The sequence below is a fragment of the Ascaphus truei genome, unplaced genomic scaffold (genome assembly GCF_040206685.1).
Source record: "Ascaphus truei isolate aAscTru1 unplaced genomic scaffold, aAscTru1.hap1 HAP1_SCAFFOLD_1087, whole genome shotgun sequence".
NCBI lineage: Eukaryota > Metazoa > Chordata > Amphibia > Anura > Ascaphidae > Ascaphus > Ascaphus truei.
This window is the reverse complement of record NW_027453953.1, coordinates 49,956-117,147: the sequence shown is the minus strand read 5'-3', so window position 1 is coordinate 117,147 and position 67,192 is coordinate 49,956. Positions and strand designations below refer to the sequence as shown.

General features: G+C 46.8%; 1 long non-coding RNA gene across 1 annotated transcript; it reads right to left on the bottom strand.

Moving 5' to 3' along the window:
* Positions 1–6,596: 6,596 nt before the first annotated feature.
* LOC142475186 (uncharacterized) lies at positions 6,597–36,997 on the bottom strand. Its single transcript, XR_012790777.1, has 3 exons — positions 36,834–36,997; positions 7,547–7,884; positions 6,597–6,738 (listed from the first exon to the last, which is right to left on the bottom strand). It is a non-coding gene; the product is annotated as an uncharacterized LOC142475186 (long non-coding RNA).
* Between the last annotated feature and the right edge of the window lie 30,195 nt (positions 36,998–67,192).

Below are 67,192 nucleotides of genomic sequence, written 5' to 3'. Positions count from 1 at the left end.
ACACACACTCCCCCACCCCCCACATACACACACTCCCCCACCCCACATACACACACTCCCCCCCCCCCACATACACACACTCCCCCCCCACATACACACACTCCCCCCCCCACATACACACACTCCCCCCCCCACATACACACACTCCCCCCCCACATACACACACTCCCCCCCCCCCCACATACACACACTCCCCCACCCCCCCACATACACACACTTCCCCACCCCCCACATACACACACTCCCCCCCCCCCCACACACACACACTCTCCCCCCCCCCCCACACACACAAACAGCGACGGACGGATGGATGGATGGATGGGGGGGGGGCATAGAAAGCGCCACGGGTGCAAGGAGGGGGGGGGCGCAGAAAGGGGTGAGCGGCAAGGGGGGGGCGCAGAAAGGGGGTGAGCGGCAAGGGGGGGTCAGCGGCAAAGGGTGTTAGCAGCAAGGGGACCCGCCGCGGGAGCTCGGAGTGGAGCACACAGGGGGCAGTGAGAGGTGGTTTCCCCGCTGCCAGACCCGCCGCGGGAGCTCGGAGCGGAGCACACAGGGGGCAGTGAGAGGTGGTTTCCCTGCTGCCAGACCCGGCGGCAAGGAGCGGCAAGGAGCTCGGAGCGGAGAACACGTGGGGTCAGCACCAAAGGCGGGTTAGCGGCAAGGGGGTCAGCGGCAAAGAGGGGTTAGCGGCAAAGGGGGGTCAGCAGCAAGGGGGGTCAGCAGCAAGGGGGGTCAGCAGCAAGGGGGGTCAGCAGCAAGGGGGGTGAGTGCCTCTACCTCGGGTCCCTGTGGCTGCCCGCCCGGCGGGGGACATCGCGCAGCAGGTAGAGGAGCGGGAAGGCAGAGACACACTCACCGTGTGCACTGCACAAAGCGGAAGCCCCGCCCCCGGCTTCCTCTGACCTGCCTGCGACCCAATCCCCTGCATCCCGGCCGGCATTCTAAGTCCCGCCTCCTTCTTTCAAACCATGCGGCCCTTCATCCAATCACCTGGCAGCATTCACTCACACAGACAATACTTACCAGCTGCCGCATCCTCCTCACCGCCGCCGTAACCGGGACACACTGGGTGGGCCGCACAGATACTCGGTGTGGGCCGCATGCGGCGAGATTGACATGCCTGCTATACACCAATAGGGACCACAAAGTATCCACACACACTTTTAGTTGTGCTACAAACTCTCACATTTCCACACCCACCCACACCATTTATATCCACTCCCACTCCACACACACCTTGTGTAAAGCACTGTGTATACTGTGGGCTCTCCACTCATTTTCATTCACACTGATACACATACACACTCTTGTAAAACAAATATAATCACTGCGCTTCTCCATGTAAAGAGCATGCAGCTAGTGAAGGAAATGGCCATACAAATGTGCAAAACAGAAAGTGAATCCCTGCGCTTCTCCCATAGGGATAGCAATCAATGGGGAATATATATATATATATGTATGGTGTAAATACCTATAAGAAAAAAGGAGACTTTTGGTATACATCCTTTGATCAAATAATGCCAAGCCTGCTAACCACGTCAAGGTAAGTCTCTTTAGCAGGTCCCTACGCTAAATGCATACTAGTGTTATGTGAAAGAAGCCCAGAAGGGGTTAAAATATCAAAGCATATGCTTGTATAACCTAGTGCAATTAAAAACTGGTATATACCAGTACAGATACTCACATGTAAGTGAAGTGGAATAAGGGGACCTTGCTAGGAGATTATATACCTAGAAGAGGAGGGGCTGGCCTGCCACAAACTGCTCAATAAGCAGTTGCAGGTGATTGGCTAAATATATTCAATTACACCATAGTAGTGTTGCCCTCTAGGAGCGTGCTGCAAAGGATTAAAATCGGCCCAACAAATAATGTAAAACAAATATAATCACTGCGCTTCTCCATGTAAAGAGCATGCAGCTAGTGAAGGAAATGGCCATACAAATGTGCAAAACAGAAAGTGAATCCCTGCGCTTCTCCCATAGGGATAGCAATCAATGGGGAATATATATATATATATATGTATGGTGTAAATACCTATAAGAAAAAAGGAGAAGCAGCAGATCTGTCCGCACCTCTCGTATTCTCCTACCTGCTCCCGGGGTCTTCTCCTCCGTCTAAACACACCTTTTGTAAAGCACTGTATATACTGTGGGCTCTCCATTCATTTTCATTCACACTGATACACATACACACTCTTTCATCACTTGCTTTCAGGAACCTTTTGACACCTCTAGGCATAAAACACATCCACACCGGGGGAAGGACCAGCACAGATAACATTCCAAGAGACACTGTTTTTAAGTATACCCCTTGCTTCCTTCATTCATTGTAACATCGCCGGAAGAAGAGATCAGTGTATCTCGAAAGCTCGTACAAATAAAAGCATTTCGTTAGCCACAGAACGGTATCATCTATTTATTTTTTGATTATTGAAGCTCGGCTAACACGGTACTGATACCTCTATACATATATATATATTGCGCGCGCACACACACATATAACGTTTTATCCAACTTTTTCATTTATCATTTGTAGAGAAAATGAACAATGTCGCCAGAAGTGCTATTTTTCAAAATGTAACATCTCTACTAATTAGCGTAAAATGATACTTCATATAAAGCAGGTTATGGGACCCAGTATAAAATGACCTTCATGTTTCTTATCACATCCCAGTATATGGATACTTTCTATTATCACAAGCTGCTAACATGTGACAGGGCTCAGAGTCTGAGCCCAGAATGTGACATACTGTACAGAACATTCTCATTTTCAAAAAATATTGTGTTGATTTCTGACCTGACTGCCGTGGTTACAGCTCAACCACTCTGTTCTACTGTATGTCACCACTTTCTGCCACAACCAGCTGACGGTGGATCTGCAAGGAGTTCAACGCTCATTGGCATCACATCTGTGGCTTGGTTGACGTATCATTTCTCCAGATTTTTATAGTATTGTTTTTAAATAGATTATATTTATTTAGTTGAATAGATATTTATTTAGTTTAATAGATATTTATTTATTTTATTAGATTATATTTCTAAGTTTAATAAGTTATATTTCTTAGTTTAATAAATTATATTTCTTAGTTTAATAAGTTATATTTCTTAGTTTAATAAGTTATATTTCTTAGTTGAATAAGTTATATTAGTTAGTTTAATAAATTATATTTCTTAGTTTAATAAGTTATATTTGTTAGTTAATAGATTATATTTGTTAGCACAGTAGATTATATTTACTAGTATTTAAGTCTCCCCCTCAGTGCCCCATTAGGACCCGTGCGCATATTTCACATCTTTTCGGAGTCGCTTATTTTTTAGACCCTCGGAGCCGAAACCTAAAGGGGTCAGCTAAGAAAGTTCGGATCAAGAGGAGCCGCACAGCTTAAAGACAGAACATTTCCAAGGGAGATGGAGACAATTTGGGTAAGATCTGATTAAAGGACAACCTTTGAGGAAGGAAAGAGTGACGGGGGAGTCTAAGAGGGGGGTGAGAGAGCAAGGTGGTGTGTCAGATTGGGGCAGAGCAAGAGAACGCAAAAATGATGGGGATTTGCTGCACACCAAAAAAAAACAATAAGTAGTGATACTTTTACCGGTGCCCCTTAGTCTCAGGGAAGACCGGCATTTCGTCCAATGGATACAATATGATTGATGGGAAAGGGCACACGGATTTGAATAAAAAAAGATAATTTATTGTGCCACAGACTACAATGTTTCGGCTGCTGGCCTTTCTTTGCTGGATTTAGAGGGTTTAGCCACTTTACCTGAGAAAGACCAGCAGGCCGAAATGTTGTTGTCTATGGCAGTGCAAGAGAAAAAAGGTTGGGGGGGCGGGGGGGGTTCTCGCAAAGTCGCCGACCCATGGGTGAGTGTCTCCGGTGGAAACTAGTCCTGGACCCCGGGAAAGCTGTCTGTGGCCCATACAAGCTGAGTAACATGTAGAAAGGACACGTATGTTCAGAATGAGTTAGCATGGTATTTTGAGAGGCACCATAGCAGGTCAGTGCAAGTCAGTGCAGAGCACTGCAAGGTCAGTCAATATGAGGAAGGGTCCGATGGAGGAGTTGGAGGGTCCCAGAATATCTCTTAAAGCAGGGGTGCGCAAATCGAGGGGCACGACATTTTATTGGGAGGAGGGGCTCGGCGCTTACAGAGGCCCCTCGCTCTTCCCCACAGCATTTAAATTAAATGCCGGAGATCGCGCGCAAGGCCTCTGTAAGTTCCCTTTCCTTGTCTCCGGCGGCTTCTGGTGACAGCAACGTGGCGTCACATGATGTGGCATTGCCGTAGCAACGTGATATCACATGACGTCGTTAATTCAGAACGTCGGAGACAAGGTGGGGAGGGGGGAGGGGGGAGCAGGGAAAAAGGTTGCGCAACCCTGTCTTAAAGCATTGTCTTGCATACAGATCAGAGGCCAAGAATGGATATGGATATCCGATGTGAAGCCGGAAATAAGACAGAAAAGACCGTTTCGGGGGAAGAAGGTGAGTGATGAAATAGCCGTCACTGTGTAACTCTTCCAATTACCTGCAACTTCATGCAGAGAAATAGCAACGCTTGTTTTTAACGTGCTAAGCGCCTAATGGGGAATTCAACTGCTGAGAGGTTAAGGGAGTTACTAACCCAAACTCAGCGACGTTTCTGTGTCTCTGTGATAACTCCCCCAGGACATGCCTGAAAACCAGAGGTAACTCAATGTATTTTTGATAAATAGAAACATGACCTTCTGGGGTGGGGTATATAATGGGTACTGGGCCTGGTGAGGTGGGTATAACGGGTACTGGGCCTGGTGAGGTGGTATAACGAGTACTGGGCCTGGGGAGGGGCGTATAACAGGGTACTGGGCCTTGGGAGGGTTGTATAACTGGGTACTGGGCCTGGGGAGGTGGGTATAACGGGTATTTGCCCTGTGGAGGGCGGTATAACGTGGTATTGGGGATGGGGTATAAGTGGCACAGGAGCTCTTGCGATACAGAGTATCACTGTCCCTGGTTACAAACACTTCATGTCTCCTGCAGATCAGGACACGCACGACGGTGGTGCCCTTTGTGCCACCAGACGACGAGGCGGGCTACGAGGCGGACGACGAAGCATACGACAAAGCGGGCGTGAAGTGGAACAATGAGGTGGGCTACAAGGCGGCCGATGACGCAGACGTGGTGTACGATGACCAAGGAGCATACGACAGGTGTGGCCGGATCTGCTGCTTCACCTTTTTTAGGCGGAGGAGAAGACCCCGGGTGCAGGTAGGAGAATACGAGAGGTGCGGACAGATCTGCTGCTTCACCTTTTTTAGGCGGAGAAGAAGCCAGGAGCGGGTAGCAGAGGAGCCAGGGCGTAGATACAGGGGTATTCTAGGGGCCCTGAGAAGTTGGTTTGACCGCAGGAGAGGCAGATAAGATCAGGAAGGCTGCGGGAGGGGCAGGTACTAGAGGGAGATAGGGATATTGGGCGTGAGAGGGTGAGAGAGAACAAGGAGCAGGGCCGGAGCACGGGTTTCATGCGCCCGAGGCGAAACTTAAAATTTGTGCCCCAGTTGTATAAAAAAATAATAAGATAAATAAAATAATAAAATAAACAGTGGCGTAGCTATCGGGGCTGCAAGGGGTGCGACCGCACCCCAGCGCGACGCAAAATAAAAATAAAAGGGCGCCAAAATACTGGATAAAAAAAAGAATAATTTTAAAAAAAAGATAAAAGAAAAAAAGAAAATAAGAGGAAAAAATAATAATGATTATTAATGTGCCCCTTGCAGCTACTGCATGACACTGGGCACTATTGCTAAGCCTGCTGTCTACAAGCACTCCTAAATCCTTCTCCATCAAGGATTCCCCCAATATATCTCCATTTAATTTGTAAGTCGCCTTTTTATTCTTGCATCCCAAATGCATAACCTTACATTTACCTGTATTAAACCTCATTTGCCATTTACCTGCCCACGTTTCCAGTCTCTCCAAGACCTTCTGAAGAGAAATTTCATCCTGCTCTGATGAGATGGAGGCATTCACCCCAGAAACCTGGTCCTGTCACCCCCCATACCATCGCGGGAGACTCAGGCCCCCCTGTTGCCAGCAGGTATGCACCACACTCAGACACGTAGCCAGACCCTAGTACAGAGGAGGGGGCCCGATCTGCGATTGGCCCAGGGAAGGGGGGCTACATTGGGAATCGATGTTATTTTTCTTCATAATAATGGGTATCCTCAAAGCTAATGATATGCCAAAATGACGTCCATTAGCAAAACTACAATTGTTTCTTCACTTTTTCTGCTTGATGAATAAGGTGACCAGATTTCGAAAATGAAAAATCGGGACACCTTAAAAAATTATTTATTAAACAATTTACATCACGTGACACCCCCCGTTGCCATGACAACAAGACACTCTGATGCCCCTGCAGTGTTAGTGTGTATAGAGGTGGGGGCTTTGCTTGGGCCCTTCAACTCTTACAGCCAGGGCATTATTGGCCAGGAATGCCCAGTTCGGAGGGGATTACTACTTCAAAATGTATTTGATTCGTAACAACATCAAAAAACTCTAATACCAATAACTAACAACCACAGACAATGATAATCTAAACCATCAAATAAAATGTCTACGGCCCTTGTTCAAGCATGTTTGCGGTACTTACCAGATAAATCAGTGCCTGCAATTCACGACTGTATCCGCCTCTCCGAGCGTCTGAAAGCAATCCAGCGTTCCTGGTGTGTGGCTGAAGAGGTGAGGGACTCCCTCCTCTCAAACGGAAAAGAAGAGCAAAAAATAGAGTTGGAACATACCTATCATACAGGGATGAGAGAGAGAGACAGAGAATGAGAGAGAGACAGAGAATGAGAGAGAGACAGAGAATGAGAGAGAGACAGAGAATGAGAGAGAGACAGAGAATGAGAGAGAGACAGAGAATGAGAGAGAGACAGAGAATGAGAGAGAGACAGAGAATGAGAGAGACACAGAGAATGAGAGAGACAGAGAATGAGAGAGAGACACAGAGAGAGAGAGACAGAGAATGAGAGAGAGACAGAGAGAGGGACATAGGGAGAGAGAGACACAGAGAGAGAGAGACACAGAGAGAGAGAGACAGACACAGAGAGAAAGAGAGAGAGACAAAAGTAATGTACTGTATAACCATTATACCGTACCCCCTAGTATTCGTGTAATCATTGTCCCACACCCCCTATTACTCACGCTTTGGCAATACTGAAATGTTCTTTTGACAGAGACACACAGAGCGAAACAGAGACACACAGAGAGAGACAGAGACACAGAGAGAGAGAGACAGAGACACAGAGAGACACACAGAGAGAGACAGAGACACAGAGAGAGAGAGAGAGAGAGAGAGAGAGACACGGGCCTATTTAGTAAGCGTCGATAAGGCTGCGTCTATAGTATTTCAGACGGAGGGAAGGCACACACGCTGCAATACACTTGCTGAAGCCTGAGCTTTTTTATGGCTTTGCAGGGTATGCAGCGGGTGCGATTTGGGGCGTGGCACTAAATATTTGGAGGCGTGGCAATAACGTTCCGGCGCGGACGTCACTTCCCTACCTCACATCCCGATCCACGGGCATTTTTTCAGATGCAGCATCTGAAGCACTGTGCAGACAAGAAGAAAAATGCACACAATGCGCACCAGAGATTAAAATATAGTAAATTATTTATTAATAAAATAAGAAATAACCGAGGGGGATCCAACCCCACCTCAGTACTTTCTTCTCGTTGCTATTGCCACACTATACGTCCTGACGCCGGAAGGGAAGTTGGTACGCGACCAAGACGAGACACCGGATTTACAGTGGAACCACAACATACCACAGATTGCTGGAGGACCACACTGCGAGGGGCGCAGCCTATCGAGTTTCCCGGTCATCGTCCAAAGTCTGGAGCTGCGGATTGACCACCGGATTACCACGGAGCCCGAGCCTGTCTCACACAATGCTTTTACCAAACGGGCGTTTGTGAGTTTGCTATTTTTATCTTGTCCAGGAAATGAAATTGTTAAACCGAATTTACACATGGAGCGGGCGCTTTCTCTTCTTTTTTTTGTTTAGATATCTATCGAGGAGGTGGTTGTTTCCCCGAAGAGAGCTGCCAGGGCTCCAGAGGACGCCCGAATTGGATCCTTTTATGATTCAGTTATAACATAGCTATTAGAGCTAGGTTTCTGGACTTTTATTGTGTTTAGGCAGAGTGTTTATTATTATTTTATTACAGCTACTTTTTAGTAATTGCACTGTTATTAATTCTGACCACTAATTCTCACTGCCATTATAATCTCTCTCTAGCCACAACCAAATTGCTATATCAGCTATATTATTTATTGGTTATACCAGGGGAGCACAAACTTTTGCAGCTCGCCCCCCTGCCGGTGCTCTCGCCCCCCCCCCCTTACCTTGATGCGGCGTCATGTGACCTGCAGCGGCATTTGACGAGGGTGACGTCACATGACCCCGCGGCGTAATTTAACATACTGTGCTATATGTATGCACACACAGCTGTCTCTTACACATACAAATACTGTTTTTACATCCCTATACATCAATAGGGACCACAAAGTATCCACACACACTTTTAGTTGTGCTACAAACTCTCACATTTCCACACCCACCCACACCATTTATATCCACTCCCACTCCACACACACCTTTTGTAAAGCACTGTATATACTGTGGGCTCTCCACTCATTTTCATTCACACTGATACACATACACACTCTTTCATAACTTGCTTTCAGGAACCTTTTGACACCTCTAGGCATAAAACACATCCACACCGGGGGAAGGACCAGCACAGATATCATTCCAAGAGACACTGTTTTTAAGTATACAGTACCTTTTGCTTGCTTCATTCATTGTAACATCGCCGGAAGAAGAGATCAGTGTATCTCGAAAGCTCGCACAAATAAAAGCATTTCGTTAGCCACAGAACGGTATCATCTATTTATTTTTTGATTATTGAAGCTCGGCTAACACGGTACTGATACCTCTATATATATATATATATATATATTGCGCACGCACACCCACACATATAACGTTTTATCCAACTTTTTCATTTATCATTTGTAGAGAAAATGAACAATGTCGCCAGAAGTGCTATTTTTCAAAATGTAACATCTCTACTAATTAGTGTAAAATGATACTTCATATAAAGCAGGTTATGGGACCCAGTATAAAATGACCTTCATGTTTCTTATCACATCCCAGTATATGGATACTTTCTATTATCACAAGCTGCTAACATGTGACAGGGCTCAGGGTCTGAGCCCAGAATGTGACATACAGAACATTCTCATTCTAAATTTCAAAAAATATTGTGTTGATTTCTGACCTGACTGCCGTGGTTACAGCTCAACCACTCTGTTCTACTGTATGTCACCACTTTCTGCCACAACCAGCTGACGGTGGATCTGCAAGGAGTTCAACGCTCATTGGCATCACATCTGTGGCTTGGTTGACGTATCATTTCTCCAGCTTTTTATTGTATTGTTTTTAAATAGATTATATTTATTTAGTTGAATAGATATTTATTTAGTTTAATAGATATTTATTTAGTTTCATAGATTATATTTCTAAGTTTAATAAATTATATTTCTTAGTTTAATAAGTTATATTTGTTAGTTTAATAAATTATATTTCTTTGTTTAATAAGTTATATTTCTTAGTTAATAGATTATATTTGTTAGCACAGTAGATTATATTTACTAGTATTTAAGTCTCCCCCTCAGTGCCCCATTAGGACCCGTGCGCATATTTCACATCTTTTCGGAGTCGCTTATTTTTTAGACCCTCGGAGCCGAAACCTAAAGGGGTCAGCTAAGAAAGTTCGGATCAAGAGGAGTCGCACAGCTTAAAGACAGAACATTTCCAAGGGAGATGGAGACAATTTGGGTAAGATCTGATTAAAGGACAACCTTTGAGGAAGGAAAGGATGACGGGGGAGTCTAAGAGGGGGGTGAGAGAGCAAGGTGGTGTGTCAGATTGGGGCAGAGCAAGAGAACGCAAAAATGATGGGGATTTGCTGCACACCAAAAAAAAACAATAAGTAGTGATACTTTTACCGGTGCCCCTTAGTCTCAGGGAAGACCGGCATTTCGTCCAATGGATACAATATGATTGATGGGAAAGGGCACACGGATTTGAATAAAAAAAGATAATTTATTGTGCCACAGACTACAATGTTTCGGCTGCTGGCCTTTCTTTGCTGGATTTAGTGGGTTTAGCCACTTTACCTGAGAAAGACCAGCAGGCCGAAATGTTGTTGTCTATGGCAGTGCAAGAGAAAACAGGTTGGGGGGGTGGGTTCTCGCAAAGTCGCCGACCCATGGGTGAGTGTCTCCGGTGGAAACTAGTCCTGGACCCCGGGAAAGCTGTCTGTGGCCCATACAAGCTGAGTAACATGTAGAAAGGACACATGTATGTTCAGAATGAGTTAGCATGGTATTTTGAGAGGCACCATAGCAGGTCAGTGCAAGTCAGTGCAGAGCACTGCAAGGTCAATCAATATGAGGACGGGTCCGATGGAGGAGTTGGAGGGTCCCAGAATATCTCTTAAAGCAGGGGTGCGCAAATCGAGGGGCACGACATTTTCTTGGGAGGAGGCGTCACTTGATGTCGCATTGCCATAGCAACGTGATATCACATGACGTCGTTACATCAGAACGTCGGAGACAAGGTGGGGAAGGTGGAGGGGGGAGCAGGGGGAAAAGGTTGTGCAACCCTGTCTTAAAGCATTGTCTTGCATACAGATCAGAGGCCAAGAATGGATATGGATATCCGATGTGAAGCCGGAAATAAGACAGAAAAGACCGTTTCGGGGGAAGAAGGTGAGTGATGAAATAGCCGTCACTGTGTAACTCTTCCAATTACCTGCAACTTCATGCAGAGAAATAGCAACGCTTGTTTTTAACGTGCTAAGCACCTAATGGGGAATTCAACTGCTGAGAGGTTAAGGGAGTTACTAACCCAAACTCAGCGACGTTTCTGTGTCTCTGTGATAACTCCCCCAGGACATGCCTGAAAACCAGAGGTAACTCAATGTATTTTTGATAAATAGAAACATGACCTTCTGGGGAGGGGTATATAATGGGTACTGGGCCTGGTGAGGTGGGTATAACGGGTACTGGGCCTGGTGAGGTGAGTATAACGGGTACTGGGCCTGGTGAGGTGGGTATAACGAGTACTGGGCCTGGGGAGGGGCGTATAACAGGGTACTGGGCCTTGGGAGGGTTGTATAACTGGGTACTGGGCCTGTGGAGGTGGGTATAACGGGTATTTGCCCTGTGGAGGGCGGTATAACGTGGTATTGGGGATGGGGTATAAGTGGCACAGGAGCTCTTGCGATACAGAGTATCACTGTCCCTGGTTACAAACACTTCATGTCTCCTGCAGATCAGGACACGCACGAAGGTGGTGCCCTTTGTGCCACCAGACGACGAGGCGGGCTACGAGGCGGACGACGAGGCATACGACAAAGCGGGCGTCAAGTGGAACAATGAGGTGGGCTACAAGGCGGCCGATGACGCAGACGTGGTGTACGATGACCAAGGAGCATACGACAGGTGTGGCCGGATCTGCTGCTTCACCTTTTTTAGGCAGAGGAGAAGACCCCGGGAGCAGGTAGGAGAATACGAGAGGTGCGGACAGATCTGCTGCTTCACCTTTTTTAGGCGGAGAAGAAGCCCGGAGCGGGTAGCAGAGGAGCCAGGGCGTAGATACAGGGGTTTTCTAGGGGCCCTGAGAAGTTGGTTTGACCGCAGGAGAGGCAGATAAGATCAGGAAGGCTGCGGGAGGGGCAGGTACTAGAGGGAGATAGGGATATTGGGCGTGAGAGGGTGAGAGAGAGCAAGGAGCAGGGCCGGAGCACGGGTTTCATGCGCCCGAGGCGAAACTTAAAATTTGTGCCCCAGTTGTATAAAAAATAATAAGATAAATAAAATAATAAAATAAACAGTGGCGTAGCTATCGGGGCTGCAGGGGGTGCGACCGCACCCCAGTGCGACGCAAAATAAAAATAAAAGGGCGCCAAAATACTGGATAAAAAAAAGAATAATAATTTTAAAAAAAAGATAAATAAATAAAATAATAAGAGGAAAAAATAATAATGATTATTAATGCGCCCCTAAGAGCTCTGCGCGCTAGGCGACCAATGGACGGCCGGCCCTGCGAGGTATGCGGGAGGAAAAGGGGTGAATGGGATAGATATGCAGGGGGATGGGGGAGCAGGTGAGTTATACACAGGGGCACAAGGGCCCCATCACCCGCATCTCTATATACTGAGTGTGCCCCTGTGTATAACAACGCTGATCTGTGCTGCTCCATCTGATCTCACTGCGCAGTGATCCAGGGACCACCCGATCGCCATTTAATGGGGTCAGGAAGGAATTTTTTTTCCCCATTGCACAGCAGGGGTTATGTTTCGCCTTCCTCTGGATCACAGCAACAAACTGCCCTTTGTGCATGAATTATCAGTGAGATCTTTATACACCCTGCATTGGTCTTCACCCCTTCGCTGCCGGAGGGGCCTGCAATGCATTGCTCTGTGTGTTACTATATCGCTCTGCAATGTGCTGCAGGCCCCTCCCAGCAAAGAGATTAATTATTTAAATAAAATACTCTCTTTAATCCAACCTATGTGTAGTGTCTTTTTTATCCGTTGTATCTATTGCTAACAGCACAGTGATTCTTCCCCAGGTCGCTGCACTAGTGTCATGCTGCCAAACCGGGTGTGAAGAAGGTTTATAGGGTCACATATACACTTCTGCCAAAACACAAGTGCAAACAGGAAGCCCCTCTGATCTCATATCTTTTATTACACAAAACAGTATCTAAAAAGGTAAAAAGAACATACATGGGATTCTGCTACAAATATCTCTCTAATTACAAACCAATTTGCAAATCATTCAGATTAGAGTCGAGCGAAAAGAAAGGGTTAAGTATCTCATGTACAGTATATGCAGTGTAGGCTGTTCTGCGCATAACATGCAGGGGACAACGTTTAGGAGATATAAGTAATGCTGATCTCAGAGCTGACCGGCTGACCTGCTGTACCGGCCGACCTGCTCTACTGGCTGACCTGCTGACCTGCTCTACCGGCTGACCTGCTCTACTGGCTGACCTGCTCTACCGGCTGACCGGCTGACCTGCTCTACCGGCTGACCGGCTGACCGGCTTCCCTTCTTTCAGCTAAATGACCTGAATTGTGGCCCCTGTATCTCCCAATTAAACGTATTATTGGCATATTCTTGTTTGACTCGTTCTATACAGACATTTTCTATATATTCATTGTGGGATTTGATAACATCTGTAAGATCTCTCAGAATATCACATTCTGTACGTTTGTGTTGAAGATTTTTACATTCTCAATTTACTTAATATTAGTTTTTGGCATCAATTATTTATATCGAGTCCAAAATACCTTTATACAGAATGCTGTTCCCCTTAGCCCACAAATGCTGCTTCATTAAAGCCCATGGGTGGCACTTTATGCATTCTCAAACTTTTAGGCAACATCCCTAATTTCCAAAAGTGGGATAAAATCTGTGCATATTTAAATGGTTAATTTTCTTACTCAGACTACTAAATCCCTCCCCAAATATATCCGTTTCACATAAAAGTGTGTGCGCTTCTCCTTCCGCCTAACTGGCACGTCGTCCTTACGGGCGCCCCTCCGTGTAACTCCACGCTGCCCTCCAGTGGCAAAAGAAATAAGATACATTTACTATACTCGTCTGGCAGCTGCTCCCGTATAAGGTGGGTAACTCTGTATTAGGGGTCTTGGTAGAGTATATTTTATACTTATGTCGGATAGATGAGGAATTAATATTCCTAACGGATTATTATGAGAGGCTTTAGATCTTATCCTATATGCACGCAGCCCTCGCCTCTCTGACCTTGAACACATACTTCAATCTGATTTTTGAGACTTGAAACTGGATTTCTTAAAACAAACTGATTTTAAACACTGACAAGACTGTAACAATGGTATTTGGGACCAGAGCTAAATTGCTAAAGCTGCCAATGACAGAGCTTCAGATAAAAACCAGCTCTAATACCATCCTAGCCCCTGTTACTGGTTTGAAATATCTGGGCATATAGTTCAACTCCCATTTAACATTTGGGTTGCACATTGATACCCTGACATCCAAATCCTATGCCAAACTAGGTGTACTTTACAGGAACAAATCCTCCCTAAGGCCCTCATGCAGTAATCGCCTACAGCGATTCAGTAAGCCCAGAGAAACTGGCGATTAGAGCAAAAATAACCGTTTTTTTTTGCCGGAAAATAAATAAATAAATAAAATCGGCAGACGCGCGGTAATAAGCCACTTTTCGGCACTGGTCGCCAGTTTTTCAAACACGCTCAATTCTATAAGCCCTGATCAGCTTATTGCGGCTGATCGCCACTTTAAAATTGCTGTTTCTTCTCCAAATTGTCCAGCCACAAAAGTTGGCAAGAAGGTGGGGTGAAGCTGCGATGAAAATAAAATGCATGTGTCCCAGAGCTGATATCCATTAATATCAGCACCAGAGACCCCCGGCATGAATCCGATGCATAAAAAATGCATTTACAGGCAACTTCATTACCGCCAAGGCAATGAAGGGGTTATATACCCGTGCCAGGCTTATTTCGGGTAGCGGGGGTGGGTGAAGGTGGTATTTGGCCCTGGTGGGTGTTTAGGCCTTGCCAGGGGGTTGCGGGATGACTTAACCTCTTCTTTAACTTAGCGGTTAATACCGCTAAGGTAATGAAGGGGTTAATCCCTCCCGCTACCCCCCCCACCCGGTAGGCCTAAACACCCATCCTTGGGGACAATACCCCGTTCACCCACTCCCGCTACCCACAATAAACAAAAATACACATAACAGCCCCACTGGCCACCTCCTAGGTCCCTAATAAACCATTACAATATTCATAAAACCATTATTTTGTTTACACCCAGGATTATTACATGGGATTAGGGCTATGTTATTCAGTGAGGGGTTGTATGTTTCTATTCGTAGGGACAGGCAAGGCCGGAGCCAGATGGGGTTCTCCTGCCTCTGTCCTCCCTGTCTCCTGACCCTTCCTGTAGCCGGACAAAGAAGAAGAAGCAGGCACACGGTCTTTCTCAAAGGAGGTTTAATATGCCATAAAGTCCAACGTTTCGGCAGTCAAGGTGAAGGCTACAAACACAAGAAACAGTCACAATATATACCACCCCCCTGATACTCACCCCTCCCCGCTCTGCCACATAACCAGGATGTTGACGCCCACCTGTTGACATCAGAGCTACCATATGGCACCCCCTAGTGACGTCAGACGTCTAGGTCTAAATCCCTGGCAATACAGCATAGAGCTGTCTTGGAGGACTGCAGCCACAGCCACACCTCTCCCCAGACTGAACACTCCCCCATGATGATGTCAGCTTGACCCGGCAGTCAGGGGGGGGGGGTTAAGGGGGGGGGGGTAAGGGGGGGCGGGCGTGCACCAATCAAGACTGTACTCACAGGGCTGGACAAAGATGTATCCTTCGCCATGGGATCAGTGTCAGAGCAGGGAGGAGTGAGACACTCCTATAAATCACCCTGAAAGTGTAAATAAACCACACACCAAAATATTAATAAAGCATATGTGCACAAAACTAATACAGCAATATACTATTAAAACCATGTGACTGTATACTGCTGATGACATCAGTATAATCCTGCAAAGTTACAGTGAAATTCCACATAAGAATATGCAGTACATCAGTATTTAGAATATACTAGTGTGTATACCTAGGTCAGAAATGGGTACACACAACCAGGGGGGGGGGAAGGGGAAGGGAGGATGGGGAAGGGGGAGGGAGGGAGGGAGGGGAAAGGGGAGGGAGGGGAAGGGGGAGGGAGGGGAAGGGGGAGGGAGGGAGGGGAAGGGGGAGGGAGGGAGGGGATGGGGGAGGGAGGCAGGGGAAAAAAAGAAGGAAAAAAAAAACACACAAAAAGGATAATCTTCCCAATTGGTAAGTGCAGAGTCCATGGATGGTGCAAGATCAAATATGCCTGTAGAAAGACAAAAAATTACCTTCTATTAAGGAAGCATTTTAAATTCTGTTGCTCATTAAGACCCATACCGTTGCTGGTATTTAAAGCATGTATCCAGAATACTTCACGTCTCAATAAGAAAGTCTCCCTATCTGGAGTGCCTTGTCTAGGTGCTACTGTCTCAATACCCATGATGCGTAAAGAGGCAACATTATGATTGTGTTCCACACAGTGTTGCACAAGAATAGAGGGATCCGTACCTTTTCGAATTACATTTTTATGTTCAATGAACCTTGTTTTTAACATTCTTATGGTCTTACCCACATAAAGAAGACCACATGGACACTTTATTACGTACACTACATATTCAGATCTACATGTGATTCTATTTTTGATTTTTATGATCCTCCCGCTTTGGGGGTGACTGAATTGACTACCGGTAGTCAGACTGTTACAGACCGAGCAGCTCATGCATCTAAAGTTACCCGGTCTGCCACCCTCCAGAAAATGAGGAGTTCTGTAGTTACCCTCATTATCTGCATGTATCAGGCTATCCGCCAGATTTCTCCCTCTTTTGAATGCCACCATTGGTGGTACAAAGCAACTTTCAGATAATATATCATCATTTTGCAGAATATGCCAGTGTTTAAGAATGGTAGATTTAATAAAACCACCAGCTTGACTGTATATAGTGGTAAATACAACCCCGTCCTCCTTCTTATTTTTGGTAGCACTTACCTCTTTATCCAGTGCCCGGTCTAACACAGCAGGAGGATATACGCAGGAAGATATCCCCTAGCCAGGAATCTACCACGTAGTTCTCCAATAGCTGGTTCAATATGATCCTTCCTGCTCGTGATTTTGCAGACCTGGACTTTCTGTGAAAAAGGTAATGCATCAATAAGAGAAGGAGGATGATGGCTATCTGCCCTTAAAATTGCATTTCTGTCTGTATCCTTTCTAAAAAGATCAGTATGTAACTCCCCATTAGTCTGTGTAATGAGGACATCTAAAAAAGAGAGTTGCTGTGTACTCCATGTATTAGTGAGGAGGACCGGTGAATGGAGACCATTAAGATACTCAAAAAAAGATAACAGCTGATCCTCCGTACCTGTCCATATGAAAAACATCATCAATATATCTGTAATAGCTTTTAATATGCACTAAAAAGTCTGATTTGTAGATGTACTGCTCTTCGAAATGTGTCATGTATATGTTGGCGTAAGCAGGGGCCATATTACTGCCCATTGCTCTCGCCTTAATCTGCAGGAAGAAATCACTCTCAAATCTAAAATAATTTTTATAGAGAATGAAATGTAAAATGAGCATAATGTGTTCAATTGGAAAAGTATCACTATAATGGCGAATGAGGGCGGCCTTGATTATCTCAAGACCTTAAACATGGGGGATTATTGTATAAAGGCTAGACACATCTAAACTAACCAGAATATGATTAGTCCCATCACCAGGTGAGTTTTTTAATTTGTCAAGGAAATCAAACGTGTCTTTGATGTATGAGTTGGCTGTCTGTGCTATAGGTTGTAGAAATGTGTCTACAAATTTTGCAAGGGTTTGATTTAATGAATTAATAGCAGCTATAATAGGCCGCCCCGGGGGATTGTTTAAATTCTTGTGTATTTTGGGCAAGGTATAGAAAATAGGGCATTTAGGATGCAACATAGTTAGAAACTCAGATTCAGACTCTGTTATCCACCGGTTATTAACCCCCATTTGGATAATTTCCTTAATTTCTCTCGCATAGTTAAAGGTAGGGTCCCTATCCAATTTAATGTAGCAGTTAATGTCACTCAGTTGTCTGATGGTTTCAGCCTTATAATCTGAGTAATTCTGCACTACTAGGGCACCCCCCTTGTCCGCACGCTTAATAATAATCTCATTATTATTAGTCAACATTTTTAATGCTTCCTTTTCCTGAACAGACATATTGTATGTAGCCCTATGTTTGTTTTTTTGTACCTTGCAATGTCCCCCTTAACCAGTCGTATATATGTGCTGACTGATTGATTTTTAAATGGCGGGACAAAAGTGGATTTGAGCTTGCACATTTTGGTACCTTGATAAGAAGCCGAATTATCTGTCCCTTGCTGGTCAGTGGCCAAATTAACTGTCCCTTGTTGTTCATAGGAGGATTACCTGTCCCTGGTTGGATATTGGAATGCACCGATTCTGTAGACCTGTTAGAAAAAAATGATTTAAGGTTTAATACACGTTCAAATTTAAATAGGTCAACCTCCAAATCAAAATCATTAAACAATGTAGTAGGTACATATGAGGGCCCCCTAGCTAAGACAGACATTTCACATTGATTAAGAGTGTAATCAGACAGATTAACAACCAAGGTGTCCATACTCATTTCTGCTCCGTTGTACGTAGGGGATAGGGTGATCTTCCCTTTCCCCTGGCCCCCGCGTCTAATTTTCCTTTTCCTTTCTCCTTGTCCTTGGATTGAAACCAGAGACATAACATAAAACACAGACAAAGCTCAGTGCACATCCAGAAAAACTTATATACGGTACAGTGCCTAAATATACATGTATAAATAACTAATAAATAAAATGGTCTTTTAGTTTAACATTTTGGCCAAATTGTTGTAAGCCCTTGAGCCAAACTTCACGGCAGACCACGTTTCAAGGGTCCCTACACTAATATAAATTCTTAATAACCTGTGCATTGTAAAACATACAGAACACCTACAAGCTCAAATTGAACCCCCAAAATACCCACAACATATATATAAGCATATAAGTTTCACAGAGGAGTGCTACTGAGCATGGCAATTTATATTTAAAACCAGAGACATAACATAAAACACAGACAAAGCTCAGTGCACATCCAGAAAAACTTATATACGGTACAGTGCCTAAATATACATGTATAAATAACTAATAAATAAAATGGTCTTTTAGTTTAACATTTTGGCCAAATTGTTGTAAGCCCTTGAGCCAAACTTCACGGCAGACCACGTTCAAGGGTCCCTACACTAATATAAATTCTTAATAACCTGTGCATTGCCAGGAAGAAAGCTCAGTGCACATCCAGAAAAACTTATATACGGTACAGTGCCTAAATATACATGTATAAATAACTAATAAATAAATAAAATGGTCTTTTAGTTTAACATTTTGGCCAAATTGTTGTAAGCCCTTGAGCCAAACTTCACGGCAGACCACGTTCAAGGGTCCCTACACTAATATAAATTCTTAATAACCTGTGCATTGCCAGGAAGAATGATTTATAATAAATCTGTCAATATGAGTTGCAAAAGTTCTAAGTCTGATTGAAGCTTTTATTAACCTGTACATTACCAGGAAAAGCACTCTGTAATAGATTTGTCACAATCACACTGCATGCAGGCAAGTTCCCCTGATAGTTGGAGATGCCATGGAGTGAGCTTTTAACCATTTAAATGTGGGAGGGAGTGAGCTTCAATTGGATAGGAGGTTGCCACCCTCCAAAACAGCCAAGACTAGCTGCACAAGAATTATAAAACATACAGAACACCTACAAGCTCAAATTGAACCCCCAAAATACCCACAACATATATATAAGCAATATAAGGCAATGCACAGGTTATTAAGAATTTATATTAGTGTAGGGACCCTTGAACGTGGTCTGCCGTGAAGTTTGGCTCAAGGGCTTACAACAATTTGGCCAAAATGTTAAACTAAAAGACCATTTTATTTATAAGTTATTTATACATGTATATTTAGGCACTGTACCGTATATAAGTTTTTCTGGATGTGCACTGAGCTTTGTCTGTGTTTTATGTTATGTCTCTGGTTTTAAATATAAATTGCCATGCTCAGTAGCACTCCTCTGTGAAACTTATATGCTTATATATATGTTGTGGGTATTTTGGGGGTTCAATTTGAGCTTGTAGGTGTTCTGTATGTTTTATAATTCTTGTGCAGCTAGTCTTGGCTGTTTTGGAGGGTGGCAACCTCCTATCCAATTGAAGCTCACTCCCTCCCACATTTAAATGGTTAAAAGCTCACTCCATGGCATCTCCAACTATCAGGGGAACTTGCCTGCATGCAGTGTGATTGTGACAAATCTATTACAGAGTGCTTTTCCTGGTAATGTACAGGTTAATAAAAGCTTCAATCAGACTTAGAACTTTTGCAACTCATATTGACAGATTTATTATAAATCATTCTTCCTGGCAATGCACAGGTTATTAAGAATTTATATTAGTGTAGGGACCCTTGAACGTGGTCTGCCGTGAAGTTTGGCTCAAGGGCTTACAACAATTTGGCCAAAATGTTAAACTAAAAGACCATTTTATTTATTAGTTATTTATACATGTATATTTAGGCACTGTACCGTATATAAGTTTTTCTGGATGTGCACTGAGCTTTGTCTGTGTTTTATGTTATGTCTCTGGTTTTAAATATAAATTGCCATGCTCAGTAGCACTCCTCTGTGAAACTTATATGCTTATGTATATGTTGTGGGTATTTTGGGGGTTCAATTTGAGCTTGTAGGTGTTCTGTATGTTTTATAATTCTTGTGCAGCTAGTCTTGGCTGTTTTGGAGGGTGGCAACCTCCTATCCAATTGAAGCTCACTCCCTCCCACATTTAAATGGTTAAAAGCTCACTCCATGGCATCTCCAACTATCAGGGGAACTTGCCTGCATGCAGTGTGATTGTGACAAATCTATTACAGAGTGCTTTTCCTGGTAATGTACAGGTTAATAAAAGCTTCAATCAGACTTAGAACTTTTGCAACTCATATTGACAGATTTATTATAAATCATTCTTCCTGGCAATGCACAGGTTATTAAGAATTTATATTAGTGTAGGGACCCTTGAACGTGGTCTGCCGTGAAGTTTGGCTCAAGGGCTTACAACAATTTGGCCAAAATGTTAAACTAAAAGACCATTTTATTTATTAGTTATTTATACATGTATATTTAGGCACTGTACCGTATATAAGTTTTTCTGGATGTGCACTGAGCTTTGTCTGTGTTTTATGTTATGTCTCTGGTTTTAAATATAAATTGCCATGCTCAGTAGCACTCCTCTGTGAAACTTATATGCTTATGTATATGTTGTGGGTATTTTGGGGGTTCAATTTGAGCTTGTAGGTGTTCTGTATGTTTTATAATTCTTGTGCAGCTAGTCTTGGCTGTTTTGGAGGGTGGCAACCTCCTATCCAATTGAAGCTCACTCCCTCCCACATTTAAATGGTTAAAAGCTCACTCCATGGCATCTCCAACTATCAGGGGAACTTGCCTGCATGCAGTGTGATTGTGACAAATCTATTACAGAGTGCTTTTCCTGGTAATGTACAGGTTAATAAAAGCTTCAATCAGACTTAGAACTTTTGCAACTCATATTGACAGATTTATTATAAATCATTCTTCCTGGCAATGCACAGGTTATTAAGAATTTATATTAGTGTAGGGACCCTTGAACGTGGTCTGCCGTGAAGTTTGGCTCAAGGGCTTACAACAATTTGGCCAAAATGTTAAACTAAAAGACCATTTTATTTATTAGTTATTTATACATGTATATTTAGGCACTGTACCGTATATAAGTTTTTCTGGATGTGCACTGAGCTTTGTCTGTGTTTTATGTTATGTCTCTGGTTTTAAATATAACCTGTGCATTGCCAGGAAGAATGATTTATAATAAATCTGTCAATATAAGTTGCAAAAGTTCTAAGTCTGATTGAAGCTTTTATTAACCTGTACATTACCAGGAAAAGCACTCTGTAATAGATTTGTCACAATCACACTGCATGCAGGCAAGTTCCCCTGATAGTTGGAGATGCCATGGAGTGAGCTTTTAACCATTTAAATGTGGGAGGGAGTGAGCTTTAATTGGATAGGAGGTTGCCACCCTCCAAAACAGCCAAGACTAGCTGCACAAGAATTATAAAACATACAGAACACCTACTGTACAAGCTCAAATTGAACCCCCAAAATACCCACAACATATATATAAGCATATAAGTTTCACAGAGGAGTGCTACTGAGCATGGCAATATAATTTAAAACCAGAGACATAACATAAAACACAGACAAAGCTCAGTGCACATCCAGAAAAACTTATATACGGTACAGTGCCTAAATATACATGTATAAATAACTAATAAATAAAATGGTCTTTTAGTTTAACATTTTGGCCAAATTGTTGTTTATTTATTAGTTATTTATACAAAATATTCAAGTCCAAAGTCTAAAGCTGCAGTTCAGTCTTTTTTTTTTTTTTTTTTTTTACTTCAATAGTTTCATGTGTGCAATCTCTAATTACCTAAAGAACTGTATAGGTCAATTCGTTCTCCATGTATTGATAGGCGAAATTTGGTGACATAATTAGTGAAGGGATCTGTTTTTCTTCTGCTTCTGTCTCTCAGTGGAAGCTCATGAATATTCATGAGCACTCCTGCATTGACATGTGCTAGAGGGAGGGCAGGGCTGACAAAGGGGTGTGCCAGGGCTTGTGACAGGACATGAAGGGGCAGTGCCTTAGCAAATGGCTGTTAAAATAGAATACAAGAAAATTGGTCTTTCAAAGTTGTTTTTTTAAAAACAGAAAATGCTAAAAGTATTTTTTCTTACTACAGAACAGATTTATTAAAAAAAACACACATGCAGGATATTGACTGAACTGCAGCTTTAAAGCATTGTCCTGCACACAGATCAGAGGCGAAGAATGGATATGGATATCCGATGTGAAGCCGGAAATAAGACCGAGAACAATACCGAAAAGACCGTTTCGAGTGATGAAATAGCCGTGTAACTCTTCCAATTACCTGCAACTTCATGCAGAGAAATAGCAACGCTTGTTTTTAACGTGTTAGCGCCAAGGGGGAATTCAACTGCTGAGAGGTTAAGGGAGTTACTCACCAAACTCAGCGACGCTTCTGTGTCTCTGTGATAACTCCCCCAGGACATGCTCGGAAACCAGAGGTAACTCAATGTATTTTTGATAAATAGAAACTTGACCTCGGAGACTGTGAGACCCCCTCTCCTTCCCCCCCTTCCCTTGGCTTCCCAAACCCCACCATAACCAATACATAAATAACCACAAACACGAGGTCTGGCGGCCGCTGCTTTTTAGTAAAACTTCAATTAACCTAATTAGTGCCAACCCCCTGCCAGAGTGCTCGCTCATTGGGTAAAGGCCAAAGGTACCCGATCCAATGGCCCGTAACTCCCCCCTAGCCGGGCCCCGCCTGTCTGGCGAGAATGGGCCCAGGAACGCACGTGTAAATGAGCCGCGCCCACTCGCCACTCCCAGCCACCTTTTATTTTATTTCTGTTATTCATTTTCATTGTTTATTTATTCTTTTTTTTCTTTTAAACACATACAACCAACATATTTACCAGTATTCACAATAAAGGGCAGGGTGGGCGGGACTCCCATGGCAGGGGGTAGACTGACCCCGCGCCTCTGTCTAATTCTAACCTCCCTGGCCCTTCCCCCGGCTGTGTCACGTCACTGCCAGAGGGGGGGGGGAAGGCCAGGGGGGACGTAGTCCACACTCACAGGTAAGGGAGAGCCTAGTCCCTCTGGTCATAGCACCCGGTCACCGAGGGCTCAAGGATACTTTTCTGGGTTATTTTGAAACGAGCTACACTGGGGAATATTTAGGGGTCTCCTCAAACAAAGAGAGAACATTTAGGGGTCTCTCCAGACACAGAGAACCCCACACACTTAGATCTGAGGTTTGTGCCCCTATTAGGCCTGGGCCTATTAGTAAGTTCAAGCTCGCTGAGGCGGGCTGAGCCGCGCTGAGCTGATGCACAAACCCCCTGCATCTGTCATCAGCACGGCTATAGTTTCCCCCTCCGCATGCGTGCTCATGCGTGCAGAGGCTCAGAAACTTTGCCGAGACAGGCAAGTTTCAAATTTGCCGCTCGGGGAAGCGAAGAAGCGGTCACGTGACCGCTCCCATCCAATGGGAGCGGGGACTAGCCCCGCTTCCCGCTCCGCCTCCTGACACGACTCCGCTCTGCCTCTGCTCCGTCTCCACCCCGCCCCCAGAGCGCGCTCACTGCCTCGCCTTCAAGGACAGAAAAAAACACCCTTTTCAGCAGGCGAGGAAGAGCAGGAGCGCGGTCAGCGCGGCTGAACCCTCTATGTCCCAGGCCTTACATGGGGGGGGGGGGGGTGAGGGGGAGAGAAATACAAAGAAACAAAAATAAGGAGGGACAGAGATAAATAAAAGAGATAAGATTAAAGGGGGAGAGAGAGACTGACAGGAGAGGGAAAGGAAAGGCAGAGAGTAGGGAGACTTCTCACCCAAGGTGATGAAACAGCTGTGACACATGGACACCTTCTCTGGGAAACCTTCCACTACCCATGTGACATTACACCTCCACCGTAGGGGTCCTACGTCTGGGGAGGGTGTGTGTAAAGGATCCTGGGGAGGGACGTATAACGGAGTTCTGGGGAGGGGTATATAATGGGTACTGGGCCTGGGGAGGGTATATAACAGGGTACTGGGCCTGGGGAGGGGTGTATAACAGGGTACTGGGCCTGGGGAGGGGTGTATAACAGGGTACTGGGCCTGGGGAGGGGTGTATAACAGGGTACTGGGCCTGGAGAGGGGTGTATAACAGGGTACTGGGCCTGGAGAGGGGTGTATAACTGGGTACTGGGCCTGGGGAGGTGGGTATATCGGGTATTTGCCCCGTGGAGGGCGGTATAACGTGGTATTGGGGAGGGGGTATAGGTGGAGAAGAAGCCAGGAGCAGGTAGCAGAGGAGCCAGGGCGTAGATACAGGGGTATTCTAGGGGCCCTGAGAAGTTGGTTTGACCGCAGGAGAGGCAGATAAGATCAGGAAGGCTGCGGGAGGGGCAGGTACTAGAGGAAGATAGGGATATTGGGCGTGAGAGGGTGAGAGAGAACAAGGAGCAGGGCCGGAGCACGGGTTTCATGCGCCCGAGGCGAAACTTAAAATTTGTGCCCCAGTTGTATAAAAAATAATAAGATAAATAAAATAATAAAATAAACAGTGGCGTAGCTATCGGGGCTGCAGGGGGTGCGACCGCACCCCAGCGCAACGCAAAATAAAAATAAAAGGGCGCCAAAATACTGGATAAAAAAAAGAATAATAATTTTAAAAAAAAGATAAATAAATAAAATAATAAGAGGAAAAAATAATAATGATTATTAATGCACCCCTAGGAGCTCTGCGCGCTAGGCGACCGCCTAATGGCCGGCCGGCCCTGCGAAGTATGCGGGAGGAAAAGGGGTGAATGGGATAGATATGCAGGGGGATGGGGGAGCAGGTGAGTTATACACAGGGGCACAAGGGCCCCATCACCCGCATCTCTATATACGGAGTGTGCCCCTGTGTATAACAACGCTGATCTGTGCTGCTCCATCTGATCTCACTGCGCAGTGATCCAGGGACCATCCGATCGCCATTTAATGGGGTCAGGAAGGAATTTTTCCCCCCATTGCACAGCAGGGGTTATGTTTCGCCTTCCTCTGGATCACAGCAACAAACTGCCCTTTGTGCATGAATTATCAGTGAGATCTTTATACACCCTGCATTGGTCTTCACCCCTTTGCTGCCGGAGGGGCCTGCAGTGCATTGCTCTGCGTGTTACTATATCGCTCTGCAATGTGCTGCAGGCCCCTCCCAGCAAAGAGATTAATTATTTAAATAAAATACTCTCTTTAATCAAACCTATGTGTAGTGTCTTTTCTATCCGTTTTATCTATTGCTAACAGCTCAGTAATTCTTACCCAGGACGCTGCACTAGTGTCACGCTGCCAAGCCCGGGTGTGAGGGAGATTTATAGGGTCACATATACACTTCTGCCAAAACACAAGTGCAAGATCTGTCATATCTTTTATTACACAAAACGGTATCTAGAAAGGTAAAAATAACATACATGGGATTCTGCTACAAATATCTCTTTAATTACAGTCGAGTCGAGCGAAAGAAAGGGTTAAGTATCTCATGTACAGTATATGCAGTGTAGGCTGTCCTGCAGCATTACATGCAGGGGGCAAAGGGTAGGAGATATAAGTAATGCTGATCTCAGAGCTGACCGGCTGACCTGCTCTACTGGCTGACCGGCTGACCTGCTCTACCGGCTGACCGGCTGACCTGCTCGACCGGCTGACCTGCTCTACTGGCTGACCGGCTGACCTGCTCTACTGGCTGACCGACTGACCTGCTCTACCGGCTGACTGGCTTCCCTTCTTTCAGCTAAATGACCTGAATTGTGGCCCCTGTATCTCCCAATTAAAGCTGCAGTTCAGGCAATATCCTGCATGTGTGGGTTTTTTAATAAATTAGTTCTGTATTAAGAAAAAATACTTTTAGCATTTTCTGTTTTTAAAAAAACAACTTTGAAAGACCAATTTTCTTGTATTCTATTTTAACAGCCATTTGCTAAGGCAATGCCCCTTCATGTCCTGTCACAAGCCCTGGCACACCCCTTTGTCAGCCCTGCCCTCCCTCTAGCATATGTCAGTGCAGGAGTGCTCATGAATATTCATGAGCTTCCACTGAGTGACAGAAGCAGAAGAAAAACAGATCCCTTCACTAATTATGTCAACAAATTTCGCCTATCAATACATGGAGAACGAATTGACCTGCAGCTATACAGTTCTTTAGGTAATTAGAGATTGCCCATGAAACTATTGAAGTAAAAAAATAAAAAAAAAAAAAAAAAAAGACTGAACTGCAGCTTTAAACGTTTTATTGGCATATTCTTGTTTGACTCGTTCCATACAGACATTTTCTATATATTCATTGTGGGATTTGATAACATCTACAGTATAAGATCTCTACGAATATAACATTCTGCACGTTTGTGCTGAAGTTTTTTCCATTCTCAATTTACTTAATATTAGTTTTTGGCATCAATTATTTATATCGAGTCCAAAATACCTTTATACAGAATGCTGTTCCCCTTAGCCCACAAATGCTGCTTCATTAAAGCCCAGGGGTGGCACTTGATGCATTCTCAAACTTTTAGCCAACATCTCTAATTTCCAAAAGTGGGATTAAATCTGTGCATATTTAAATGGTTAATTTTCTCACTCAGACTACTAAATCCCTCCCCAAATATATCCGTTTCACATAAAAGTGTGTGCGCTTCTCCTTCCGCCTAACTGGCACGTCGTCCTTACGGGCGCCACTCCTTGCAACTCCACGCTGCCCTCCAGTGGCAAAAGAAATAAGATACATTTACTATACTCGTCTGGCAGCTGCTCCCGTATAAGGTGGGTAACTCTGTATTAGGGGTCTTGGTAGAGTATATTTTATACTTATGTCGGATAGATGACGGATATATTCCTAACGGGTTATTGTGAGAGGCCTTAGATCTTATCCTATATGCACGCAGCCCTCGCCTCTCTGACCTTGAACACGTACTTCAATCTGATTTTTTGAGACTTGAAACAGGATTTCCCAAAACAAACTGATTTTAAACACTGACAAGACTGTAACAATGGTATTTGGGACCAGAGCTAAATTGCTAAAGCTGCCAATGACAGAGCTTCAGATAAAAACCAGCTCTAAAACCATCCTAGCCCCTGTTACTTGTTTGAAATATCTGGGCATTCAACTCCCATTTAACATTTGGGTTGCACATTGATACCCTGACATCCAAATCCTATGCCAAACTAGGTGTACTTTAAAGGAACAAATCCTCCCTAAGGCCCTCATGCAGTAAGCAGCTATAAGCCACTTACAGTATCACCAGCTTATCGCCAAAAAAGCCACACTGATACACACACACACACACACACACACACCCACTGATACACACACACCCACCCACTAATACACACACACACACACACACCCACTAATACACACACACACACACCCACCCACTAATACACACACACACACACACACACACACACACACACACACACACACACACACAGATACACATACACACACACACACACAGATACACAAACACACAGAGATGCACATACACACACACACACAAATACACACAAATACACACACACACACAGATACACACAGATACACATACACACACACACACACACACTGATACACACACACACACACACACACACACACACACGCACACAGATACTCACACACACACAGAGATGCACATACACACACACACTGATACACATACACACACACACACACACACACACACTGATACACATACACACACACACACACACACTGATACACATACACACACACACACACACACAGATACAGACCCACTGATACACACACACACCCACTGATACACACACACCCACTGATTCACACACACACCCACACACCCACACACACACTGATACACACACACTGATACACACACACACACACACACACCGAGATACACCCCGCCTCCCCCTGCACCGCCTGCGACCGCGCAGCAACCACTGCCCGCCCCCGAGCCCATCTCCCACACCAAGGGGACGGGGGGAAGTGAGCGCCGGGGGGCAAAGCTGTGAGCGACGGGGGGGCAAAGGTGGGAGCGCCGGGGGGGCAAAGGTGGGAGCGCCGGGGGGGCAAAGCTGTGAGCGCCGGTGGGGGCAAAGTTGGGAGCGCCGGGGGGGCAAAGGTGGGAGTGCCGATGGGGCAAAGGTGGGAGTGCCGATGGGGCAAAGGTGGGAGTGCCGATGGGGCAAAGGTGGGAGCGCCGATGGGGCAATGGTGAGAGCGCCGGGGGGGCAATGGTGGGAGCGCCGGGGGGGCAATGGTGGGAGCGCCGGGGGGGCAAAGGTACAAGGTGGTACAAAGGTAGGCGCATCCCCGCTACCACCTCCTATTACCCCCCCTGGCTGGGACCCGGGACAGAAAGGGGACACTCACCGTGAACAGAGGAGCCGGGAGCGGGAAGACACGTGTGCTCTGCACAAAGCGGAAGTCCCGCCCCCGGCTTCCTCTGACCTGCTTGCAACCAATCCCCTGCGGGCCGGCCAGCATTCTAAGTCCCGCCCCCGGCATCATCATTCATCCAATCCCATGCGGGCCGGCCGGCATTCTAAGTCCCGCCCCCGGCATTCTCCTTCATTCAGTCTCCCCGGCAGCATTCACACACACACATAGAAAATACTTACCGGCCGCCGCATTCTCCTCACCGCCGTTGCCCCGCAATACCGGGACCAGGGACAAAAACCGGGACATAACCGGGACGGAGCTAAAATCGGGACAGGGCAGAAAAAAACGGGACTGTCCCGGCAAAACCGGGACGAATGGCCACCCTACTTAGACTATTCACTTGAGTGGACCATAAAGTGTCTTATAGAGGGAACTCTAAGGTGTCTTAAGATGCATTAAGATATATTATGTATGTAAATATTTATTTATATAGCGCTTTATAAGAGAGGCAATACAGTACAGAGAATTATAGTACAATAAGTGCAACAAACAAAATCAGACAATAGGAAAGGAAATCCCTGGCCTGGAGAGCTTACAGTCTTAATGCTAGATCCATGGAACTCTCTTGTGTTTACGCTAATAACGGGACATTCCTGAAATTGGTACCTGACCCTGTGTGGTAGGCAGAGACACAGGGGCAGTGCCTGCCAATATCATAAAGAGCAGTGCACTTCCTATTTAGTAGAAGTGTGTGTCAGAGTTAAGAGTTCAGTCCAGAGTTAGAGTCTGCTGAGTCTGTCACCTGGCTGGCCTAGGGTGACAGAGAGAGCCAGTATCAATTGGCCGTTGGAGAAGGGGAGCCATCAGCCTCTGAGTAGAGCTGATGCAACCTTAGTTAGGGAGGTGGACCAATTCCTCTCACCCTGTTTAGGGGGCAAGGGAAGAGCTAGCCCCACCCTGGTTGCCCTTGACCTGGGGTGGTGGCAGGGACACAGAGACCATCCTGAGGGCTGCTTTTAAAGATATACAGTGTGAGACTGGAATCTCTCATCCCCGAGGGGGGGGGGGGGGACTCTCTGGAAGGATTCCACCCGTATTCCTGGGGCTCAGAGATGGAGGCGCTGCACCATTACATACATAGTTACATAGTTACATAATAGATGAGGTTGAAAAAAGACGTACGTCCATCAAGTTCAACCTATGCTAAATTCAGACAACAGATACTTTATTCTATATCTATACTTACTTATTGATCCAGAGGAAGGCAAACAAAAAACCCCATTAAGGGGAAAAATTAATTCCTTCCTGACTCCAAGAATTGGCAATCGGATTAATCCCTGGATCAACATCCTTCCCATAAATACTTATTTGGCATATCCCTGTATACCTGTCCCATCTAAAAAGATGTCCAACCTTTTTTTGAACAAATCTATTGTATCTGCCATCACAGTCTCCATGGGTAATGAGTTCCACATTTTAACTGCCCTTACTGTAAAGAACCCTTTCCTTTGTTGCTGGTGAAATTTCCTTTCCTCCAACTTTTTTTTTTTACCAAATTTTTTTTTATTAGGCAATAATAATTGTTAACAAATTTGTTAAAACAAATCATATGTGGCCTAATACAGTTAACATTTTGAAAGAAAGAGACTCCACGTCCCCCTGTTCCTCCGGGGTCAATCGGGGTAGCATGGAGTTGAAACAGAAAGAAGATGAAAGAGAAAGGAGAGAGGGGGGAGGAGGGGGGGGGAGGGGGGGAGCGGGTGTATCACCCCCTCGTCCTGATCCGCCCAAACACTTGCCATCTCCTATGATGGCCTCCAGGGCTGTATTTATGTATTAGTTCTATTGGTCTGGGTCATACGTGTGTACCACGGATCCCAAGTTTTGTTGAAGGTGGTAGTGGACCTTATCACAAATGCAGACAGTCTCTCCATGTCTTTTACATCATTGATTCTGTTTATCACCGTCTGTCTGGAGGGGGGAGACACCTTCTTCCAGGCGGCTGCCACCGCACATCTGGCCGCCGTGACAATAAGGGAGATTAATTTGCCTGTTGGTCGGTCCAGTGTCTCTAGGGGCCTGGCCAATAGGTAGGTCAGCGGATCAATTGGGATTGTGAGGTCTGTGACCTCTTTTATAAGATTATGTATAGTTTCCCAGTATTTTTGAATTTCTGGACATGACCACCAGATGTGGGCCATGTCCCCCCATTGACCGCAGCCTCTCCAGCATAGGTCGGAGGCCAGTGCGTAGATTTGGCTAATTTTGGCTGGGGTAAGGTACCAGCGAAACAGGATTTTATAAATATTCTCTTTTATTGTGGTGCATATGGAAGTTCCTGAGGCTGTTTCCCAATCCTCTCGGTCTATAACAATGTCCAATTCTGCTGCCCAATGCAGCATATAGTCGTGCGTCGGAGCTTCTGAGGCTTTCTCAAGCTCTGCACATATTTGCGTTATAAGACCTTTCTGATGGCCGGGCTCTCTGCAGAGCCTTTCAAACCCAGTGAGAGGGGGAAATTCCAACGTTGGGGATAATGTTTGAGTGAAGTGCCGAATTTGTAGGTATTTGAAGACGTTTTGGTCTCTTAGTTCATATTTGGTCCGTAGATTTTGATAACTCAGGAACTGCCCAAAGCTCAGGAGGTCAACAATTGCTCTGATATTTTTGGTTTCAAATTGGTCAAATTGTCTGGGCTCACATCCAGGTGGGAATTTTGGGTTTTTGTGAATTGGTGTAAGTTGGGAGTGAGGTGACATGAGCTTAAATTTATATCTGCATTTCGTCCAAATTTCCCAGGTGTGTCTCATTGGGCCTAATTGGAATTTTTACTTGGCATGTCTTCCTTACTCATGGACCAAAGGCAAGCTGGTAGTGAGGGCGTCCCGGCATAATGTGTTTCTATACCTAGCCAACAGTATTGTTTCGGGCTAGTGTTCCAGACCACCGCCTGTCGCAGTTGTGCGGCCAGGTAGTATCTTGACACGTCTGGAACTCCTAGTCCTCCTCTCCCCCTTGGGGCCAGAAGAACCGTTTTGGCGACTCTAGGTTTTTTACCTTGCCAAATAAAGTGGAAAATTGATTATTGAATATTCTTTAATTCTGAGCCAGGGATGGGGACCGGAGTGTCTGGAAGTAGTATAGCAATCTAGGGAGTATGTTCATTTTAACCGAGACCATCCTCCCGATCCATGATATTTGGTATCCTCCCCATTTGTCTAGATCTTGTTTGATTTTTTTGAACAGTGCCGGATAGTTATGTTGGTAAAGAGTTTGGTAAGTCCTCGATATCTTAACTCCCAAGTATTTGATACAGGAGGAGCTCCAACGACAGTCAAAATTTAGTTTGAGGAGTTTCACCTCTGGCTCTGGCAGGCTTAGATTCAGGGCCTCCGATTTGTCTTGGTTTATTTTATATCCTGAAATTTGTCCAAATTCATGGAGTTCTTTATGAAGGTTGGGTAGGGAGATTTGAGGTTTGGATAGGGTTAGTATGACATCATCAGCAAATAGGGATATTTTGTGCTGCCTTTGTCCAATTTCTATTCCCTGGATGTCTCTATTGAGCCTTATTGCTGATGCCAGCGGTTCTATGGTTAGTGCAAAGAGGAGAGGAGATAAGGGGCATCCCTGTTGAGTACCATTTGTAATCTCGAACCTCTGGTTATTGCCGCCGGGTAGTTTTACCGTTGCTGATGGGTTGTGGTATAATCTACGGACCCCCTCTAGGTATGCGTCTTTGAAGCCGAATTTACGCATAGTTTGGTCCAGGAATTGCCAGTTTATCCTATCGAACGCCTTCTCTGCGTCTAGGCTTAATAAAAGTGCTTTGGTCCCCGAGAGGTGGACATGCTCAATTATGTTGATTATCTTCCGAGTATTATCTGAGGCTTGTCTGCCCATTACGAATCCGACTTGATCTATATTTATGAGCCTCGGTAAGATGGGATTTAATCTGTTAGCCAGAATTTTACTATATAGTTTGAGATCAATGTTAAGTAGGGAAATTGGACGATAGCTTCCACACTGCATCGGGTCTCTGCCGTCCTTGTGAATGATGGCCAGATTAGCTAGAGACATTGATGCGGGAATCTGATTCCCTTCCAAGAAATGGTTAAATGTAGCTAGAAGATGTTTGGATAGTGTGGGCAGGAATCTTTTATAGTAAACATTGGTGAAACCGTCAAGGCCAGGAGACTTGGTGATCTTTTTAAGATTTGACCGCCATTTCCAGTTCCTCTTTTGTAATCTCAGCATTGAGGACTGTGTTCTCCTCCTCCGTTAAGGTGGGGAGTTGGCATTTATTCAGATATTGTGTTATATTTTCTATGGTTATTGGTGGAGAGCGGTCATTTTTGGATCTGAGGTTATATAACTCCGTGTAGTATTTAGTGAATTCTTCTGCGATTTTATTCTCACTATATTGTATCTCACCAGATTTACTTTTGATAGCTGTTATTTGGGATCGCTTTTGCACCCCTCTTAGTTTACTTGCTAAGAGTCTGTCAGCCTTGTTCCCTTTGTCGTAGTACAGTTGGTTTGTCCATTTAAGGGCCTTTTCCACATCCTCCAGCTGAATTTGCCTAAGTTTTGATCTAGTTGCAAGCAATTGTTTATATAGTTTTTTGTAGGGTCTGCCTTATGGGCTTGTTCTATTGTTTTAATGCTATCTGTTAGTTCCTTGATTTGTATTAGGCGGGCTTTTTTCCTATGGGAGGCGATGGAGATTATTTTCCCTCTGATGGTTGCCTTATGGGCTTCCCATAGGATTGCTGGAGAGGAAACTGTACCTGTGTTGAAAAAGAAATAGTCCTTAAGTGAGGCTCTTATTTCCCTTTCTATCTCTGGGTGATTTAATAGCGAATCGTTAAGTCTCCAAGAGTAATTTGTTGTTTTTTCAAAGGGGAGTGATAATGTCAAGGTGATTGGGGCGTGATCCGACCAGGTGATAGAGCCAATGTCTGATTCAGTGGTTGCCGCCAGTACGTTTTTTGTGGTCAGTAAATAATCTATTCGAGAATAAGTCTGGTGAGGAGCTGAGTAAAAAGTATAGTCTCTCTGGCCCTGATGCTGGGATCTCCATATGTCCACTAATGAAAATTCATTTAGAATTCCCCTAAACCTTTTCGCCTTGATCTGGGAGTGGGTTGTGCGGGGGGGTCCCATCGTGGTTGATCTATCCTCGGTGGGGTTTAGCACCATATTTAGGTCTCCTCCCACTATCATCGAGGATAGATATCCCGGGTCGACGCCCTCGAGAACAGACTGTAGAAATTCAATTTGGTTTTCGTTTGGGGCGTATACATTGATCAGGGCAATTGTCGAGCCCGCTAAAGAGCCATACACCACTAGAAATCTACCCTCTGGGTCCGCTGTTGTTTTGATATGATTGAATGGGGTGCCTTGTCTGATCAGGATAGCTACACCCCTTTTCTTACTGCTGAATGAAGCAAAAAAGCTTGTTGGGAACATTTTTTTGAATAAATTTGGGGGGTCCTGAGATGTGAAGTGGGTCTCCTGTAGGAATATAATGTCCCCCCCCTGTTTTTTTCATGTCCTGGAGGGCCAATCGTCGCTTTCTATGATTTTGCAGTCCTTTTACGTTTAGAGATCTGACTCTGATCGGGGCTGACGTTGCCATTTTAATGCTTTAAATTTATGGTGCGTGGGCTTGAGGTCTCAGCTTTCCCACTAGTTGAGACCCTGCTCCCATTTTTTGGTGAGATGATGTGCACGGGAGTGCAGTTTTTTAAAGTAGGGGGTATGGCTTCTATGACATTCTTTGAGGGCCTATAGTCGGGCTGCTCAGGCGAGGGGGTGGTTGGGGGAGGGGAGAGGAGGGGGATAGATCTGCCGGGACAGGGTCAGCAGATGAAGGAGAAGTGAGAATAGGCCTTGAAAAGGCCTAAATGTGGTTTTGCCTTGTCTCCGAGAGACCGGCATTCGGGTAGGTTTACCCGTTCTGGGGTGGGTCCGGGGCCCGAGGTCAGGGGCGCAACAGTGAGGTCCTGGCCCTCTGTTGCTTGTGTGACCATTCGACCCTTCGACCTTTGGTTACAGGTAGGTGTATGGGAAGGGGGGGGGTGGAGGTGGGGCTACAGCGGGAGGGGGGGGATTGGTATTGGGAGGGGGGGAAGGGGGGTAGAGGGGGATGGGAGGGGAGTGGTTGTTAGGGAGGTAAGGAACGAGGTGGGCGGGGGTAGGGAAGGAAGGAGGGGGGCGCGAGGTAGGAGGGGCGAAAGAAAAATGTAGATCAGGGTCTGTAGTTGAGCAGCCGTGAGTTATATGGTACTGTTATAACATCTTTTGCATGCTGATAAGATATGGCACACATTGTGATATCATTAGTTAACATAGGTACGGGGAACATCGTTTTAGTTATACATTTTGTAGTACAGAGTTCTTCTGGCTTTGCCTCGTCCGAGACAACAGATACTTTATTCTATATCTATACTTACTTATTGATCCAGAGGAAGGCAAACAAAAAACCCCATTAAGGGGAAAAATTAATTCCTTCCTGACTCCAAGAATTGGCAATCGGATTAATCCCTGGATCAACATCCTTCCCATATATACTTATTTGGTATATCCCTGTATACCTTTCCCATCTAAAAAGATGTCCAACCTTTTTTTGAACAAATCTATTGTATCTGCCATCACAGTCTCCATGGGTAATGAATTCCACATTTTAACTGCCCTTACTGTAAAGAACCCTTTCCTTTGTTGCTGGTGAAATTTCCTTTCCTCCAACCTTAAGGGATGGCCCCGAGTCCTTTGTACTGCCCGTGGGATGAATAGTTCTTTTGAAAGCTCCTTGTATTGTCCCTGAATATATTTGTATATAGTTATCATATCCCCTCTTAGACGCCTCTTTTCTAATGTAAATAAATCCAATATAGCCAGCCTCTCCTCATAAGTTAGAATGTCCATCCCCTTTATTAATTTAGTGGCTCTTCTCTGCACTCTCTCTAGTTCCATAATGTCTTTTCTTAGGATTGGTGCCCAAAATTGTACTCCATATTCAAGGTGTGGTCTTACTAATGCTTTGTAAAGGGGCATAATTATGTCTACTTCCCTTCCATCCATTGCCCGTTTGATGCAAGATAAGATCTTGTTTGCCTTTGCAGCTACTGCATGACATTGGGCACTATTGCTAAGCCTGCTGTCTACAAGCACCCCTAAATCCTTCTCCATCAAGGATTCCCCCAATATATCTCCATTTAATTTGTAAGTCGCCTTTTTATTCTTGCATCCCAAATGCATAACCTTACATTTATCTGTATTAAACCTCATTTGCCATTTACCTGCCCACGTTTCCAGTCTCTCCAAGTCCTTCTTAAGAGAAATTTCATCCTGCTCTGATGAGACGGAGGCATTCACCCCAGAAACCTGATCCTGTCATCCCTCATACCATCGCGGGAGACTCAGGCCCCCCTGTTGCCAGCAGGTATGCACCACACTCAGACACGTAGCCAGACCCTAGTACAGAGGAGGGGGGCCCGATCTGCGATTGGCCCAGGGAAGGGGGGCTACATTGGGAATCGATGTTATTTTTCTTCATATTAATGGGTATCCTCAAAGCTAATGATATGCCAAAATGACGTCCATTAGCAAAACTACAATTGTTTCTTCACTTTTTCTGCTTGATGAATAGGGTGACCAGATTTCGAAAATTAAAAACCGGGACACCTTAAAAAATAATTTATTAAACAAATTACATCACGTGACACCCCCCGTTGCCATGACAACAAGACACTCTGATGCCCCTGCAGTGTTAGTGTGTATAGAGGTGGGGGCTTTGCTTGGGCCCTTCAACTCTTACAGCCAGGGCATTATTGGCCAGGAATGCCCAGTTCGGAGGGGATTACTACTTCAAAATGTATTTGATTCGTAACAACATCAAAAAACTCTAATACCAATAACTAACAACCACAGACAATGATAATCTAAACCATCAAATAAAATGTCTACGGCCCTTGTTCAAGCATGTTTGCGGTACTTACCAGATAAATCAGTGCCTGCAATCCACGACTGTATCCGCCTCTCCGAGCGTCTCTCAAACGGAAAAGAAGAGCAAAAAATAGAGTTGGAACATACCTATCATACAGGGATGAGAGAGAGAGACAGAGAATGAGAGAGAGACAGAGAATGAGAGAGAGACAGAGAATGAGAGAGAGACAGAGAATGAGAGAGAGACAGAGAATGAGAGAGAGACAGAGAATGAGAGAGAGACAGAGAGAGGGACATAGGGAGAGAGAGACACAGAGAGAGAGAGACAGACACAGAGAGAGAGAGAGAGAGACAAAAGTAATGTACTGTATAACCATTATACCGTACCCCCTAGTATTCGTGTAATCATTGTCCCACACCCCCTATTACTCACGCTTTGGCAATACTGAAATGTTCTTTTGACATGCCAATAAAGCTGATTTGATTTGAGAGACACAGAGACACACAGAGAGAGACACAGAGAGACACAGAGACACACACAGAGACACAGAGAGAGACAGAGATACAGAGACACACAAAGAGACACACAGAGAGAAACAGAGACACACAGAGAGAGACAGAGAGAGACAGAGACACAGAGAGAGAGAGACAGAGACACAGAGGGACACACAGAGAGACACAGAGACACAGAGAGAGAGACAGAGACACAGAGAGACACACAGAGAGAGACAGAGACACAGAGAGAGAGAGACAGAGACACAGAGAGACACACAGAGAGAGACAGAGACACACAGAGAGAGACAGAGACACACAGAGAGAGACAGAGACACAGAGAGAGAGAGAGAGAGAGAGACACGGGCCTATTTAGTAAGCGTCGATAAGGCTGCGTCTATAGTATTTCAGACAGAGGGAAGGCACACACGCTGCAATACACTTGCTGAAGCCTGAGCTTTTTTATGGCTTTGCAGGGTATGCAGAGGTTGCGATTGGGGGCGTGGCAATAAATATTTAGAGGCGTGGCAATAACGTTCCGGCGCGGACGTCACTTCCCTACCTCACATCACGATTTTTTCAGATGCAGCATCTGAAGCACTGTGCAGACAAGAAGAAAAATGCACACAATGCGCACCAGAGATTAAAATATAGTAAATTATTTATTAATAAAACAAGAAATAACCGAGGGGGGTCCAACCCCACCTCAGTACTTTCTTCTCGTTGCTATTGCCACACTATAAGTCCTGACGCCGGAAGGGAAGTTGGTATGCGACCAAGACGAGACACCGGATTTACAGTGGAACCACAACATACCACAGATTGCTGGAGGACCACACTGCGAGGGGCGCAGCCTATCGCGTTTCCCGGTCATCGTCCAAAGTCTGGAGCTGCGGAGTGACTTCCGGATTACCACGGAGCCCGAGCCTGTTTCACACAATGCTTTTACCAAACGGGCGTTTGTGAGTTTGCTATTTTTATCTTGTCCAGGAAATGAAATTGTTAAACCGAATTTACACATGGAGCGGGCGCTTTCTCTTCTTTTTTTTGTTTAAATATCTATCGAGGAGGTGGTTGTTTCCCAGAAGAGAGCTGCCAGGGCTCCAGAGGACGCCCGAATTGGATCCTTTTATGATTCAGTTATAACATAGCTATTAGAGCTACGTTTCTGGACTTTTATTGTGTTTAGGCAGAGTGTTTATTATTATTTTATTACAGCTACTTTTTAGTAATTGCACTGTTATTAATTCTGACCACTAATTCTCACTGCCATTATAATCTCTCTCTAGCCACAACCAAATTGCTATATCAGCTATATTATTTATTGGTTATACCAGGGGAGCACAAACTTTTGCAGCTCGCCCCCCTGCCTTCCCTCTGCTGGTGCTCGCGCCCCCCCCCTTACCTTGATGCGGCGTCACGTGACCTGCAGCGGCATTTGACGAGGGTGACGTCACATGACCCCGCGGCGTAATTTAACATACTGTGCTATATGTATGCACACACAGCTGTCTCTTACACATACAAATACTGTTTTTCCATCCCTATACACCAATAGGGACCACAAAGTATCCACACACACTTTTAGTTGTGCTACAAACTCTCACATTTCCACACCCACCCACACCATTTATATCCACTCCCACTCCACACACACCTTTTGTAAAGCACTGTATATACTGTGGGCTCTCCATTCATTTTCATTCACACTGATACACATACACACTCTTTCATCACTTGCTTTCAGGAACCTTTTGACACCTCTAGGCATAAAACACATCCACACCGGGGGAAGGACCAGCACAGATAACATTCCAAGAGACACTGTTTTTAAGTATACCTTTTGCTTGCTTCATTCATTGTAACAGCGCCGGAAGAAGAGATCAGTGTATCTCGAAAGCTCGCACAAATAAAAGCATTTCGTTAGCCACAAAACGGTATCATCTATTTATTTTTTGATTATTGAAGCTCGGCTAACACGGTACTGATACCTCTATATATATATATTGCGCGCGCACACACACATATAACGTTTTATCCAACTTTTTGATTTATCATTTGTAGAGAAAATGAACAATGCCGCCAGAAGTGCTATTTTTCAAAATGTAACATCTCTACTAATTAGTGTAAAATGATACTTCATATAAAGCAGGTTATGGGACCCAGTATAAAATGACCTTCATGTTTCTTATCACATCCCAGTGTATGGATACTTTCTATTATCACAAGCTGCTAACATGTGACAGGGCTCAGAGTCTGAGCCCAGAATGTGACATACAGAACATTCTCATTCTAAATTTCAAAAAATATTGTGTTGATTTCTGACCTGACTGCCGTGGTTACAGCTCAACCACTCTGTTCTACTGTATGTCACCACTTTCTGCCACAACCAGCTGACGGTGGATCTGCAAGGAGTTCAACGCTCATTGGCATCACATCTGTGGCTTGGTTGACGTATCATTTCTCCAGCTTTTTATTGTATTGTTTTTAAATAGATTATATTTATTTAGTTGAATAGATATTTATTTAGTTTAATAGATATTTCTAAGTTTAATAAGTTATATTTCTTAGTTTAATAAGTTATATTTCTTAGTTTAATAAATTATATTTCTTAGTTTAATAAGTTATATTTCTTAGTTTAATAAATTATATTTCTTAGTTTAATAAGTTATATTTCTTAGTTAATAGATTATATTTGTTAGCACAGTAGATTATATTTACTAGTATTTAAGTCTCCCCCTCAGTGCCCCATTAGGACCCGTGCGCATATTTCACATCTTTTCGGAGTCGCTTACTTTTTAGACCCTCGGAGCCGAAACCTAAAGGGGTCAGCTAAGAAAGTTCGGATCAAGAGGAGCCGCACAGCTTAAAGACAGAACATTTCCAAGGGAGATGGAGACAATTTGGGTAAGATCTGATTAAAGGACAACCTTTGAGGAAGGAAAGGGTGACGGGGGAGTCTAAGAGGGAGGTGAGAGAGCAAGGTGGTGTGTCAGATTGGGGCAGAGCAAGAGAACGCAAAAATGATGGGGATTTGCTGCACACCAAAAAAAAATAATAAGTAGTGATACTTTTACCGGTGCCCCATAGTCTCAGGGAAGACCGGCATTTCGTCCAATGGATACAATATGATTGATGGGAAAGGGCACACAGATTTGAATAAAAAAAGATCATTTATTGTGCCACAGACTACAATGTTTCGACTGCTGGCCTTTCTTTGCTGGATTTAGTGGGTTTAGCCACTTTACCTGAGAAAGACCAGCAGGCCGAAATGTTGTTGTCTATGGCAGTGCAAGAGAAAACAGGTTGGGGGGGGTGGGTTCTCGCAAAGTCGCCGAACCATGGGTGAGTGTCCCCGGTGGAAACTAGTCCTGGACCCCGGGAAAGCTGTCTGTGGCCCATACAAGCTGAGTAACATGTAGAAAGGACACATGTATGTTCAGAATGAGTTAGCATGGTATTTTGAGAGGCACCATAGCAGGTCAGTGCAAGTCAGTGCAGAGCACTGCAAGGTCAGTCAATATGAGGAAGGGTCCGATGGAGGAGTTGGAGGGTCCCAGAATATCTCTTAAAGCAGGGGTGCGCAAATCAAGGGGCACGACATTTTCTTGGGAGGAGGGGCTCGGCGCTTACAGAGGCCCCTCGCTCTTCCCCACAGCATTTAAATTAAATGCCGGAGATCGCGCGCAAGGCCTCTGTAAGTTCCCTTTCCTTGTCTCCGGCGGCTTCTGGCGACAGCAACGTGGCGTCACATGATGTGGCATTGCCATAGCAACGTGATATCACATGACGTTGTTACATCAGAACGTCGGAGACAAGGTGGGGAAGGTGGAGGGGGGAGCAGGGGAAAAGGTTGTGCAACCCTGTCTTAAAGCATTGCCTTGCATACAGATCAGAGGCCAAGAATGGATATGGATATCCGATGTGAAGCCGGAAATAAGACAGAAAAGACCGTTTCGGGGGAAGAAGGTGAGTGATGAAATAGCCGTCACTGTGTAACTCTTCCAATTACCTGCAACTTCATGCAGAGAAATAGCAACGCTTGTTTTTAACGTGCTAAGCGCCTAATGGGGAATTCAACTGCTGAGAGGTTAAGGGAGTTACTAACCCAAACTCAGCGACGTTTCTGTGTCTCTGTGATAACTCCCCCAGGACATGCCTGAAAACCAGAGGTAACTCAATGTATTTTTGATAAATAGAAACATGACCTTCTGGGGTGGGGTATATAATGGGTACTGGGCCTGGTGAGGTGGGTATAACGGGTACTGGGCCTGGTGAGGTGGGTATAACGAGTACTGGGCCTGGGGAGGGGCGTATAACAGGGTACTGGGCCTTGGGAGGGTTGTATAACTGGGTACTGGGCCTGGGGAGGTGGGTATAACGGGTATTTGCCCTGTGGAGGGCGGTATAACGTGGTATTGGGGATGGGGTATAAGTGGCACAGGAGCTCTTGCGATACAGAGTATCACTGTCCCTGGTTACAAACACTTCATGTCTCCTGCAGGTCAGGACACGCACGAAGGTGGTGCCCTTTGTGCCACCAGACGACGAGGCGGGCTACGAGGCGGACGACGAGGCATACGACAAAGCGGGCGTCAAGTGGAACAATGAGGTGGGCTACAAGGCGGCCGATGACGCAGACGTGGTGTACGATGACCAAGGAGCATACGACAGGTGTGGCCGGATCTGCTGCTTCACCTTTTTTAGGCGGAGGAGAAGACACCGGGAGCAGGTAGGAGAATACGAGAGGTGCGGACAGATCTGCTGCTTCACCTTTTTTAGGCGGAGAAGAAGCCAGGAGCAGGTAGCAGAGGAGCCAGGGCGTAGATACAGGGGTATTCTAGGGGCCCTGAGAAGTTGGTTTGACCGCAGGAGAGGCAGATAAGATCAGGAAGGCTGCGGGAGGGGCAGGTACTAGAGGGAGATAGGGATATTGGGCGTGAGAGGGTGAGAGAGAACAAGGAGCAGGGCCGGAGCACGGGTTTCATGTGCCCGAGGCGAAACTTAAAATTTGTGTCCCAGTTGTATAAAAAATAATAAGATAAATAAAATAATAAAATAAACAGTGGCGTAGCTATCGGGGCTGCAGGGGGTGCGACTGCACCCCAGCGCGACGCAAAATAAAAATAAAAGGGCGCCAAAATACTGGATAAAAAAAAAGAATAATAATTTTAAAAAAAAGATAAATAAATAAAATAATAAGAGGAAAAAATAATAATGATTATTAATGCACCCCTAGGAGCTCTGCGCGCTAGGCGACCGCCTAATGGTCGGCCGGCCCTGCGAGGTATGCGGGAGGAAAAGGGGTGAATCGGATAGATATGCAGGGGGATGGGGGAGCAGGTGAGTTATACACAGGGGCACAAGGGCCCCATCACCCGCATCTCTATATACGGAGTGTGCCCCTGTGTATAACAACTCTGATCTGTGCTGTTCCATCTGATCTCACTGCGCAGTGATCCAGGGACCATCCGATCGCCATTTAATGGGGTCAGGAAGGAATTTTTTCCCCCCATTGCACAGCAGGGGTTATGTTTCGCCTTCCTCTGGATCACAGCAACAAACTGCCCTTTGTGCATGAATTATCAGTGAGATCTTTATACACCCTGCATTGGTCTTCACCCCTTTGCTGCCGGAGGGGCCTGCAATGCATTGCTCTGCGTGTTACTATATCGATCTGCAATGTGCTGCAGGCCCCTCCCAGCAAAGAGATTAATTATTTCAATAAAATACTCTCTTTAATCCAACCTATGTGTAGTGTCTTTTCTATCCGTTGTATCTATTGCTAACAGCTCAGTGATTCTTCCCCAGGATGCTGCACTAGTGTCACGCTGCCAAGCCCGGGTGTGAGGGAGATTTATAGGGTCACATATACACTTCTGCCAAAACACTAGTGCAAACAGGAAGCCCCTCTGATCTCATATCTTTTATTACACAAAACGGTATCTAAAAAGGTAAAAATAACATACATGGGATTCTGCTACAAATATCTCTCTAATTACAAACCAATTAGCAAATCATTCAGATTAGAGTCGAGCGAAAAGAAAGGGTTAAGTATCTCATGTACAGTATATGCAGTGTAGGCTGTTCTGCAGCATTACATGCAGGGGACAACGTTTAGGGGATATAAGTAATGCTGATCTCAGAGCTGACCGGCTGACCTGCTCTACCGGCTGACCTGCTCTACTGGCTGACCTGCTGACCTGCTCTACCGGCTGACCTGATCTACTGGCTGACCTGCTGACCTGCTGACCGGCTGACCTGCTCTACTGGCTTCTCTTCTTTCAGCTAAAGGACCTGAATTGTGGCCCCTGTATCTCCCAATTAAACGTTTTATTGGCGTATTCTTGTTTGACTCGTTCTATACAGACATTTTCTATATATTCACTGTGGGATTTGATAACATCTGTAAGATCTCTCAGAATATCACATTCTGTACGTTTGTGCTGAAGATTTTTCCATTCTCAATTTACTTAATATTAGTTTTTGGCATCAATTGTTTATATCGAGTCCAAAATACCTTTATACAGAATGCTGTTCCCTTTAGTCCACAAATGCTGCTTCATTAAAGCCCAGGGGTGGCACTTGATGCATTCTCAAACTTTTAGGCAACATCCCTAATTTCCAAAAGTGGGATTAAATCTGTGCATATTTAAATGGTTAATTTTCTTACTCAGACTACTAAATCCCTCCCCAAATATATCCGTTTCACATAAAAGTGTGTGCGCTTCTCCTTCCGCCTAACTGGCACGTCGTCCTTACGGGCGCCACTCCATGTAACTCCACGCTGCCCTCCAGTGGCAAAAGAAATAAGATACATTTACAATACTTGTCTGGCAGCTGCTCCCGTATAAGGTGGGTAACTCTGTATTAGGGGTCTTGGTAGAGTATATTTTATACTTATGTCGGATAGATGAGGAATTAATATTCCTAACGGGTTATTGTGAGAGGCCTTAGATCTTATCCTATATGCACGCAGCCCTCACCTCTCTGACCTTGAACACGTACTTCAATCTGATTTTTTGAGACTTGAAACTGGATTTCTTAAAACAAACTGATTTTAAACACTGACAAGACTGTAACAATGGTATTTGGGACCAGAGCTAAATTGCTAAAGCTGCCAATGACAGAGCTTCAGATAAAAACCAGCTCTAATACCATCCTAGCCCCTGTTACTGGTTTGAAATATCTGGGCATATAGTTCAACTCCCATTTAACATTTGGGTTGCACATTGATACCCTGACATCCAAATCCTATGCCAAACTAGGTGTACTTTACAGGAACAAATCCTCCCTAAGGCCCTCATGCAGTAATCGCCTGCAGCGATTCAGTAAGCCCAGAGAAACTGGCGATTAGAGCAAAAATAACCGTTTTTTTTTTTGCCGGAAAATAAATAAATAAATAAAATCGGCAGACGCGCGGTGATAAGCCACTTTTCGGCACTGATCGCCAGTTTTTCAAACACGCTCAATTCTATAGGCCCTGATCAGCTTATTGCGGCTGATCGCCACTTTAAAATTGCTGTTTCTTCTCCAAATTGAAGCTGCGATGAAAATAAAATGCATGTGTCCCAGAGCTGATATCCATTAATATCAGCACCAGAGACCCCCGGCATGAATCCCATGCATAAAAAATGCATTTACAGGCAACTTCATTACCGCCAAGGCAATGAAGGGGTTATATACCCGTGCCAGGCTTATTGCGGGTAGCGGGGGTGGGTGAAGGTGGTATTTGGCCCTGGGTGGGTGTTTAGGCCTTGCCAGGGGGTTGCGGGATGACTTAACCTCTTCTTTAATTTAGCGGTTAATAACGCTAAAGTACTGAAGGGGTTAACCCCTCCCGCTACCTCCCCACCCGGTAGGCCTAAACACCCATCCTTGGGGCCAATACCCCGTTCACCCACCCCCGCTACCCACAATAAACAAAAATACACATAACAGCCCCACTGGCCACCTCCTAGGTCCCTAATAAACCATTACAATATTCATAAAACCATTATTTTGTTTACACCCAGGATTATTACATGGGATTAGGGCTATGTTATTCAGTGAGGGGTTGTATGTTTGTATTCATAGGGACAGGCAAGGCCGGAGCCAGATGGGTTTCTCCTGCCTCTGTCCTCCCTGTCTCCTGACCCTTCCTGTAGCCGGACATACAGAATATTGATAACAGAAGGGGAAATAAAACTAAGAGGTGCCGACAGGAGAAGGCCGTGTCATATCTATTCTTAGGGTGACCAGATTTTGAAAATGAAAAACCGGGGGACACAATTATATTAATAATGAAGATGGGGTTCTCCTGCCTCTGTCCTCCCTGTCTCCTGACCCTTCCTATAGCCGGACAAAGAAGAAGAAGCAGGCACACGGTCTTACTCAAAGGAGGTTTAATATGCCATAAAGTCCAACGTTTCGGCAGTCAAGGTGAAGGCTACAAACACAAGAAACAGTCACAATATATACCACCCCCCTGATACTCACCCCTCCCCGCTCTGCCACATAACCAGGATGTTGACGCCCACCTGATGACGTCAGAGCTACCATATGGCGCTCCCTAGTGACGTCAGACGTCTAGGTCTAAATCCCTGGCAATACAGCATAGAGCTGTCTTGGAGGACTGCAGCCACAGCCACACCTCTCCCCAGACTGAACACTCCCCCATGATGATGTCAGCGTGACCCGGCCGTCAGGGGGGGGGGGGGGGCGGGCGTGCACCAATCTAGACTGTACTCACAGGGCTGGACAAAGATGTATCCTTCGCCATGGGATCAGTGTCAGAGCAGGGAGGAGTGAGACACTCCTATAAATCACCCTGAAAGTGTAAATAAACCACAAACCAAAATATTAATAAAGCATATGTGCACAAAACTAATACAGCAATATACTATTAAAACATGTGACTGTATACTGCTGATGACATCAGTATAATCCTGCAAAGTTACAGTGAAATGCCACATAAGAATATGCAGTACATCAGTATTTAGAATATACTAGTGTGTATACCTAGGTCAGAAATGGGTACACACCACCAGGGGGGGGGGGAAGGGGAAGGGAGGATGGGGAAGGGGGAGGGAGGGAGGGGAAGGGGGAGGGAGGGGAAGGGGGAGGGAGGGAGGGAGGGGAAGAGGGAGGGAGGGAGGGAGGGGAAGGGGGAGGGAGGGAGGGGAAGGGGGAGGGAGGGAGGGGAAGGGGGAGGGAGGGAGGGGAAAAAAAGAAGGGAAAAAAAACACACAAAAAGGATAATCTTCCCAATTGGTAAGTGCAGAGTCCATGGATGGTGCAAGATCAAATATGCCTGTAGAAAGACAAAAAATTACCTTCTATTAAGGAAGCATTTTAAATTCTGTTGCTCATTGAGACCCATACCGTTGCTGGTATTTAAAGCATGTATCCAGAATTCTTCACGTCTCAATAAGAAAGTCTCCCTATCTGGAGTGCCTTGTCTAGGTGCTACTGTCTCAATAAACATGATGCGTAAAGAGGCAACATTATGATTGTGTTCCACACAGTGTTGCACAAGAATAGAGGGATCCGTACCTTTTCGAATTACACATTTATGTTCAATGAACCTTGTTTTTAACATTCTTATGGTCTTACCCACATAAAGAAGACCACATGGACACTTTATTACGTACACTACATATTCAGATCTACATGTGATTCTATTTTTGATTTTTATGATCCTCCCGCTTTGGGGGTGACTGAATTGACTACCGGTAGTCAGACTGTTACAGACCGAGCAGCTCATGCATCTAAAGTTACCCGGTCTGCCACACTCCAGAAAATGAGGAGTTCTGTAGTTACCCTCATTATCTGCATGTATCAGGCTATCCGCCAGATTTCTCCCTCTTTTGAATGCCACCATTGGTGGTACACAGCAACTTTCAGATAATATATCATCATTTTGCAGAATATGACAGTGTTTAAGAATGGTAGATTTAATAAAACCACCAGCTTGACTGTATATAGTGGTAAATACAACCCCGTCCTCCTTCTTATTTTTGGTAGCACTTACCTCTTTATCCAGTGCCCGGTCTAACACAGCAGGAGGATATACGCAGGAAGATATCCCCTAGCCAGGAATCTACCACGTAGTTCTCCAATAGCTGGTTCAATATGATCCTTCCTGCTCGTGATTTTGCAGACCTGGACTTTCTGTGAAAAAGGTAATGCATCAATAAGAGAAGGAGGATGATGGCTATCTGCCCTTAAAATTGCATTTCTGTCTGTATCCTTTCTAAAAAGATCAGTATGTAACTCCCCATTAGTCTGTGTAATGAGGACATCTAAAAATGAGAGTTGCTGTGTATTCCATGTATTAGTGAGGAGGACCGGTGAATGGAGACCATTAAGATACTCAAAAAAGATAACAGCTGATCCTCCGTACCTGTCCATATGAAAAACATCATCAATATATCTGTAATAGCTTTTAATATGCACCAGAAAGTCTGATTTGTAGATGTACTGCTCTTCGAAATGTGTCATGTATATGTTGGCGTAAGCAGGGGCCATATTACTGCCCATTGCTGTCCCCTTAATCTGCAGGAAGAAATCACTCTCAAATCTAAAATAATTTTTATAGAGAATGAAATGTAAAATGAGCATAATGTATTCAATTGGAAAAGTATCACTATAATGGCGAATGAGGGTGGCCTTGATTATCTCAAGACCTTCAACATGGGGGATTATTGTATAAAGGCTAGACACATCTAAACTAACCAGAATATGATTAGTCCCATCACCAGGTGAGTTTTTTAATTTGTCAAGGAAATCAAACGTGTCTTTGATGTATGAGTTGGCTGTCTGTGCTATAGGTTGTAGAAATGTGTCTACAAATTTTGCAAGGGGTTGATTTAATGAATTAATAGCAGCTATAATAGGCCGCCCCGGGGGATTGTTTAAATTCTTGTGTATTTTGGGCAAGGTATAGAAAATAGGGCATTTAGGATGCAACATAGTTAGAAACTCAGATTCAGGCTCTGTTATCCACCGGTTATTAACCCCCATTTGGATAATTTCCTTAATTTCTCTCGCATAGTTAAAGGTAGGGTCCCTATCCAATTTAATGGAGCAGTTAATGTCACTCAGTTGTCTGATGGTTTCAGCCTTATAATCTGAGTAATTCTGCACTACTAGGGCACCCCCCTTGTCCGCACGCTTAATAATAATCTCATTATTATTAGTCAACATTTTTAATGCTTCCTTTTCCTGAACAGACATATTGTATGTAGCCCTATGTTTGTTTTTTTTGTACCTTGCAATGTCCCCCTTAACCAGTCGTATATATGTGCTGACTGATTGATTTTTAAATGGCGGGACAAAAGTGGATTTGAGCTTGCACATTTTGGTACCTTGATAAGAAGCCGAATTATTTGTCCCTTGCTGGTCAGTGGCCAAATATAACTGTCCCTTGTTGTTCATAGGAGGATTACCTGTCCCTGGTTGGATATTGGAATGCACCGATTCTGTAGACCTGTTAGAAAAAAATGGTTAAGGTTTAATACACGTTTGAATTTAAATAGGTCAACCTCCAAATCAAAATCATTAAACAATGTAGTAGGTACATATGAGGGCCCCCTAGCTAAGACAGACATTTCACATTGATTAGGAGTGTAATCAGACAGATTAACAACCAAGGTGTCCATACTCATTTCTGCTCCGTTGTACGTAGGGGATAGGGTGATCTTCCCTTTCCCCTGGCCCTCGCGTCTAATTTTCCTTTTCCTTTCTCCTTGTCCTTGGATTGGCCTAAAAAAGGGGCCGGACTTTGGCCTCTCTGACGTTCTGTTGAGGAATGGGCTTCAGAGTCACTGGTGTGGACTTCTTGGACTCCCTGGGGTGCTCTCCCTCTTTGGTTCTTGCGTTGTTTGGGGTCTTGCTTCAGCCACGGGTATACTCTTCCATCTTTATAGTCGTATAGTCACGTGACCGCTCCCATCCAATGGGAGCGGGGACTAGCCCCGCTTCCCGCTCCGCCTCCTGACACGCCTCCGCTCTGCCTCCACCCCGCCGCCAGAGCGCGTTCACTGCCTCGCTTGCAAGGAGAGAAAAAAAACACAATTTTCAGCAGGCGAGGCAGAGCAGGAGCGCGGCTCAGCGCGCCTGAACCCTCTATGTCCCAGGCCTTACATGGGGGAGGGGGGGGGGGAGAAATACATAGAAACAAAAATAAGGAGGGACAGAGATAAATAAAAGAGATAAGATTAAAGGGGGAGAGAGAGACTGACAGGAGAGGGAAAGGAAAGGCAGAGAGTAGGGAGACTTCTCACCCAAGGTGATGAAACAGCTGTGACACATGGACACCTTCTCTGGGAAACCTTCCACTACCCATGTGACATTACACCTCCACCGTAGGGGGTCCTGCGTCTGGGGAGTGTGTGTGTAAAGGATCCTGGGGAGGGACGTATAACGGAGTTCTGGGGAGGGGTATATAATGGGTACTGTGCCTGGTGAGGTGGGTATAACGGGTACTGGGCCTGGTGAGGTGGGTATAACGGGTACTGGGCCTGGGGAGGGGCATATAACAGGGTACTGGGCCTGGGGAGGGGTGTATAACAGGGTACTGGGCCTGGGGAGGGGTGTATAACAGGGTACTGGGCCTGGGGAGGGGTGTATAACAGGGTACTGGGCCTGGGGAGGGGTTTATAACAGGGTACTGGGCCTGGGGAGGGGTGTATAACAGGGTACTGGGCCTGGAGAGGGGTGTATAACCGGGTACTGGGCCTTGGGAGGGGTGTATAACTGGGTACTGGGCCTGGGGAGGTGGGTATAACGGGTATTTGCCCTGTGGAGGGCGGTATAACGTGGTATTGGGGAGGGGGTATAGGTGGCACAGGAGCTCTTGCGATACAGAGTATCACTGTCCCTGGTTACAAACACTTCATGTCTCCTGCAGGTCAGGACACGCACGAAGGTGGAGCCCTTCATGCCACCAGACGACGAGGCGGGCTACGAGGCGGACGATGAGGCATACGACAAAGCGGGCGTCAAGTGGTGCGAAGAGGTGGGCTACAAGGCGGCCGATGAGGCAGACGACGAAGCGGATGTCAAGTCTGGCAACGAGGTGGGCCATGGCGAAGGAGAATACGAGAGGTGTGGACGGATCTGCTGCTTCACCTTTTTTAGGCGGAGAAGAAGCCAGGAGCAGGTAGCAGAGGAGCCAGGGCGTAGATACAGGGGTATTCTAGGGGCCCTGAGAAGTTGGTTTGACCGCAGGAGAGGCAGATAAGATCAGGAAGGCTGCGGGAGGGGCAGGTACTAGAGGGAGATAGGGATATTGGGCGTGAGAGGGTGAGAGAGAACAAGGAGCAGGGCCGGAGCACGGGTTTCATGCGCCCGAGGCGAAACTTAAAATTTGTGCCCCAGTTGTATAAAAATTATAAGATAAATAAAATAATAAAATAAACAGTGGCGTAGCTATCGGGGCTGCAGGGGGTGCGACCGCACCCCAGCGCGACGCAAAATAAAAATAAAAGGGCGCCAAAATACTGGATTAAAAAAAGAATAATAATTTTCAAAAAAAAAAGATAAATAAATTAGAAATAATAAGAGGAAAAAATAATAATGATTATTAATGCGCCCCTAGGAGCTCTGCGCGCTAGGCGACCGCCTAATGAACGGTCGGCCCTGCGAGGTATGCGGGAGGAAAAGGGGTGAATGGGATAGATATGCAGGGGGATGGGGGAGCAGGTGAGTTATACACAGGGGCACAAGGGCCCCATCACCCGCATCTCTATATACTGAGTGTGCCCCTGTGTATAACAACGCTGATCTGTGCTGCTCCATCTGATCTCACTGCGCAGTGATCCAGGGACCATCCGATCGCCATTTAATGGGGTCAGGAAGGAATTTTTCCCCCCCATTGCACAGCAGGGGTTATGTTTCGCCTTCCTCTGGATCACAGCAACAAACTGCCCTTTGTGCATGAATTATCAGTGAGATCTTTATACACCCTGCATTGGTCTTCACCCCTTTGCTGCCGGAGGGGCCTGCAGTGCATTGCTCTGCGTGTTACTATATCGCTCTGCAATGTGCTGCAGGCCCCTCCCAGCAAAGAGATTAATTATTTCAATAAAATACTCTCTTTAATCAAACCTATGTGTAGTGTCTTTTCTATCCGTTGTATCTATTGCTAACAGCTCAGTGATTCTTCCCCAGGACGCTGCACTAGTGTCACGCTGCCAAGCCCGGGTGTGAAAAAGGTTTATAGGGTCACATATACACTTCTGCCAAAACACAAGTGCAAGATCTGTCATATCTTTTATTACACAAAACGGTATCTAAAAAGGTAAAAAGAACATACATGGGATTCTGCTACAAATATCTCTTTAATTACAAACCAATTTGCAAATCATTCAGATTAGAGTCAAGCGAAAGAAAGGGTTAAGTATCTCTTGTACAGTATATGCAGTGTAGGCTGTTCTGCAGCATTACATGCAGGGGGCAAAGGTTAGGAGATATAAGTAATGCTGATCTCAGAGCTGACCTGCTCTACTGGCTGACCGGCTGACCTGCTCTACCGGCTGACCTGCTCTACTGGCTGACCAGCTGACCTGCTCTACTGGCTGACCGGCCGATCTGCTCGACCGGCTGACCTGCTCTACTGGCTGACCTGCTCTACTGGCTGACTGGCTTCCCTTCTTTCAGCTAAATGACCTGAATTGTGGCCCCTGTATCTCCCAATTAAAGCTGCAGTTCAGTCAATATCCTGCATGTGTGTTTTTTTTAATAAATCAGTTCTGTAGTAAGAAAAAATACTTTTAGCATTTTCTGTTTTTAAAAAAACAACTTTGAAAGACCAATTTTCTTGTATTCTAATTTAACAGCCATTTGCTAAGGCACTGCCCCTTCATGTCCTGTCACAAGCCCTGGCACACCCCTTTGTCAGCCCTGCCCTCCCTCTAGCACATATCAGTGCAGGAGTGCTCATGAATATTCATGAGCTTCCACTGAGTGACAGAAGCAGAAGAAAAACAGATCCCTTCACTAATTATGTCACCAAATTTCGCCTATCAATACATGGAGAACGAATTGACCTGCAGCTATACAGTTCTTTAGGTAATTAGAGATTGCCCACATGAAACTATTGAAATAAAAAAAAAAAAAAAAAAAAAAAAAAAGACTGAACTGCAGCTTTAAACATTTTATTGGCATATTCTTGTTTGACTCGTTCTATACAGACATTTTCTATATATTCATTGTGTGATTTGATAACATCAGTAAGATCTCTCAGAATATCACATTCTGCACGTTTGTGCTGAAGATTTTTCCATTCTCAATTTACTTAATATTAGTTTTTGGCTTCAATTATTTATATCGAGTCCAAAATACCTTTATACAGAATGCTGTTCCCCTTAGCCCACAAATGCTGCTTCATTAAAGCCCATGGGTGGCACTTAATGCATTCTCAAACTTTTTGGCAACATCTCTAATTTCCAAAAGTGGGATTAAATCTGTGCATATTTAAATGGTTAATTTTTCCATTTTTCCATTGTGACAAAATATAAATTTTCTCACTCAGACTCCTAAATCCCTCCCCAAATATATCCGTTTCACATAAAAGTGTGTGCGCTTCTCCTTCCGCCTAACTGGCACGTCGTCCTTACGGGCGCCCCTCCGTGTAACTCCACGCTGCCCTCCAGTGGTAAAAGAAATAAGATACATTTACTATACTCGTCTGGCAGCTGCTCCCGTATAAGGTGGGTAACTCTGTATTAGGGGTCTTGGTAGAGTATATTTTATACTTATGTCGGATAGATGAGGAATTAATATTCCTAACGGGTTATTGTGAGAGGCCTTAGATCTTATCCTATATGCACGCAGCCCTCACCTCTCTGACCTTGAACACGTACTTCAATCTGATTTTTTGAGACTTGAAACTGGATTTCTTAAAACAAACTGATTTTAAACACTGACAAGACTGTAACAATGGTATTTGGGACCAGAGCTAAATTGCTAAAGCTGCCAATGACAGAGCTTCAGATAAAAACCAGCTCTAAAACCATCCTAGCCCCTGTTACTTGTTTGAAATATCTGGGCATTCAACTCCCATTTAACATTTGGGTTGCACATTGATACCCTGACATCCAAATCCTATGCCAAATTAGGTGTACTTTAAAGGAACAAATCCTCCCTAAGGCCCTCATGCAGTAAGCAGCTATAAGCCACTCACAGTATCACCAGCTTATCGCCAAAAAAGCCACACTGATACACACACACAGATACAGACACACTGATACACACACACACCCACTGATACACACACACACACACCCACTGATACACACACACACACACCCACTGATACACACACACACACACACACACACACAGATACACACACACACACACACACACACACACACACACACACACACACACACACACACACACACACACAGATACACAAACACACAGAGATACAAATACACACACACACACTGATACACATACACACACATACACACACACACACACACACACACTGATACACATACACACACACACACACACACTGATACACATACACACACACACACACACACACTGATACACACACACACACACACACACACACAGAGATACACATACACACACATACACACACACACACACTGATACACATACACACACACACACACACACTGATACACATACACACACTGATACACACACACACACACACACACACACACACACACACACACACACACACACACTGATACACATACACACACACACACACACACACACACACACACACACACAGATACACACACTGAAACACACACACACACACACACACACACACACACTGAAACACACACACACACACACACAGATACAGACACACTGATACACACACCCACCCACTGATACACACACACCCACCCACTAATACACACACACACACACACACACACACACACACACACAGATACACACGCACACAGATACACACACAGATACACAAACACACAGAGATACACATAAACACACAGAGATACACATATACACAAATACACACACACACAAATACACACACACACACTGATACACATACACACACTGATACACATACACACACACACAGATACACACACACTGAAACACACACACACACACACACACACACTGATACACACACACACACCCACCAATACACACACACACACACACACACACACACACACACACACACACTGATATACACACACACACACACACTGATACACACACACACACACAAAGATACACCCAGCCTCGCCCTGCACCGCCTGAGACCGCGCAGCAACCACTGCCCGCACCCGAGCCCATCTCCCACACCAAGGGGACGGGGGGAAGTGAGCGCCGGGGGGCAAAGCTGTGAGCAACGGGGGACAAAGCTGTGAGCGCCAGGGGGGCAAAGGTGGGAGCGCCGTGGTGGCAAAGCTGTGAGCGCCGGGGGGACAAAGCTGTGAGTGCCAAGGGGGCAAAGGTGGGAGCGCCGGGGGGGCAAAGGTGGGAGCGCCGATGGGGCAAAGGTGGGAGCGCCGGGGGGCAATGGTGGGATCTCCGGGGGGGCAAAGGTACAAGGTGGTACAAAGGTAGGCGCACCCGCGCTACCACCTCCTATTACCCCCCCTGGCTGGGACCCGGGACAGAAAGGGGACACTCACCGCGAACAGAGGAGCCGGGAGCGGGAAGACACGTGTGCTCTGCACAAAGCGTAAGTCCCGCCCCCGGCTTCCTCTGACCTGCCTGCAACCAATCCCCTGCGGGCCGGCCGGCATTGTAAGTCCCACCCCCGGCATCATCATTCATCCAATCCCATGCGGGCCGGCCGGCATTCTAAGTCCCGCCCCCAGCATTCTCCTTCATTCAGTCTCCCCGGCAGCATTCACACACACACATAGAAAATACTTACCGGCCGCCGCATTCTCCTCACCGCCGCTGCCCCGCAATACCGGGACCAGGGACAAAAACCGGGACATAACCGGGACGGAGCTAAAATCGGGACAGGGCAGAAAAAAACGGGACTGTCCCGGCAAAACCGGGACGAATGGTCACCCTACTTACAGACTATTCACTTGAGTGGACCATAAAGTGTCTTATAGAGGGAACTCTAAGGTGTCTTAAGATGCATTAAGATATATTATGTATGTAAATATTTATTTATATAGCGCTTTATAAGAGAGGCAATACAGTACAGAGAATTATAGTACAATAAGTGCAACAAACAAAATCAGACAATAGGAAAGGAAATCCCTGGCCTGCAGAGTTTACAGTCTTAATGCTAGATCCATGGAACTCTGTTGTGTTTACGCTAATAACGGGACATTCCTGAAATTGGTACCTGACCCTGTGTGGTAGGCAGAGACACAGGGGCAGTGCCTGCCAATATCATAAAGAGCAGTGCACTTCCTATTTAGTAGAAGTGTGTGTCAGAGTTAAGAGTTCAGTCCAGAGTTAGAGTCTGCTGAGTCTGTCACCTGGCTGGCCCAGGGTGACAGAGAGAGCCTATATCAATTGGCCGTTGGAGAAGGGGAGCCATCAGCCTCTGAGTAGAGCTGATGCAACCTTAGTTAGGGAGGTGGACCAATTCCTCTCACCCTGTTTAGGGGGCGAGGGAAGAGCTAGCCCCACCCTGGGTGCCCTTGACCTGGGGTGGCAGGGACACAGAGACCATCCTGAGGGAGAGCAGTCCTGTGTGGAGGAAGACACCCTGTACCTGATTGACAGTCTTGTTGCTGCTATTCTGCTGCTGTGAATAAAGAGCTGCGGCTGCTTTTAAAGATATACAGTGTGAGACTGGAATCTCTCATCCCCGAGGGGGGGGGGGACTCTCTGGAAGGATTCCACCCGTATTCCTGGGGCTCAGAGATGGAGGCGCTGCACCATTACATACATAGTTACATAGTAGATGAGGTTGAAAAAAGACGTACGTCCATCAAGTTCAACCTATGCTAAATTCAGACAACAGATACTTTATTCTATATCTATACTTACTTATTGATCCAGAGGAAGGCAAACAAAAAACCCCATTAAGGGGAAAAATTAATTCCTTCCTGACTCCAAGAATTGGCAATCGGATTAATCCCTGGATCAACATCCTTCCCATATATACTTATTTGGTATATCCCTGTATACCTTTCCCATCTAAAAAGATGTCCAACCTTTTTTTGAACAAATCTATTGTATCTGCCATCACAGTCTCCATGGGTAATGAATTCCACATTTTAACTGCACTTACTGTAAAGAACCCTTTCCTTTGTTGCTGGTGAAATTTCCTTTCCTCCAACCTTAAGGGATGGCCCCGAGTCCTTAGTACTGCCCGTGGGATGAATAGTTCTTTTGAAAGCTCCTTGTATTATCCCTGAATATATTTGTATATAGTTATCATATCCCCTCTTAGACGCCTCTTTTCTAATGTAAATAAATCCAATATAGCTAGCCTCTCCTCATAAGTTAGAATGTCCATCCCCTTTATTAATTTGGTGGCTCTTCTCTGCACTCTCTCTAGTTCCATAATGTCTTTTCTTAGGATTGGTGCCCAAAATTGTACTCCATATTCAAGGCGTGGTCTTACTAATGCTTTGTAAAGGGGCATAATTATGTCTACTTCCCTTCCATCCATTGCCTGTTTGATGCAAGATAAGATCTTGTTTGCCTTTGCAGCTACTGCATGACATTGGGCACTATTGCTAAGCCTGCTGTCTACAAGCACTCCTAAATCCTTCTCCATCAAGGATTCCCCCAATATATCTCCATTTAATTTGTAAGTCGCCTTTTTATTCTTGCATCCCAAATGCATAACCTTACATTTATCTGTATTAAACCTCATTTGCCATTTACCTGCCCACGTTTCCAGTCTCTCCAAGTCCTTCTGAAGAGAAATTTCATCCTGCTCTGATGAGACGGAGGCATTCACCCCAGAAACCTGATCCTGTCACCCCCCATACCATCGCGGGAGACTCAGGCCCCCCTGTTGCCAGCAGGTATGCACCACACTCAGACACGTAGCCAGAACCTAGAACAGAGGAGGGGGCCCGATCTGCGATTGGCCCAGGGAAGTGGGGCTACATTGGGAATCGATGTTATTTTTCTTCATATTAATGGGTATCCTCAAAGCTAATGATATGCCAAAATGACGTCCATTAGCAAAACTACAATTGTTTCTTCACTTTTTCTGCTTGATGAATAGGGTGACCAGATTTCGAAAATGAAAAACCGGGACACCTTAAAAAATCATTTATTAAACAAATTACATCACGTGACACCCCCCGTTGCCATAACAACAAGACACTCTGATGCCCCTGCAGTGTTAGTGTGTATAGAGGTGGGGGCTTTGCTTGGGCCCTTCAACTCTTACAGCCAGGGCATTATTGGCCAGGAATGCCCAGTTCGGAGGGGATTACTACTTCAAAATGTATTTGATCCGTAACAACATCAAAAAACTCTAATACCAATAACTAACAACCACAGACAATGATAATCTAAACCATCAAAAAAAATGTCTACGGCCCTTGTTCAAGCATGTTTGCGGTACTTACCAGATAAATCAGTGCCTGCAATCCACGACTGTATCCGCCTCTCCGAGCGTCTGAAAGCAATCCAGCGTTCCTGGTGTGTGGCTGAAGAGGTGAGGGACTCCCTCCTCTCAAACGGAAAAGAAGAGCAAAAAATAGAGTTGGAACATACACTGGCGACACACTTTATTCGAGCTCGGCTAGTGCCACGAATTCGGGTATACCCGGGTGTATTGAGGTTTGTGACTGTTTCTAAATAGGCCCGTCTCTCTCTCTCTCTCTCTCTCTCTCTCTCTTTGTGTGTCTCTGTCTCTCTTTGTGTGTCTCTGTCTCTCTCTGTGTGTCTCTGTCTCTCTCTGTGTGTCTCTGTCTCTCTCTGTGTGTCTCTGTCTCTCTCTGTGTGTCTCTGTCTCTCTCTGTGTGTCTCTGTCTCTCTCTGTGTGTCTCTGTCTCTCTCTGTGTGTCTCTGTCTCTCTCTGTGTGTCTCTGTCTCTCTCTGTGTGTCTCTGTCTTTCTCTGTGTGTCTCTGTCTCTCTCTGTGTGTCTCTGTCTCTCTCTGTGTGTCTCTGTCTCTCTGTGTGTCTCTGTCTCTCTCTGTGTGTCTCTGTCTCTCTCTGTGTGTCTCTGTCTCTCTCTGTGTGTCTCTGTCTCTCTCTGTGTGTCTCTGTCTCTCTCTGTGTGTCTCTGTCTCTCTCTGTGTGTCTCTGTCTCTCTCTGTGTGTCTCTGTCTCTCTCTGTGTGTCTCTGTCTCTCTCTCTGTGTCTCTGTCTCTCTCTCTGTGTCTCTGTCTCTCTCTCTGTGTGTCTCTGTCTCTCTCTGTGTGTCTCTCTGTGTCTCTGTCTCTCTCTCTCTGTGTCTCTGTCTCTCTCTGTGTGTCTCTGTTTCGCTCTGTGTGTCTCTGTCAAAAGAACATTTCAGTATTGCCAAAGCGTGAGTAATAGGGGGTGTGGGACAATGATTACACGAATACTAGGGGGTACGGTATAATGGTTATACAGTACATTACTTTTGTCTCTCTCTCTCTCTCTCTGTGTCTGTCTCTCTCTCATTCTCTGTCTCTCTCTCATTCTCTGTCTCTCTCTCATTCTCTGTCTCTCTCTCATTCTCTGTCTCTCTCTCATTCTCTGTCTCTCTCTCATTCTCTGTCTCTCTCTCATTCTCTGTCTCTCTCTCTCATCCCTGTATGATAGGTATGTTCCAACTCTATTTTTTGCTCTTCTTTTCCGTTTGAGAGGAGGGAGTCCCTCACCTCTTCAGCCACACACCAGGAACGCTGGATTGCTTTCAGACGCTCGGAGAGGCGGATACAGTCGTGGATTGCAGGCACTGATTTATCTGGTAAGTACCGCAAACATGCTTGAACAAGGGCCGTAGACATTTTATTTGATGGTTTAGATTATTATTGTCTGTGGTTGTTAGTTATTGGTATTAAAGTTTTTTGATGTTGTTACGGATCAAATACATTTTGAAGTAGTAATCCCCTCCGAACTGGGCATTCCTGGCCAATAATGCCCTGGCTGTAAGAGTTGAAGGGCCCAAGCAAAGCCCCCACCTCTATACACACTAACACTGCAGGGGCATCAGAGTGTCTTGTTGTCATGGCAACGGGGGGTGTCACGTGATGTAATTTGTTTAATAAATAATTTTTAAGGGTGACGTCACATGACCCCGCGGCGTAATTTAACATACTGTGCTATATGTATGCACACACAGCTGTCTCTTACACATACAAATACTGTTTTTACATCCCTATACACCAATAGGGACCACAAAGTATCCACACACACTTTTAGTTGTGCTACAAACTCTCACATTTCCACACCCACCCACACCATTTATATCCACTCCCACTCCACACACACCTTTTGTAAAGCACTGTATATACTGTGGGCTCTCCATTCATTTTCATTCACACTGATACACATACACACTCTTTCATCACTTGCTTTCAGGAACCTTTTGACACCTCTAGGCATAAAACACATCCACACCGGGGGAAGGACCAGCACAGATAACATTCCAAGAGACACTGTTTTTAAGTATACCTTTTGCTTGCTTCATTCATTGTAACATCGCCGGAAGAAGAGATCAGTGTAGGCGTGTCTATGACGTCAACCAGGACAGTCGGGTAGAGGGAGAGCTCTGGAGACCCTCTGTATAATCACTGAATTTATACCTCTCCACCCGGCCAAAAACACCCCAAAAAGACTATAATCTCTCCCTGAAACCGCAGGGATGGCGAATAGGGGGAAAAGTCAGCAGCCCCAGGGGGTTGGAAGGTTCTTTACCCCTGCTAAACAATCTGCTGAAGCGGGAGGCAGGCGGCAAGATGGCACCCAGACACCAGGTGCACGAGGCACACAAGGCCTCACTAGCCCGGCGAGCCCCGCTGAGACCCCCCCCTCGCCGGACGGCAGAATAACAAAGGAGTTTTTAGAGGAGCTCCATGCTAAGCTCCAAAGATCACTGGAGACAAATATCAAAGAGGCAGTGGCTGAGATAAAGCACGATATTCAGGGCCTACAAGAGAGAACCACAACCCTGGAAGCCAGGCTGGATGAAGCCCTCCACCATCAATCAGAGGCGGACGATGAGATAATCCGCTTGGGCCAGGAGATCCACTCCCTCCGGGATGGTCTGGAGGACCAGGAGAATCGGGACCGCAGGCAAAACCTGCGGATCCGCGGTATCCCTGAGGCGATAGCGCCCTCCCAGCTTAGGGCATATCTGGATTTTTTCCTTACAATCTCCCCTGATCTTGACCCACGGGACCTCGAAATAGACAGGGCACATAGGGCACTGGGTCCACGTTCAGAAGACCCAAATCGCAAGCGGGACGTGATCGTGCGCCTCCACAGTTTCTCAACTAAGGATAAACTGATTGGAGCCTGCGGGGATAAGGACACGATCGCGTTCCAGAATGAGCCACTACAGGTCTATAATGACCTCTCTAAATTGACTGTAGACAGACAGAAAGCGATGCGTCCCCTGACACTCCTCCTCCGGGAAAAAAGAATAAAGTACAAATGGGGCTTCCCCTTTAAGCTGGTTATCCCCCACAAAGGAAAATTCCTGACCATCCGACAGCCCGAAGATATGGAACCTCTGGCTAGAACCCTGGGCCTCCCCGCGGAACCCTTTCAGCAAGCTTACCAGCCCGACAACAGACCCCGGGAACGTGAGGACCACCCGGTTAGAGCTTCCGAGCGAATCGCGGAGCAGCGACAGTCCAGGGAGAGATGACGGGCGTACCCTGCACACAGGGAGACCCTCCCGGGAGATCACCGCTCCCTTCCCCTTCACCACCTAAAATGGCGTTGGGAGGGTCCCCACTGCGGGCCCCTGCCAAATGAAGCTGCACCACTAACCTCTTAGCAGAGACTCCCAACAGCATCCAGAGAGGCGACCGACTACATCCCCGCTGACACCTTGAAGGAGCCACCCATCACATCGCAGGAGAACGAGGAGATGAGTCCACCCCGTGCGCAACGGATTCTTCAAAGATGGCGTCTGTAGATTCTCCATTCCGCTGCGGAACACCAGGAGGCACCCTGGACGAGATCGAGACGAAGCAGACGTCATCACCGCGCGCGACCTCCAGACTCCACTCTCCGCATCACGTGGCCCCGACCCGCCGATCCAGACCAGAGTCATCGAGCGCCCAGCGCCAGAGGAGGCGACGCAACAGCCCGGTCCCCGGATAGAGCACAGGTTCCCCCCCCCTCGGCCGAGGGGGGGTCAAGAGGTTTTGCTGACACTTCAGCCCCTGACGGTCCTACGGGATCTTGGCTCACCCCCCCTCGGCGGAGGGGCAGACGGTACAGGATTTCCCGGTCGCTCCCAACTGCGAGGCGCTCATGGAGGGTCTGTAACACAGCTCCCCCTATGTTATCCCCGGTTGTTACACTGTCCTACATCCCAAGTTTGGCGGCAGGCCTTAATTGCCCCAGCGGTCATGCCCTCCAAGTTCGAAGGGCCCACACGGCACTTAAAAGGCATTCCCTTACCCCCCCCCCCACCCTCACCATTCTCCCCCCTCCTTCCCCCCTCCTACACACCCCCCCCTCTCACCCCCTACCCAATACCTACTTCACCTCCCCCCTCTACCCCCCCACCCTCCCCTTGTCCTTGTTAACCCCCTCCACACTACCCCCCCTCTCCACCCAACCCCCACCCCCTACCCCCCTTCTCAACCCCCTCCCCCAACCCGCCAGCCCCCCAAGAGAGGATGCAGGCAGCCCAGCCGCAATCCTGTGACACAAGTATTTCTGGACATTAAACTAACACTCTTCTGAGCAGACACAAAAGGGTGCACTAACCCTGCAGTATTGTCTCTGCCAGGTGCCTATAGCAATGAATGTTTTCTCTGTGAAATGCTTAAGGCGCAGCGAATGAGGTGGTCCAACCCCCCCCTCCCCACCTTACCCCCCCTCCCCACCCTATCCCCCCCCACCCTATCCCCCCCACCTCCATTGCCTTGCCCCCCCCACCCCCGCTCCTCCCCCCATTACCCCAGGCCCCGCCCCCTTTTATTTTTGCCCACCACCCCCCAACCACGCAAGTTTACCCCCCACCCCCCCAACCCCCTCCCCACCCTTGTCCCCACCCACACCCCTCCTAGCTCCCTCAGGGCAGAACCACTTACCTACGTCCCAGGTTGTCCGAATACGCTCACAAAGATGGACCTGATCCGCGCTGCTCACAGGATCATCACACAAGGTTGCATAACACTTGGGCCATAGCGAAGGTCTGGTATCAACACCGCTAAATGTAAATTATGTATAATGCCTAAGGTCGAATGTATAAACTTGTACCCCCCACTACCCTCCCCCCCATCCCATATCCCTCCCCCAGCTACCTCTCCTTCCCCTTACCCCCCTTTCCCTCCCCTACCCCCCCCAACCCCCTTCCACTGCTTCACCAAAGCCGGAATATATAGGAAATTGCTGTATACCGATACTGATTGCAGACAAAGCGTAAGGCCCCCTTTCCCCCCCTTCTCTTCCCCGTTGCAGGACCTACTCCCTATCCACCCCTGCTCCCCGCATACCCCACCCCTGCCCCCCTCCAAACCCCGTCCCCCTGAGATGGCCCACTCACCCTTGAATCTGCCTGATCAAGCACGGTCATGAATCTGGTCCTGACAGGCGCAATACCTGGGACTTCGACACGAGGTCGCACAACACTTGTGCTAAGTTAACTGTATAAGGTGTAAATTGTTATATGTGATTCTTGTACAATGCTGAAGGTTCAATGTTTAAGCCTGTACCCCCCCCCCCATCCCCTATTCCTATCCCCCAAGGGACCCCCCCACCACCACCACCCCCCCCCCCCCCTCCATCCACCCCCTCCCCGATCTCCCTGAGAAGGAAAGATGTCCCGCTCATACACCATTCCCTCTGCTCCCCCCCTCCCCCCTCTCCCCTCCACCCATTTTTCCTCCAGGACCCACTCCCTTCCCCCCCTACATCCACCCCTAAACCCTCCCCCCCTCACACCAACGGATCAGGGACCCCTCCCATACACCCCTTCCCCCCTCCATCAGTCTCTAATCACTTCGGGTATATAACATCACTTTCCAATAGACCCCACCGACAGAGGGCCCAAAACGAGGTCTCAACCCTAACTCCTCCCCCCCTCTCGTCCACCCCCATCCCAACTACCCCCCCCTCCCTACACTCCCCTCCCTTGCTCTCCCCTTGCTACCTTCTCCCCCCCATCCTTGCCCCCCCCCATCCAACAGGCCTGCCACCCCACCGAATAAGCCAACCTGGCGATGCGGAAGCCGGTGGAAGTCACAGAATTTTCTGGGTCTCCACCCGGCCCGTCTTCACTGGTGTGCGTTATAGGACCCGCCCCCAAGGGTCTTACACCCACTAACCGGTTCTTTACTTAAGACCGGTCAAACACTTTCAGACCCCATTAGGGTCGTTTTTCCTTCCTTTTTCAGCCGCTGTCACTGTCCCAGCGGCCCCCCTCCCGACCCACCTCCCCCTAGCCCATTTTGACTGCACTCCCCAACACTACTCCAGCGACTACACACGCAAACTTAGTAGAGAGATAACTATGTCCCACCAAAACGCTCTAAAAATTGTCTCCCTAAACGTGAAGGGTCTCCACAATAATCGAAAGCGCCGCCTGGCCCTCCAGGAGATAAAGAAAACAGGAGGGGACGTTGTTTTCCTCCAGGAGACGCACTTCATGTTGCAAGAGCCGCCTAAAATATTCCAGCATGCATTTCCAATGAGTTATTTCTCATCGTTCAGCAGCAAGCGTAGAGGGGTTGCCATTCTGTTCCGACAGGGCACCCCATTTAATCTAACAAAAACCCAGGCAGATCCAGAGGGGAGATTTATTGTAGTCTACTGCACCGACACACTTTATTCGAGCAAATGTCCAGTTTGTACCTGGCAGATACCTGGAATCCGCCGCTGCTCACCTCTTGCATGCTTCGTTGCGTTTGCCTTGCCAGCCACGGTTCATGCCTGGCTGACGGGGGCCTGATCTGTTAAATGATAATGAGAAGGATTTACTAGGCTGCAATGCTTCGCGTGTCCACCAGATGGCATAAACTCATGACTTGTAAAGCGCCGAATCAGTAATGTGTGGGCTTGCAGTTGTTTCGTTTAAAAAAGATACTGTACCACAGTGTGCCATTGTACAGTTACTTGGCCTTGGCCTTGAGACTGAAGGAAGAGTTGCAAAAATGTATCAATTTATACTATATTAGTGAAAGCACTGTATGCCTGCATGCATGCATGCCTGCCTGCCTGCCTGGATGTCCGGTGTCCCTAGGGGAAATCTGATTGGTCCCTTGGCCCGCCCCCGCACACCTCTCATTGGCCTGAGGCGGAGTGACGGGCCAAAGGACACACAGGGACACACACACACACAGGGACACACACAGGGACACACACACACAGGGACACACAGGGACACACACAGGGACACACACAGGGACACACACACACAGGGACACACACACACACAGGGACACACACACACACACACACAGGGACACACACACACACACAGGGACACACACAGGGACACACACACAGGGACACACACACACACACACAGGGACACACACACACACACACACAGGGACACACACACACACACAGGGACACACACACACACACAGTAGGGGGGGGGGGTGTACATTAGCAGCATGTATAACCCGGGGGGTGGGGCTCACATACCCGCCGGTCCCGGAGCCTCCGCCTCTTCCTCCCCGAACATCAGCATCCACACCCGCGCGCACCTCCTCCTCTCCCCGTGTTTCCCGCGCTTTCAGCCCCCCCCCCCCCCGGCGCCGCTACAGTCAGCGGGGGAGCGAGTGCCCGGGACACAGCGGGGGAGCGGCCACAACAAGCTGCCTCCCGCCTCAGATCCACGTGGGACCTTCCGGACGGGTGAGTGAGCGGCCTTCACCTCCCCTCACCCCCCCTCACCCCCCTTCACCCAACCCTCACCCTCCCCTCACCCCCCTTCACCTCACCTCCGCCGCTACAGTCAGCGGAGGAGCGAGTGCCCGGGACACAGCGGGGGAGCGGCCACAACAAGCTGCCTTCCGCCTCAGATCCACGTGGGAGCTTCCGGACGGCTGAGGGAGCGGCCGGACGGGTGAGTGAGCGGCCTTCACCTCCCCTCACCACCCCTCACCTCCCTCCACCCACCCTTCACCTCCCCTCCACCCTCCCCTCACCTCCCTCCACCCACCCTTCACCTCCCCTCCACCCTCCCCTTCACCCCCCTCCACCTCCCCTTCACCTCTCCTCCACCCCCCCTTCACCTCCCCTCCACCCCCCCTCCACCCCCCCCCCTTCACCTCCCCTCCACCCCCCCCTTCACCTCCCCTCCACCCTCCCCCTTCACCTCCCCTCCACCCTCCCCCATTCACCTCCCCTCCACCCTCCCCCTTCACACCCCCTCCATCCCCCCTTCACCTCTCCTCCACCCTCCCCTCCACCCCCCCCCTTCACCTCCCCTCCACCCCCCCCTTCACCTCCCCTCCACCTCCCCCCCTTCGCACCACCTACCCCCCCTTCCCACCACCCCCCCTTCCCACCTACCCCCCCTTCGCACCACCCCCCCCCTTCCCACCACCCCCCCCCCTTCCCACCACCTCCTTCCCACCACCTCCCCCCCTTCCCACCACTTCCCCCCCCTTCCCCCCTCCTCCCACCCCCTCCCCCCCACCCCACCACCTCCCCCCCTTCCCCCCTCCTCCCCCCCTTACCACCTCCCCCCTTCCTCCCCACCACCCCCCCCCTTCCTCCCCCCTTCCCACCACCTCCCCCCCTTCCCACCACTTCCCCCCTCCTCCCCCCCCTTCCCCCCTCCTCCCCACCACCTCCCCCTCCTCCCCCTTCCCACCACCTCCCCCTCCTCCCCCTTCCCACCACCTCCCCCTCCTCCCCCTTCCCACCACCTCCCCCCCCCCCTTCCCACCACCTCCCCCCCCCCCTTCCCACCACCTCCCCCCCTTCCCACCACCTCCCCCCCTTCCCCCCTCCCCCCCCCACCACCTCCCCCCCTTCCCCCCTCCCCCCCCACCACCTCCCCCCCTTCCCCCCTCCCCCCCCACCACCTCCCCCCCTTCCCCTCCCCCCCTTCCCCCCTCCTCACCTCCTCCCCCCCCCCATCCCACCTCCTCCCCCCCCCCCTTCCCACCTCATTGGTCCCTTGGCCCGCCCACCTCTCATTGGCCTGAGGCGGAGTGACGGGCCAAAGGACACACAGGGACACAAACACACACACAGGGACACACACACACACACGTAGACACACACACACACGTAGACACACACACACACGTAGACACACACACACACACACGTAGACACACACACACACACACGTATACACACACACGTATACACACACGTATACACACACACACACACGTACACAAACACACACACGTACACAAACACACACACGTATACACAAACACACACACGTATACACAAACACACACACGTAGACACACACACACACACACACACACACGTAGACACGTAGACACATAGACACACACACACACACACGTACACACACACACACACGTACACACACACATGTATACATAGACACACACACATGTACACGTGCACACACACACACATGTACACATAGACACGTACACACACACACACACACACATGTACACACACACATGGAGACATACACTCACACACGTATACACACACATAATGTATACACACACACGTGTATACACACACACGTGTATACACACACATGTGTATACACACACAAACATGTTGTATACACACAATATAGCACTCCTCTGTGACACTCATATGCTTATATATATGTTGTGGTTATTTTGGGGGTTCAATAGGAGCTTGTTAGGTGTCCAGTATGTTTTACAATTGTTGTTCAGCTAG